Here is a 72,089-nt window from a genome sequence, read left to right as displayed (position 1 = left end):
TCTCCACATAAGCAAAATTCTTCTCATTCGGAATAGCGGGATCACTAATTCCTAAAGTTGACACTCTTCCAAACCCGCTTTAGATGATAGTATTATTCATACTCCAAATGATATAAGTGAAGTTCATGGAGGATTCTACAATTAATATAGACTAACCAATATCCAAGCTCAATGTGTAGAAGTGAAGCACACGAAGCATTCTATAAAACCATACTCAAAAGATTTGAGTGAAGCTCAAAGAGCAATTCTATAAGATCATACTTAAAAGATATAAGTGAAGCACACAAAGTATTATATAAATTAATGAAGGGAAATTCTCATACTAGCATGGTTCTTAAAGAAAAAGAGAAACACAAAGGACACAAATCATGTGAACAAAACAAAAAAACAAAGTATACCGATATTTGTTGAAGAAGAAAGATGGGATGCCAACTAGGGCATCCCCAAGCTTAGATGCTTAAGGATCCTCTGAAATATTTACTTGGGGTGCCTTGGGCATCCCCAAGATTTAACTCTTGACTCTCATTATTCTTCTCATATTGATAGCTCCTCGATCTTCGAACACTTCGTCCACACAAAACTTTAACAAAAACTTTGTGAGATCCGTTAGTATAATAAAGCAAATCACTACCTTTAGGTACCATTTAAAACTCATTCAAATTTCATATTAGAACTATATCTACTGTATTCCAACTTATCTATGGTTCATACCCACCAATACTAGCCATTGATGCATCAAAATAAGCAAACAACACACGCAAAATAGAATCTGTCTAAAACAGGACAGTCTGAAGTAATCTGGAAGTTCAGTAAACTTCTGTAACTCCAAAAATTATAAAATAAATTTGACAATTTGAACAATTGGTACATAAGTAATGTAGAAAAAGTTTCAGATCCATTTGATGTTCCATTAAAAAAAATGTAAAATCACGCGCTACAGCCAAAGTTTCTGTTTTTCTTCTGCACATAGTAAACAAGTAATCTAATCATCCTAAAACATAAGCTTGGCATATTATTTTTATAATACAATGGATATATATAAGGGGATAACTATTTACAGAGAAACTTCCATGAAAAATTCTACATTTTTTCCATGAGCATGAACACAAGTGCTAAAGGTGGGCCCTCACTTCTTCAATGCATAACTTTCTAATCACTTCTCTTTTTGCAAAACTTCTTAGGCATGAGAGGCAAGTAATTTTTTTTGGTATTTTCATTCTTTTAAATTTTTTTATGTTTCACCCACAACTAAACAGAAACAAAAAGGAAAAACAAAATCTACTTAGTGAAGAAAGCAAACACGCATACACGAGAATATCAACCCCACGCTATTGCTCCCCGACAACGACGCCAGAAAAGATCTTGATAATCTCCAAGTGCAGGGAATCATCATAGCAATTTCCAAAGGTGGAAGTGATAAGTATGGAGTGTCGAACCCACAAGGAGCTAAAGGTAAGATCAATATTCTCTCAAGCCCTATCTACCACTGATACGACTCTACGTACACCGAATGTTTGCTTCCAACTAGAGATGAGATATAAAACTACGTTGTGGGTATGAAGTGGATAACTTTGTATGATATCGGAGAGCTAAAATATAAAAGTAGGTGCTGTTATCATAAAGTTAGAATATATTACTAAATATTATAAATAGTGAGTGTGGAATAATGGTCGATCGGTGTCCGGAATTGTCCTAGGCAATTATTAACAAGACCGATAGTCTTCATTGCAATTACATATGAGGGAGAGGCATAAGCTAACATACTTACTCTACTTGGAAAATATGCACTTATGATTGGAATTCTATTAAGCATCCGCAACTACTAAAGATCGTTAAGGTAAAATGCAACCATAGCAATAAAGCATCAAGTCCTCTTTATTCCCATACGCAACAACCCCCTTACCCATGATTGTTTCAGTCACTCACAAACCCACAATAAGTGAATCATGAACGTATAGCAACACCCTACAGTGGGAATCCCTCACGCTTGCGTGACACAGAGGGCACCATAGGACAGCACCAAAATAAAACATACAACTCGTTCCAATCTAGATCATCAATCAACCCAAAGACAAAGGATATCTACTCAAAACATCATAGGATGGCAACACATCATTGCATCATAATATGTGGCATAAAGCACCATGTTCAAGTAGGGATTACAGCAGGGTGTGGGAGAGTGGACCGCGTAAAAGAGATGAGGATGGTGATTATGATGGTGATGTTGATGAAGATGATCAACGCGGCGATGATTCCCCTCCCGATGGCACTCCGGTACCACCGAGAGAGAGGAGGAGAGGTTCTCGCCCTTGTGCTTCCTCCTCCATGGCCTCACCCCTGGATGGGGAGAGGTTCTCCCTCTAGTCCTTGGCCTTCATGACGATAATGGCCCCTCCGGGATCCTCCTCCATGCCCTATGGTGATGATGGCCCCCTCCGGCAGGGTGCCGGAGAGGTCCTAGATTGGTTTTCGGTGGCTACAGAGGCTTCTGTCGGCGGAACTCTAGATCTAGGTTAATTTTTGGAGGTTTCTATATTTATAGGAGAAGTTGGCGTTGATTTCACGTCAGGGGGGCCATTGGGGAGTCCATGAGGCAGGGGGGCGCCCCAAGGGGGTGGGCGCACCCCCCACCCTCGTGGGCCCCCCGTGATTCCCCTCCGGTGGATTTTCATTCCAGTATTTTTCATATTTTCCACAAAAAAATCTTGGTTGATTTTCATCGCATTTCGAGAACTTTTATTTCTGCACAAAAAGAGCTCCATGGTAGTTCTGCTGAAAACAGTGTCAGTCCGGGTTAGTTCTAATCAAATCATACCAAAATCATATAAAAATATTGTAAACATGGCATGAATACTTCATAAATTATAGATACGTTGGAGAGGTATCACTTCACGGTCGTGCAGGGACTCTTTCCGGGCCCATTTTCGTATAAACGACCGTGGACCGTTCCTCTCAAGGAATCTTTTCCACAAGAACGAATGCGACACAGAGATGCGGCAGGGCATCAATGAGATCTTCAGGACCATATTTTTTTAGGCCCCTTATACAGCTTTCCCTTGTGTACAAATCTTGGCATGTGAAATAGCATTGGCACTATCTGTAATAGCACATCTTGACGTATCAAACAGATTACAACGAAAACAAGTTTTCACCAACCCTCGTTCGGTCTGGGTCAGTTTCATAATCTGCAGTGCTAAGATTGCCACATATACATTCTAGTACATATTCAATACCAGGGCTCTATTCGGCCACACATACATTCAAGAAAGAAAAGTCTGAATACTTTTAGAAGTACACTTCGGCGTCCCGAACATTGCATTATATGCATCAGCTCTGAATCATGTCTTTGGTCAATAGTTGGGTTGCCCGGCTCCTGTGGTTGCCACCTTACGTTCCACTTGTTCGGCTAAGGTGGTAAACTGATAACTACTATGACTGTGTTTCTAGCTCGTCTGGTCAAGCACTTAAGTAGGGAAACCGAAAACTAACTATCATGATACGGCGGGAGCTGGTCAGCGATTCGGCGACTCACCATAAATCTCTTGTGATTTCTTCCGTACTATATGAAGGACTGGCCTTCATCCAGTCATGTGCCTAAGGCACTGAAGTTCGGATAGCTGCACATGCACCAGGGGCTAGTTCCTAGTCCCATTGTCAAACTCCTATGGCTAAGTGAGAAAGATAAAGCCGCATAGTCTAATTGCCTAGTTCGCTGCATTGACACCTCCTTTAACGGACCAAGACGTTGGGTCAAGTGTGGTTGTGCGCTATACCGAACACCCCCGTAGCATCTACGTGGGGGCTGAAGCCGACGACTGGAAAACTCTCAGGCATAACAACGACCGCACAGGAGGAAAATAATTTTAGATAAAGGCATAAATACACTACAAAGCCCTGGTTCATAAAACAACACCTGGATAGCTCGGATACATTGATACAAACATGATATCCTTCGAGCATTGGCACTCCACTATCCGGGCACCCTCCATGACATCGTCAAAATACCGCTCCGGCTTGCGGTGGTCCTTGCCTTTGGGTGGGCCCTCGGTCGCCATGATGGTGGCCTTCATCTTCGCCCATTGCATCTTGACGCAGGCAAAGGCCATCCGTGCACCCTCGATGCACGCCGAGCGCTTGACGGCTTAAACTCGGGGCAGCGCGTCGACAAGTTGCTTCACCAGGCCGAAGTAACTGCTAGGAATGTGTTCGGTTGGCCAAAGCCGGACTATGACGTCCTTCATGGCCAAACCGGACATCCTATGCAGCTCCGCCAGCTGCATCATCTGGTTGTTCAGTAGTGCCGGACGCTCTGGCGCCAGGTACTGTGACCAGAAGAGCTTCTCCATGGTGTTCCCCTCCTGGGCCTGGAAGAATTGTGCGGCGTTGGCCTGAGAACAACTAATTCCACTATGAATGTCCTGAGAACATCTACTTCCCCTACACCGCATCGAACTCGAACCCCTCCGATAACGCACGCTTCAAAGGTATAACCCCGAGACGACCGCCCGTGAACGAATGCATATGTGATGTATGAGATGCTCGTGCTTGCTCCATGCTCGAATTGTCGGTGCACGCTGCCCCTCTTTTGCCTTGTCACCGTCGTCGGCCCGTGGGAACCCGGTAACTGGGATCACCCCACCATTTTTTGCACGCTCCCGCCACACTTTCTTTTGCACCGACGTCTCAATGAGTTGTCGGAACCGGAACGTTGCCGTGTTACCGTTTTGTTATCATCGCCGTGGCACCCCTTTTGTTTCCGCCACGATGACAAATGCCTCATATCTTATCATGTCAACATTTTCATAGAAATTGCTTAAAACTTGCATATGTCATCCGCGTCACGATAACAACACCAAGTATGTTTAACTTGTTGTTTGCATTAATTTGCTAATGCACATGAGGATTTACTGGAACTGTTGTTTGATGTTTCCAGCCTCATTTAAAATGCCTAACTCTGTATTTTATTTATGCTTCACCTCTTGCCATGCTAACCAACATTTAATATTGTTGAGTTCATAAACGGGAGAGACCTCAATATGTCATGTGGTGTTTTCTTCAATATGCAACTCCGTTGCATATTGAGCTCCACTTAATTTGTAGGATTGTTTGTGCACTTTGCCATGCCATGCTTGTTTAAACCGGACATGCATCATATTTGATTGTACATCATGCCATGATTATGTGATGGTTGTTTACTATGTTGTTTGCTTCTTTCCGGTGTGCCCTGAGAACGAAATGTGCAGCTCCTATCGGGATTTGTCGGCACATCCGGGTGGCTTTGCTGGTCTTGTTTTACCATTGTCGAAATGTCTTGTAACCGGGATTCTGAGTCTGATCGGGTCTTCTTGGGAGAAGGAATATCCTTCGTTGACCGTGAGAGCTTGTGATTGGCTAAGTTGGGACACCCCTACAGAGTTTTGAAATTTTGAAAGACATGCCCGCGGTTATGGGCAGATGGGAATTTGTTAATGTCCGGTTGTAGAAAACTTGACACTTAACTTAATTAAAATGAATCAATTGCGTGTGTAGCCGTGATGATCTCTTTTCGGGGGAGTCCGGGAAGTGAACACGGCTTTGGTGTTATGCTTGAACGTAAGTAGATTCAAGATCACTTCTTGATCACTTCTAGTTCACGACCATGCTTTGCTTCTCTTCTCGCTCTCATTTGCGTAAGTTAGCCACCATATATGCTAGTGCTTGCTGCAGCTCCACCTCACTACCTTTTCCTACCCATAAGCTTAAATAGTCTTGATCTCGCATGTGTGAGATTGCTGAGTCCCCGTGAGTCACAGATTACTTCCAAAACCAGTTGCAGGTGACGTTGGTACCAGTGCAGATGACGCAGCTGAGCTCAAGTGGGAGCTCGATGAAGATCGTGTTCGTTGGGTTGTTTCGTTTTCCTTTCGATCAGTAGTGGAGCAAAGTTGGGGCGATCGGCGATCTTTTGCATTAGGGGTTGTCTTTCTTTATTTGGTTCTGTAGTCGGACCTTGATTGTATCTGGATTATGTAATGTTATATTTATGTATTGTGTGAAGTGGCGATTGTAAGCCAACTCTTTATGCCTTTCTTATTAAGTACATGGGATGTGTAAAGATTACCCCTCTTGCAACATTCCTACTATGCGGCTATGCCTCTAAGTTGTGCTCCGACATGTGGGAGATATAGCCACATCATGGGTGTAACAAGTTGGTAATCATAGCCTTCCCCGACTTAGGAGCTACCTGTTTGATTGAATCGCTGGCGTTGTTGAGTCTAGAAAAATGTTTTGAGTCTTATAGGATTATATAGATCGGAGAGTAGGATTCTTTTTACTCCCTAGTCCCTTCGTCGCTCTGGTGAGGCTTCCTGACGTAGAGTTTTGACTCTTCTCTCCTCAAATTTCATGTATTTTTTTAGGATCACGCGGGTATCTTGGAATCGTTCCGATGGTTTTGTGACGAGAACATTGTTCTTGGTGCCTCCTGACATTTAAGGGTTGTGGCAGTGTCCCGGGGAGTTGAGCTCCAAGGTGTTGTCGTCACAATTTTATCGTTGCAGTTCTCGAATACCTAAGTTTCACCGACATCGAAAATCTCTTTTATGGAGTTGTTGGTGAGATAACCTCGACGCCACCCAGTACTGGGGCGGGAGTTCGGAAGTATTGCCATAACTCGTATAACGGATGCTTTTCGAAGGTTGAGGTAAATGATTTCCGAAGGTTTCTTGGTTATGTGTTGAAGGATGGACATAGTTGGATGTAGGATTTGCTAGTTTTGGGTGAGATATTATGCTTCCCCTGTATCCCCAACACCTGATTGCATAACCAGAAAGTTTCGGGAGTTTATAAGTGGGAATTCAAGTAGCTCCTAGGATATCTTTCCGACAGATGCATGATATGAGATTGGGGTTCGACGTCTAGTGGTCCGCCCATCCACGGTTGGTTTTACAGTGGTCTCGTTGTGTCTTAAAGAGTCCTTGGCCATGCTGACTCGGGGACGCTTCATATGTCATGTGCACTGCCTTGTACATGATGGTGCTGTACGATCGAGCTAGTGTGGGCCCCACCACGAAAAGTTCTGACGAAATATCTATCATATGTTTGTTTTGTCTTATTTTGCAAGCCAATCCTTTGTTTTGTTTTCATTGTGGTATTCGAGTTGCTTCGAAGTCAAATGTTGATTCCATACTTTTCCTAAACGTGTTCTCATATTTCTATGTGAATACTAATCCTTTGTGATAATCGAGATTGTCATGTCAATCCTTTTCAACCAGCGTGTTTCTCTTCAAGTGGATCCGATCATTCAACATCCGCAAGATCAAATTATCAGTTCTTCTCAACGGTGCTCATTTCTTCCGCCCGAAGTTGTCTTTGTTGTCCCTCCCACCCACACTTTTTCTTCGAGGACTAAGATTTCTTAATCAAGTATCCATCTTATTGACGCGAAGTCTTTCCATTCTTTTCTGTTAATGTTCTTATCCGGTGATTCTCATGAAGATTGTAACGAAGCTTCAAGTTCAATATTCTTCATTCTTTTCCTTCTTCGGTGGATTCAATGCAAGCTTTCGGTGTTGATCAAATCTTTTTCATTGCTTCACATGCTTTCCATGTTCGAAGTCCTTACCGAAGACTATCTTAAATGTTCACCTCTCTCTATTCATTTGTTCCGGAGTGCTGAAGATATCTCGGAAGGCTCGTCTGTTCATTCAAGATCCATTCAAACCTATCTCGAGGTTGTTATCTCATTCAAGCCATTTAACTCAACCGGTGCAATCTCTCTTCAAATCATTTCAACGGTGTTTCTTTTGAGTGGGTCCTAACCCACAGGTCTTTTCCCAGGATCTTACCTGACTCTTCTAATTTTTCCCAGAGTTACTCTCAAATTCTTTCAAAGTTTGACGTAAGAATGTTTTGTCAACAGTTAAATGTCTTTCTCCAAGACCTGTGAAATTCTTCTCATTGCTGGTTCAACCTTTCTAATTTTCATCCTGGAGTATCTCAATGATTCATGTTGGTGTTTTCTCGTCGTCATCCTCGGCATTTGAAGACTGAAGAAGAGTTTTCCTCCATATCTTGCTCCATTCTCTTCAAGATTTGTGATTCTATCTTGATGTCATCCTCTCATAATTGTTTTTGATTGTGAGAATTCTTTTCACCCTTCCGGAACAATTCAGGAGTCTTTTCAGTTTGATTCTCCGAAGGCCATCATTTCGGGATTATTCATTCCAGCTTCTAGCTCTCGTTTCTCCAAATATTACCGGTGCATCGATCAAATATCCTCTAATTAGTTCATGATCTCTTCGTTCTCTTGCATCTAAATTCCCTCAAGTATCTTCATTCGTTTCCCAATTCTACCCGGTGTTCTTTATCTTTTCTTCATTCATTTTTAATTCTTACGATGGTTCTTCCAAGATTCTTCTTCCTTCATTTAACATATCAATGCATTCGTGCTTTCCAAATTCTACCGGTGGTTCATTGAAGACTTTCTCAAATTTGCCCTATATCTCCGCCTCCTCGTGAGCCTGCCTGATGAGCCTGCCTCTGAGGAAGCTTCCTGTTGTCCGCCCCGCGAGGCTTGGCCCCTCGCGAGGGTCTTGAGCTTGAGCTGATAAAGATCGGCCGCGCTAGGCCCCCGCTTGAGCCACGCCGCATGCCGCAGGCAGGCAAGTCTGGGGACCCCCGTTCCCAGAACGCTGACAGTTTCCTCTCATGTTAAAGATGACGCCATGACACTGTTTGAACTTTTTGTGATGATTGGCATATCTCTGTTTGAGCAGAATTTGAGTAGAACTATGGCAATGTATTAGAGATGCCATAAATCAGCTATATTTGGAATGAGTTAATTCATGCGGTTGTGACCATGTCATTACAGCCAATTTGTACCCTGAATAATCAAACGGTTAGGAATATATGGATATTATCCTTATTTTACAGTAATCTATATACTACTACTAAATATGAGTGTGTATCAATGCCCATGTTAGTTTCCTCATTTTCATGATGTAGAAACATGCACCACACTGTTGGTTTCATCTAACCATACATTAGGGAAGTAAATGTGCATATGGAGAACTCTATATTTGGAAGTAGTGAAATCCTACAATGCTTACCATGTGTACATACCTATATTCGCCCTTCAGGAATCAATGGCTAGAATAATATCCTCACAAAAAATTTGCCCACAGAACACGAGTATATAACAATGCATGGTCTGTTAGTTACCTTGAAGAATTTGTTTGTGAGGACAGAACATGATTACATAACATGCATGACATGGTAGTTTCCTGTGAAGAATCAATTGCAAGATAACATGAGTATAACCATGCATGGCACTTCTATATTTTCGAACCCAGTATACACTTCCCTGTATTTTCATCCCAGTTCCAACAGAGACATATCAATGTTGTTTCTTGCATTATCCTACTCATACTCTGAACAATGCTGATCTTACATTAACAATGCCTGTCCTTTTTGATATGATGCAGTGTCCCTACAGTTACTGCCCTTTGTAATCACACCACCTTTGCCAAAAACAGGGAAGCACAACTGGTTCCTCGCTCGATCAGACGACGGCAAAAGACTGATGATCATTCAGACACATGAGCCGGAAAAGTCATATTGCAAACACCCCACTATATACAAGCACCGTGTAATACGTGAGTATCCGGATAGTGGTTGTTATGTCTATGAGCAGGATACCAGCTTGTTGGGGTCTTTAGGATTTTTAAGTTGGAGGCGGGTAAACAGCCTCGGTTCACACTCTCTGTTTCTCGGACTCAATTATCCGATTAACCAGGAGATCACCGTTGGCAAGGACCTTGATGGCAGAGAGGCTTTGTTTGCTATGTAAAACTGTGTCTACACAGCGAGCCCTAGGAGTTCGGGAGCAAACTCCCCTGATTGTCAACGATACGGCCTGCAGCCAAAAGAAGGTGAGAATGACAAAGGCATCCGGATTAACTTTGATCCTTGGATGTCTCAATTACGACAGGCAATGATGTGGTTTGAGCCTTTAGGTTGATAGGTAATTGGGTTGTTGCATCGAAAGGGTGGAGTACTGGTGTCTCCGGATCACTGGTCGCTAAACCGGGGTTGCAAATTATGATGGTGTTGGATCATCTCTTCGAATGCGTTTGTTGTGTTGGCTGCTGGTTCTGGATGGGTAGTTCTTTCTTTTGTTATGCATATTCCTTGTCATTTGGTCATCCTCGTCTATGTCACTCTTACTATGTAATAGTTGCTTCTGTTTAGAATGTCATTCTCATCTGGATCACAAGAGTCTGAGCGCTGCAGATGGGTGCGTTTTGGTGGTGTAGCAAGACTTCTTATGAACTATCATGTCTTGCTGTTTATGTCAGTAGTAGTCACTAGTCAGTGTTTGAATGTTGTATATATCGTTGTTTCGAACTGTTTATTGTCTCGAACAACTGGTGGGCTAAATAAGGGCATCACCATTCTCAAGTGTTCAGAGTATATATCCTTTTTCAAGTTATATAATTTGAGCTCAGTGTCTTTTCGATGATGTATACTTGTTTGAGCCAGTGAGGTGTCGTTGAATATGGGCCGAGTAGTAACGCAATGCCAAACAGGTCAATTATGACTCTCAGGTCGGGCTCTCAAAAGATCCTGGAAAAAAAGGCTAGGCTCTCCAAAAAAGAATGAATAAGGACTCTTAGGCCGACATGTGGGCACCACCGGTGTTTTCGTGCGCTTGCGCGCCGAGAGCATATTGGCGCGTTCTCGAAATTCATGCTACCTTTTCATCCGCAGTCTCCCGCCCCTCCCCCACCTCCGGAATCTCGATTCCTACTCCAGTTCCCCCAAATCCCCCTCCTGTACTCCCTGTACTCAAGCGCACTATCATGTCACCAGTCAACGCTGATCTCCGAGCTAGAGACCCTGAGGTCCGTCCTGCCTTCGGTCGCTGCGTGATGTCGCTCAACAGTGGCATGGCGGCGCTTGATGACCAGTTTGCCGGCAAAGTGCTGATGGTAACCATCAATGGCGACCGGCCTCCTGTCTTGTCGGATGACCTTGTCAAAGCTCTTGGCATGCGCACGGTATCCAAATAAGTGACTTGCTCGTCGAAGTCTGTCCGCCATCGGCTGATTTCTTTGTCAGGTTCCGGACAACTTTTGACTGTAGTCGTGTGTTCGAATCTTCCCGGCATTTGTTCTGCGATGGCGCGCTAGTGAGCTTTGATCGGTGGCACCTAGGATGGGGCTCGGTGCCCTCTGAGCTTGAGTTTTTAACAAAGCTTACCTTCCATGGCATGCCTCGACGTGCTTGGAACAGCGAGTCCATGAACGAGCTTATCAACGACCCTGGAGGTGAGCTCGTAAGTATGTTTGTTCCTCCAGACAGTTGGGCTCTGACGGTTATGGCATGGATGAAGAAGCCTTCCACCATACCAAAGGTGATTGGTGTTGAGATACCGGTGCAGGAACCGGGGTTGTACTATGCGTCGCCACCAAGGCTGCCGCGGACCACATTAGGGATGTACCTGTATCGAGTGTTCGTGCATGTCGAAGAAGTGGTCAATCCATCAATCGTAGTCCTGCCGCCGCCGCTGGTGCCAGGGTCCCTCGACGACGTCCATTACAGGAGTCAACATCAGACTTTCCCCGTGTTGCTCGGAACGATTGATGGCACAGGGCCTACTCCATCACGCGGCGGAGGCCACTTCTTCTTTGGGAGAAGAGGCAGGGCTGACTGCTTGGATGTGCTCTAATTTGAGGTAACAACTGAATCTTGTCAGATACTAGTTAAATCCGAGTTATGGGTGTGAAGCACTAATATGCCAGTACATTTGATTGTGACCTGTTCTAATTTTGCACCTGAACTTTTTTTAGAAAGGGTTGTACGTCAACTTAATGTGCTAGGAGAACTTATTGTGTTGTCTGTCTGTTTTCTTTGCACAACATTCAAGATATTTCCCCGTCATTGATAAAGACGATGAACCGTTATGTACGACTTTGTTGGTTTCAACATAGCCCTTCCCGTAGCGATCCACTGCTTCCATCCTGATTTTGCCGCCTGCGTGAAATTTTTGTATGCAAGTTCAGTGTGCTATGATGTTCTATATGATTGTGTCAACTATATAAGTTTTACTGAGCATCAGCAATGCATATGGCTGAAAGATGTATTTACGAGCATCGGCTGATGGGTCTCTCTCTCTCTCTCTCTCTCTCACACACACACACACACACGCGCGCGCGCGCGCGCGCGCGCACACACGCACAAGTGGGACCCGTTGAATTTTTTATTTGCTCGTGACAGCTTTTAATTAGGTTCCACTGTAATCTAACTTTTTTCTTAAGTTATTAATTGAGCTCAGTGACTTCAAAAAGTTGTACAGAAACCTTGTTTGGGCCTTTCCGGCGTTGCTGAATGTGGGCTGAGTAACCATGTTAGGTTGTACTGTACTACACAGGCCTTTTTCGCTATTTTTTCTTAAATAATACATTTTTTTATTAGTTTTCATAAATATTATGCTGGGTAAATTTTTTTCAAAAATAACACACCGTCCGCCCGCTGCAGACCGACTGGGCCTAGTCGGCCCACAGCAGGCCGATTGGATTCCAGTCGGCCTATAGCTGGGCGACTGGCCCCTATCGGCCCACTGTGGGCCGACTGGAGCTAATTGGCTCGCTGTGGGCTAATTGTTTTTGCAAAAGTGTTAATCATGCATTTAAAAAATATGTGTATTGTGACCACCTCCGCTCGCTGTGGGCCCACTGTTGACTAAAAAATATGTTTTAGAAAGTGTTAATCATGTATTTAAAAATTGTTAAATGTGTGTATAAAAAATGTTCCTTATCTATACAATTTTTTTAATGTGTGTATAAAAATAGCTTTTTTTCAACATCAGCAATGCAACTGGGCCGACAGTTGTACACAATATCCGGGTCAACTTGTTATTCTCCGCCCCGCTGGGCTGCAAACTTTCCTAGGAGGTATGCATTAGGCTTAACAAGAAAATGGACTTTAAGAAATAATAAATGGGATGTAATTAAATACCTGGACAGTAACTATGCACCAAACACGTAATTAGTTTGAAAAATATATTATTTTTGGAATTTGAAAATTTTAATTTCATTACTTGTTGAGCGTGCAATATTTCTGTCATAGCCCTAGCTTTGGCCTTGCTTGTCATTGCATCATCATCTTGCATCATGTTTAAATTTCTCAAAAACTTGAAATGGGGATGATCAAACCCTAGCAGCAAATGGAATTCAAATAGGTTCAACTAAAATAAATTCCAAGAACCCAAAATGGTCTTAGAAAAATGTTCATGATTTTTGTAGATGCTGGAAAAAGCAACCAGAGGTGATGCACATTTTTCCTAGCCATCTTGGATTTTACCTCAACACATATTGTATTTGATTGGGGCTCCAAAACATTGCTATAAATATTTTGACAGCTCCAAATATTCTGAGAAATATTGAGGGACACTGGATTAATTCAGAGAGTTTCCAAAAAAATATTTTCAGAATTATATAAAAACGATTTGGTGTTAAACTAAACAAAACAGAGGCAAACAAATAGAAAAACATAAACAAATAAAAGGAGAGCAAACTTACCTGGCGCCTACCTACAGCCCAGAGGCTCAGCACTATGCAGCCCAGGAGCTGGCCCAGCCCACCACCAGTGCCAGTCATCTTCAACCCAGCGCTAGAAGGACGCTGGGCGCGTGCTGGCCATGCGCCGGGCCACCTCCTGCTACTCGTCGCTGCCTCGACGCCCTGGACGATGCCACGTTTTCCCCTGGACCGCCTCATCCACTCCCGTGCCTCTCTTCTCCTCTGCTCTCCTTCTCCCGCTGCTGCCGAGCACCTCGCAGCGCGCCGACGTCCTCCACTGCGGCCACCGGCCACCCCACGCCTCGCCGACATGCCAAGAAGCTTCGCCTCGTTCCCCTCTTCCTCCTCACCGAGCCACATGGTGCCTGAAGCCCCTGGATGCCGCCGCCGTTCCCCTCGTGGGTCGCCATGGATCCTCGCCGTCGATTCGGGAGCTACCGGGAGTCCCCGACCTCGCCCTCGCGCTCGTTGGAATAGCCGTGAGCCTCCGCACCGAACCCCCCTCTCCCCGATGCTGATTTCTTCCTCTAACCGCGGGCTCCGTCGAGCCCGAGAGCTCATCGCCACCAGCCACGAGGTCGCCATGGCTAGAGCCCACACACATTGCGTCCAAGCACGCGGTAGTCCTCAGCGCGTTCCCAGGAACCCAGAGCACCTACCCACTCTTCCTCCCGTGCACCGTAGCGCTCTGTCCATCTTCACAGAACACCGGCCGCCAAGCAAGTTGCCGCCGCCGTCGACCTAGGACACCGGAGCTGCTCTGTGTGCACCACCTGACGCGGATGAGGCTCCTCCTCGCGTAGACGCACTTCGCCACCCATATGGTCGCCGGAAAGCAAAATCCGAGCATCGCCGCCGTCTCTGGACGTCGCCGGCGGCTTAACTCCGACCGTGCCAATGTGGCACCGTCATTAGTGGCTAATGACGGTACTAACCAACCCCCTGGTTACATTGATAGCCGGGCCCCACAGCATAATTAACCACAGGGTTATTTCCCTGCTTAAATTAAGCTAATGCTTTGACCCCGCCACGTCAGCTTTGACCGGGTCCCACATGTCAGCCTCTGTAGCTGACTATGTGTCACTGACTAGTGGGCCCTACTGGTCAGGTTTGACCTGGAGGCGCCCAGTTGACCAGCTGATGTCACAGTGACGCAATGCTGACGTAGTTAACATTTTCTGGATTTAAAATAATTTAGAAAATTGCAGAAAATATCCAAAACTTCAAAAATTCATAGTAATTCAACCGTAACTCCAACTCAAACAAATTATATATGAAAAATGATCAGAAAAATCTAATCTATCCATCTGTACTGTTTTCATGCATGTTTGAGCAAGTTAACCTCACTGTTTAGGATGAAACATGATTAGGACAAATTTGATAATAGATTTGGAGTTGGAATTTGATCTAGCTTTGAATTCCACTTCAATTAAAATGACTTTTTGTTGCATTAGCCCAAATCACAGAATATTGCCATGTCATGATCATGCATCATATTGTGCATTGAATTGATTGTGTTCTTCCTTGTTTGCCGGTAATTGTCCCCTCTCGCTAGACGACGTTCAGATGATGAGATCGATGACACCGATGAAGAACTATATTATCTTCAGAAGTGCCAGGCAAGCAAAACCCCCTTGTTCATTCCAATACAATCCCACTCTCTCGCTCCTGCTCTCTTTTACTGCATTAGGACAACAACATTTCAACTGTTACATGCTGCAGTAGCTGAACCCCTTTCCTCTAAATGAATTGTCATTGCCACAGTAAATAGATGAAACCCACTAGCATGAATAGGAGTTGTTTGAGCCCTGATGTGCCTACTCATTCATGTTTGTTTGTCATGCCTGCTACTGCTTAGAGTTGAGTCAGGTCTGATTCATGGGGGATGAATTGGAATGTGGTGAACATGTCCTAGTATTGAGAGCTAAGTGTGTGAACATGATTTGGTAAAGGTAACGGTGAGAGGCCATGTAGGAGTACATGGTGGGTTGTCTCATTGCAGTCGTTCTTAGGAACTGAGTTCTATGTTTGTGATCCATGAACAGTTACTACCACACATTGGGTTCCGGTAACTCGACCCCTCTCAACTTATTAATCCACTCGATCTCTGTCCAGGAGTTGCAACAAGTTTCTGGTGTTTGTAGGTAGTGTTAGTAGTCTACCAAGTGGCACCCGGTATAGGTGGGCTTGGGACAAACTAGGCACAGTGGCACAGTGTACCAAGTGGCACCCGGATGGTGGGCTTGCTAACCCTGCACACATCGTTTGGGGCCGTGAGCGACACCCCGGCCGGATCTCCTTGCGGATGGAACCCGAATAGGCGATAAACCTGGACGAGAGACTTGTGTGGTTAGTCAGGTCGTGGCTGACTCCCTCACTAGGCTTCCGCTTGAAGTTTGCCGAGATACACGACGTGTACATGGTGGTAAGTGGCGAGAGCGTGTGTGAAGAAGTACACCCCTGCAGGGTTATCATTATCTATTCGAATAGCCGGATTCCTCGGATATGGAAACTTGGACCCCTTGCATAGTCCATAGACAAGTGAAAGTGGATACTCTAAAATGTGCAAGATAAGTGTGAGTGCTATGGATGACGTTCTCGCAGGGAGACGGGAGCGGATCCATAGTGGTGTATTGATATGGTGAATATGTGGACTCGTGTGCGCCACCTCAAAAGAGTTACCAGCAGTCGTAGTCCAGGATAGCCACTGCGTCAAAGCTGGCTTGCTGCAGTCAAACTCCACCACCCCCTTTATTGATACTGATGCATACGTAGCTAGTTCTTATGTAAGTCTTGCTGGGTAAATTTGTACTCACGTTTGCCTATTTTATGTTTTGTAGAGAGACGTTAGTCTCGCTAGTAGTTCCGTGTGGACTTCGACGTTTAGCTTGATACCTCAGCTACGATCTTGTGCCCTCGGCAGGATCTGGTAGATAGTCAGGCTTCTCAGCCTTTTTCATTTATAGATGTCTGTACTTAGACATGTTAAGCTTCCGCATGTGCTTTGATTGTATGGTATGATTGTTGGTTCATGAGACCCATGTTTGTAATATCTCGCTCCTTGGAGCCTAATGAATAAATACTATGAGTCGTAGAGTCTTGTTGTGATGCCATGTTGTATTGCACATATTGAGCATATTGTGTGTATGATTGAAATGCTTGGTATGTGTGGGATCCAGCAACCTAGTTGTTTATCCTTGGTAGCCTCTCTTATGGGGAAATGTAGTCTTGTGCTTCCATGAGCCATAGTAGTCCGCTACAGCCCAATTCACCGGAGTCCTGCTAACCCAACACTACTGCTCCGGAACACTTGACTAGCCGGCATGTGATTCACTTCGTTCCTATGTCTGTCCCTTCGGGGAAATGTCACGTGGTGACATCCGGAGTCCTGCCTAGCCTGCTACAGCCCGGGTTCCCAGAGTCCTGTTAGCCAAGTGCTACAGCCCGGATTCGCACGCTGCTGACCAACATGCTCGATGTTGATTCATGTATGCCTGTCCCCGTAAGTTAGTGCCACTTTGGGTTCACGACTAGTCATGTCGGCCCGGGTTCTTTGTCATATGGATACTAGCGACACTATCATATACGTGAGCCAAAAGGCGCAAACAGTCCCGGGCCATGGTAAGGCGACACCCGTGGGAATACCGTGCGTGAGGCCGCAAAGTAATATGAGGTGTTACCGGCTAGATCGATGTGACTTGGAATTGGGGTCCTGACAGCTTTGGTATCAGAGCCTGACTGCCTGTAGGATTACCGAGCCAAGCTGGTCGAAGTCGTGTCTAGAAATGCTTTAGTTATATAAGGGAATTGATTGTGGATGGGAACGTAAGGCTCTTTTTACTCCTTATCCTCACGACCTTCTGATCAGAGTCATCTTATCTTTTCTACGGGGTTAAGAACTAGGCTTCTCTTCTATCTCTCAGGATGACGTGTTACTAAACCGTAGTTGCCTAGGATTGTTGAGTTCAAGCCTTAGGTCAGTTCCTACTACTTCCATATGTTCATAGCTGGCCTCAGAACCTTGATATTGTGATGTTGAGAGGTTATGCCACCATCTTTGCAAGATGTCTCAAATCATTTTGAGCATTTACAGCCGTTATGCTGTCCGAGTCATCCCAGGTTTCTAAATAGTCTGATGCATTTGCAAATCCCTCCTTTCCGATCCCAATATCCTTTGGGGCCAGATTAACCACACTAATTGCTGAGTTGAGGTACTCTATTGCCTCAACATATATGTTGAAGCCATTATTATGACCCTAGGCGTCTTAGGGAACCACCCAGTAATTTTGCAATGCTTTATATTCCTAGTGTGATGATTCTGGCCAGCATTCTCGAAAGCATCTCGTGATGCCATTTAGTAGTAGTTATTCTACTCCTGTGTTCTTGACCCAAGAATCACTCTGTTCACTCCTTGTTGATATTGTTGCTAGTTCCTTTACGATATTAATAACCTTTGTGATAGTCCTCGAGGTCCGTGGTATTTCCTTCTTCCAAATACCATGAACCATTAAGGCAGAAGTTCTTTGAACCAAAAGATCACCATTAGAGTACTCCTGAGTAGTTCTGCATCCATAATTTTGATTCTGCCAGTTCTACCTTTCTGCATGGGTTATCTGGAAGAAATATGTTGAACTCGTTCAACATACTAATCTATGCATCCACAACTCAGAAAGTTATATGTTCCTTTGAGTTGTCCCCCTTCAATTATATTCCGACCTTCATCTATCAATTCATAGTCAGGAGTAGTCGTGCACTCGTGTTATCGGTGCCTATTACTGTTGTGGTTCATCAAGCCATTCTATTCCAGAATGACTAGGAGAAACAAACTCCAGTACCTCTTCCATATCCAGGATTGGGTCAAAGCAGTTGTAATCCGCAAATCAAATGCCAATCTAGCTTTTGATTCTGTTCTACCCTGAAGTATTGCTCTCTTTATGTCAGGAATATCATAGGAATTGCACAACCTCCTATGAACTTTTGATACAGTGATACTTCTTGCCATCATTATTAATCCCCCAGTCCCCGTGTAATTGTAACCGGATCACCGACAAGTGAACCGTGATGCGTGAAATCTACACTCCTAGCAACTCCATTGCTTGGTAGTTAAATGGACAACAACCTCATTCTTAGCGTGTTGATTTCTGAATCATCACCCTAAGGTTGATCGTGTTACCTTGTCCATTTTTCCTAGTGCACTCCTCGATCAATGAGATAGGATTGTGTCAATCCATCACTCTCTTGATCACATCGTCTTGCCCTGAAAAGCAAGATTGTTCTCGAGCTTAGTAACATATCGGTGGTTCGTGACTTTCCGATTATCTTCTTGGAAGTGTTACCAAGTTGTCGCCTGACCGTTATGTTGAGCTCGTGATCAAGTTGGTTTCTTGTAAACCACCCCTTCTCCAAGAATCTGTGTTGGATACCCTTGAGCTAGTTGTTAAGCTAAACAACAACTTGGAGAGTTGGAAGATAAAGCTTGCCTAAGTTATTCATTTTAAAGGGATATCAAGGGGGGCGGAAATCGAGGTGGAAGGGAAGGAATGTCCAGATTTGGAAGGAGGGGGTTCTATTTATAGCCGGGGAGGCTAGGGTTTAGTGTAGGGGTGGTTTGGGGCCATTCCGGAGCCTCCGATCACGATTCGATGGTTCCGGTCGGAGGGTGGATTTAGTGGGCTGCACGTGGTCTGATTGTGACTGTGTAGAAGGCAAAGTGTTGCGAGAGAGAAGAGAGAGAGAGAGTGCAGCCCGGCAACTGTTTCCAGAGACCGAAAACGTCCGACGTTTGACCGACTATAATGTCGCTATAATTATCTGTTGGGGCGTCAAATGGACTCCGAATGCGATGAAATTTGGCAGGCGGTCTACTGACAACATAACAACATCGCATGCCAACTTTCATCCCATTCCGAGAACATTTTCCGGCCACTTATGAAATAATATTTTGGAGGTGCCGCGGGCGCGTGCAAGTGTGTCTGGGCTCAGAACGGACAATGAACGGAACTGGGGGAACCCGGACAGATGCAAGTTTTGAAAACATGATGATGCAATGCACATGATGACATGGCAAGATACAACACGCAAGCGAATGACAAGGAAACAACAACGAATAACTGTAAGACACCTCGCGCAACGGTCTCAGGGTGTTATAGACGCTCTGGGCAAGGTCATCATTCAGCTTAGCCACCTGCTGGTCAAGATCAATCTTGGCGGCAGACGCTGCAACCAGATCTTCAGTTAACTTCTTCAGCTGAGTGGCAGAGTCAGCGACAAGGGCATCCAGTGCAGCTTCGTGCTTGTCTTCCAGCTCTTTGGTACACTGCCGCACGTGAGCCTCCAACTCGTCATCCTTGGTGCGAAGGGTGGCCTCGAGCTTCTCTTCCCGAAGGGGGATCTCCTATTCTCTGGCGTCCAGGGATGCCTTGCCGTCTGCCAAGCGCGCTTCATGGGTCATGGCGTCTTCCCTTGTCATTAGGAGCGTCTCTTGTTGCCTCATGATCGCCTTTAACTCCTTATCATGACACTCGCGCGACTCCAGGCATTTATCCTTCAGCTTCTGGTCCACACTACCGGCGGATTCGCGCCGCTCCTTGAGCTCCTGCCACTTCTGGCCATGCCAGGCCTGCATCTCATGCACACCTACCGCCATGGACTCCAAGAAGGACAGGTCCATTCCGACGGAAGCTGAGTCACCAACCTCTCCAGCTCCCTGGTATAGTGGTGCTAAGAGGCATTGAAGTTCCTCATCGAGCTCCACACCCATCATCGCAAATGGGCCGGGGGCTCCGGTTCCAGGCGCCAACAACACCATCGCCAGCGTGTTAAAAGGGGGTAGAGGGGTCTCCATGACGATCCAAGAGGAGGGGAGCGGATCCATGGTTTGGAGAGGGATTTTAACCTCAACCACCACTTCCTCCTCCGGGGCATCCTCCGATGAGTGTTTCACCACTGCCAAGGAATCCTAGGCATTCCCGACGGTGAGATCCTGTCCCTCTGTAGCAGCGATCTCAATGGCCTCGTCCGCAGCAGCCCTTCCGATGTCGGTTACCACCTCCAATAGTTCCGGCTCTTCAGCCTGGGGGTCTGCGGATGAGGGGACAAGCAAAAAACAAAGAGATAGAAGTTTCAGGTCATGGGGAAACAAGGAGAAGTGATCATGTCAAGAAGTCAAAAAAAGGGGGCATAAGTGGAGTACCTGAAGAGGTCTGCCGGGCAGGGACCTCAGTTTCCTTGGCAGCGTTTGTTGCTGGGCCATGTGCTTCACCCCCTGCCACGGCAGTCACAACAACCTCCTACGTGGCTTCATTCGCAGAGGGTTCTGTCGGGGGTTCTTCGGCTCGGGCGGTGGGGGAGAGATGCTCCTCCTGAAGGGGCTCACCCCGCGTCGTCTCACCACCACCTCCACAAGAAAGGACCGAGCCCCCATTGTCGGGCCGAGGGCTGGACTAGGGGCTCGGCACAGGATCCCCCTCATCGCTCCCTGCGAAGGTCAGGCTCTCCATGGTCCTCGGCGACCTGGCGCACGGGAGCCTCTTTGGGGTATGGTGGACGGAGGTTTATGTGTCCTCCTCCACTTGCCTGTCGGCAACAGCAGAACAAGAGATTAGTCAGCAAGGGTAATCAAGTAAATCAGAGCCATTTATGAAAGGAAAAGTCCTTCTTACTCCTCTTCAATGAGCATGGAGATCAAGTTGAAGTCCATGGGCGGCGAGGGCTCCCTTCATCTCTTGGGAGGTGGAAGGGCAGCACTCCTGACAACTTCGGCACCCGGCGTGACACTGGGGGCTCCAGAGGAGGCGAGCTCTGTGAAGAACTCGAGCTAGAGCAGGGGCTGGAATCTGAAGGAAATATGCCCTAGAGGCAATAACAGAGTTGTGATTTATATTTCCTTATATCATGATAAATGTTTATTATTCATGCTAGAATTGTATTAACCGGAAACTTAGTATATATGTGAATACACACACAAACAGAGTATCCCTAGTGTGCCTCTACTTGACTAGCTCATTAATCAAAGATGGTTAAGTTTCCTGACCATAGACATGTGTTGTCATTTGATGAATGGGATCACATCATTAGAGAATGATGTGATGGACAAGACCCATCCGTTAGCTTAGCATAATGATCGTTTAGTTTTATTGCTATTGCTTTCATCATGACTTATACATGTTCCTCTGACTATGAGATTATGCAACTCTCGAATACCGGAGGAACACCTTGTGTGTATCAAACATCACAACATAACTGGGTGACTATGAAGATGCTCAACAGGTGTCTCCGATGGTGTTTGTTGAGTTGGCATAGATTGAGATTAGGATTTGTCACTCCATGTATCGGAGAGGTATCTGTAGGGCCTCTCAGTAATGCACATCACTATGAGCCTTACAAGCAATGTAACTAATGAATTAGTTACGGGATGATGCATTACAGAACGAGTAAGGAGACTTGCCGGTAACATGATTGAACTAGGTATGATGATACCGACGATCGAATCTCGGGGAAGTAACATACCGATGACAAAGGGAATTATGTATGTTATTATGCTGTTTGACCGATAAAGATCTTCGTAGAATATGTAGGAGCCAATATGAGAATCCAGGTTCCCCTATTGGTTATTGACCGAAGGTGTGTCTCAGTCATGTCTACGTAGTTCTCGAACCCATAGGGTCCGCACGCTTAACGTTCGATGACGATTTGTATTATGAGTTATGTGTTTTTGCTGATTGAAGTTTGTTTGGAGTCCCGGATGAGATCATGGACATGACGAGGAGTCTCGAGATGGTCGAGAGGTAAAGATTCATATATTGGAAGGTTACATTCAGACACCGGAATGGTTTCGGGAAGTTTCGGATAATTTTTGGAGTACTGGTGGTTAGCGGACCACCCCCCCGAAAGGTAATGGGCCAACATGTGCCTTAGTGCAGGAGAGTGGGCCGAACATAGGAGGTGGCGCGTGCCCCCCTTGCCAATCTGAATTGGACAAGGGGTCGGGGTGGTGCCCCCCCCCCCCTTTCCCTCTCTTACTCCTTCTCTCTTTCCCCCTTCGCTACTCTAGAAAAGGAAAAAAGAGGACAGGGGAATCCTACTAGGACATGGAGTCCTAGTAGGACTCCCAACACTTGGCGCACCCCAAGGGGGCCGGCACCCTCCTCCCCTCCTTTATATACGGGGGCAGGGGGCACCGCAAAGCACATCAATTGTTCCTCAGCCGTGTGCGGTGCCCCCCTCCACAGTTTACCACCTCGGTCATATTGTCATAGTGCTTAGGCGAAGCCCTGCACGGATCACATCATCAACATCATCACCACAGCACCGTGCAGATGGAACTCTCCCTAGTCTTCAACTGGATCAAGAACTCGAGGGACATCGTCGTGGTGAATGTGTGCTGAACACAGATCTGTTGTACATTCGGTGCTAGGATCGGTTGGATTGTGAGGACGTTCGACTACATCAACCGCGTTACTAAACGCTTCCGCTTTCGGGCTACGAGGGTACATGGACACTCTCTCCCCTTTCATTGCTATGCATCTCCTAGATAGATCTTGCGTTATCATAGGAAATTATTTGAAATTCTGCGTTCCCCAACAGTGGCATCCGAGCCAGGTCTATGCGTAGATGTTATGTGCACGAGTAGAACACAAAGAGTTGTGGGCAATAATAGTCATACTGCTTACCACCAACGTCTTACTTTGATTCAGCAGTATTGTTGGATGAAGCGGCCCAGACCGACATTACATGACCGCATTCATGAGACTGGTTCTACTGACGTGCTTCGCACACAGGTGGCTGGCGAGTGTCTGTTTCTCTAACTTTAGTTGAATCGAGTTTGACTACTGCTGGTCCTTGTTGACGGTTAAAACAGCACACTTGACAAAAAATCATTGTGGTTTCGATGCGTAGGTAAGAACAGTTCTTGCTAGAAGCCCGTAGCAGCCACGTAAAACATGCAACAACAAAGTAGAGGACGTCTAACTTGTTTTTGCAGGGCATGTTGTGATGTGATATGGTCAAGACGTGATGAGATATAAATTGTTGTATGAGATGATCATGTTTTGTACAAGTTATCGGCAACTGGCAGGAGCCTTATGGTTGTCGCTTTATTGTATGAAATGCAATCGCCATGTAATTGCTTTACTTTATCACTAAGCGATAGCTATTGTCGTGGAAGCAATAGTTGGTGAGACGACAACGATGCTACGATGAAGATCAAGGTGTCAAGCCGGTGACGATGGAGATCATGACGGTGCTTTGGAGATGGAGATCAAAGGCACAGGATGATGATGGCCATATCATGTCACATATTTTGATTGCATGTGATGTTTACCCTTTAAGCATCTTATTTTGCTTAGTATAGCAGTAGCATTATAAGATGATCCCTCACTAAATTTTAAGGTACAAGTGTTCTCCTTGAGTATGCACCGTTGCTATAGTTAGTCGTGCCGAGACATCACATGATGATCGGGTGTGATAAGCTCTACGTTCACATACAACGGGTGCAAGCCAGTTTTGCACGTGCAGAATACTCGGGTTAAACTTGACGAGCCTAGCGTATGAAGATATGGCCTCGGAACACTGAGACCGGAAGGTCGAACTTGAATCATATAGTAGATATGATCAACATAGTGATGTTCACCATTGAAAACTACTCCATCTCAAGTGATGATCGGACATGGTTTAGTTAATATGGATCACGTGATGATTTAGATGACTAGAGGGATGTCTATCTAAGTGAAAGTTCTTAAGTAATATGATTAATTGAACTTTAATTTATCATGAACTTAGCACCTGGTAGTATTTGCATGTCTATGTTGTTGTAGATCAATGGCCCGTGCTACCATTCCATTGAATTTTAATGCGTTCCTAAAGAAAGCTAAGTTGAAAGATGATGGCAGAATACATGGACTGGGTTCGTAACTTTAGGATTATTCCCAGTGTTGCACAAAAGAATTATGTCCTGGAAGCACCGCTAGGTGCAAGACCTACTACAGGAGCAACTCCAGACGTTGTGAACGTCTGGTAGAGCAAAGCTGATGACTACTCGATAGTTCAGTGTGCTATGCTTTACGGCTTAGAATCGGGACTTCAAAGACGTTTTGAACGTCATGGAGCATATGAAATGTTCTAGGAGTTGAAGTTAATATTTCAAGAAAATGCCCCAATTTAGAGATATGAAGTCTCCAATAAGTTCTTTAGCTGCAAAATGGAGGAGAATAGTTTTGTCAGTGAACATATACCCAGAATGTATGGGTACCACAACCACTTGACTCAACTGGGAGTTAATCTTCCTGATGATAGTGTCATTGACAAAGTTCTTCAATTACTGCCACCAAGCTACAAAAGCTTTGTGATGATCTATAATATACAAGGGATGGATAATACAATTCCCAAGCTCTTCGTAATGCTAAAGTCTATGGAGGTAGAAATCAAGAAGGAGCATCAAGTGTCGATGGTTAACAAGACCACTAGTTTCAAGAAAAAGGGCAAAGGAAAGAAGGGGAACTTCAAGAAGAACGGCAAGCAAGTTGCTGCTCAAGTGAAGAAACCCAAGTCTGGACCTAAGCCTGAGACTAAGTGCTTCTACTTCAAAGGGACTGGTCACTGGAAGCGGAGCTTCCCCAAGTATTTGGCAGATAAGAAGGATAACAAAGTGAAAGGTATATTTGATATACATGTTATTGATGTGTACCTTACTAATGCTCATAGTAGCGCATGTGTATTTGATACTAGTTCTATTGCTCATATTTGCAACTTGAAACAGGGGCTACGGATTAAACGAAGATTGGCTAAGGACGAGGTGATGATGCCCGTGGGAAATGGTTCCAAAGTCCATATGATCGCCGTCAGCACGCTACCTCTACATCTACCGTCAGGATTAGTTGTAGACCTAAATAATTGTTATTTGGTGCCAGCGTTAAGCATGAACACTATATCTGAATCTTGTTTGATGCGAGATAGTTATTCATTTAAATCAGAGAATAATGATTGTTCTATTTATATGAATAATATCTTTTATGGTCATGCACCCTTCATCAGTGGTCTACTTTTGTTGAATCTTGATTGTAGTGATACACATATTCATAATATTAAAGCTAAAATATGCAAGGTTAATAATGATAGTGCAACTTATTTGTGGCACTGCCGTTTAGGTCATATTGGTGTAAAGCGCATGAAGAAACTCCATGCTGATGGAATTTTGGAATCACTTGATAATGAATCACTTGATGCTTGCGAACCATGCCTCACGGGCAGGATAACTAAGACTCCGTTCTTCGGAACAATGGAGCGAGCAGCTAACTTATTGGAAATAATACATACTGATGTATGCGGTCCGATGAGTGTTGAGGCTCGCGACGGGTATCATTATTTTCTGACCTTTACAGATGATTTGAGCAGATATGGGTATATCTACTTAATGAAACATAAGTCTAAAACATTTGAAAAGTTCAAAGAGTGTCAGAGTGAAGTGGAAAATCATCGTAACAAGAAAATAAAGTTTCTACGATCTGATCGTGGAGGTGAATATTTGAGTTATGAGTTTGGTCTTCATTTGAAACAATCTGGAATAGTTTCGCAACTCACGCCACCTGGAACACCATAGCGTAATGGTGTGTCTAGATGTCGTAACCATACTTTATTAGATATGGTGCGATCTATGATGTCTCTTACTGATTTACCGCTATTGATTAGGGGTTATGCTTTAGAGACGGCTGCATTCACGTTAAATAGGGCACCATCTAAACCCATTGACATGACACCATATGAACTGTGGTTTGGCAAGAAACCTAAGCTGTCATTTCTTAAAGTTTGGGGCTATGATGCTTATGTGAAAAAACTTCAACCTGATAAGCTCGAACCCAAATCGGAGAAATGTATCTTCATAGGATACCCAAAGTAGACTGTTTGGTACACCTTCTATCACAGATCCGAAGGCAAAATATTCGTTGCTAAGAATGGATACTTTCTAGAGAAGGAATTTCTCTCAAAAGAAGTGAGTGGGAGGAAAGTAGAACCTGATGAGGTAATTGTACCTTCGCCCTTATTGGAAAGCAGTTCATCATAGAAATTAGTTCCAGTGATTCCTACACCAATCATCGAGGAAGCTAATGATGATGATTGTCAGATTTCGGGTTCCGACAGACCCTTGAGGTTCGAACACTGGGGTGCACGCGGAGATTTCGCCTCCTACCTACCTGCACCCCTCCGCCTCGCTAAGATCTAAGTTATGGAAAGAACAACACAAGAGACACAGGGTTTATACTAGTTCGTGCCACCGTTGTGGTGTAATACCCTACTCCAGTGTGTGGTGTGGTGGATTGCCTCTTGGGCTGATGATGAGGAACAATACAAGGAAGAACAGCCTCGCGAGGGTCTGTTCTTGGCTGGGGCGATGAACTGCTGGGAGGAGTTCAGTTACCCTCCTCTCTCTCTCTCTCTTCTATCGTTGGTCTCGATCCCCTTAAAACTCTCTCTCTTTCTCCCCGCCATTGCCCTGTGGGTGGCTGGTCCTATTTATAGAGGCCCTGGTCCTCTTCCCAAATATCGAGCGGGAAGGGAGCCAACAATGGCAGGCTAATTTGAAGGGGGACAGCTACTACTAGCTATCCTGACAAAAGTAGTCTTCGCCTGCACAAAGCTCTGGTGGTGACGCTGTCTTGGGCTCCACAATGACCTCCATCTTGCAGTCCTCCTGGTCTTGGTCTTGTTGCACCGAAATGGCAACCTTTGCCTGATGCCTCTGTACTCCGTGGCTGCGCTTGCTCCCTTTGCACCAAAGAGGAAAGGAGGACACTGTGCGGGCTGGCACCCGCCTGGCGCCTTTGGTCGTCATGGCTTGCGTCACGGGCACCTCGTGAGGTACCCTGCCTTGATCTCTCCGCCTCCTCGCGAGCCAGCCTGATGAGGCCGTGCCTGAGGAAGCTCCACGTCATCCGCCCCACGAGGCTTGGCCCCTCGCGAGGGTCTTGGGTCTGTGTTGATGAAGATGGGTCGTGTTGGGCCCCCTTTTGAGCCACGCGCAGGCCGCAGGCAGGCAAGTCTGGGGACCTCCGTTCCCAGAACGCCGACAATGATCATGAAACTTCTGATCAAATTACTACCAAACCTCGCAGGACAACCAGAGTACGATCCGCACCAGATTGGTACGGTAATCCTGTTCTGGAGGTCATGTAACTTGACCATGACAAACCTACGAACTATGAGGAAGCGATGATGAGCCTAGATTCCGCGAAATGGCTTGATGCCATGAAATCCAAGATGGGATCCATGTATGTGAACAAAGTGTGGACTTTGGTTGACTTCTTGGGAAAGGTTTTCAAAAAGTTCAAGGAGTTGACTATGATGAGACCTTCTCACCCGTAGCGATGCTTAAGTCTGTCTGAATCATGTTAGCAATTGCCGCATTTTATGATTATGAAATTTGGTAAATGGATGTCAAAACTGCATTCCTTAATGGATATCTTAAAGAAGATTTCTATATGATGCAACCAGAAGGTTTTGTCGATCCTAAAGGTGCTAACAAAGTGTGCAAGCTCCAGCGATCCATTTATGGACAGGTGCAAGCCTCTCAGAGTTGGAATATACGCTTTGATAGTTGATCAAAGCATATGGTTTTATACAGACTTTTGGAGAAGCCTGTATTTACAAGAAAGTGAGTGGGAGCTCTATAGCGTTTCTAATAATATATGTGGATGACATATTGTTGATTGGAAATAATATAGAATTTCTGGATAGCATAAAAGGATACTTGACTAAGAATTTTTCAATGAAAGACATCGGTGAAGCTGCTTATATATTGAGCATCAAGATCTATAGAGATAGATCAAGACGCTTAATTGGACTTTCACAAAGCACATACCTTGATAAATTTTGAAAAATTTCAAAATGGATCAGTCAAAGAAAGGGTTCTTGCCTGTGTTACAAGGTGTGAAGTTGAGTCAGACTCAATGCCCGACCACTGCAGAAGATAGAGAGAAAATGAAAGTCATTCCCTATGCCTCAGCCATAGGCTCTATCATGTATGCAATGCTGCGTACCAGACCTGATGTGCGCCTTGCTATAAGTTTAGCAGGGAGGTAACAAAGTAATCCAGGAGTGGATCACTAGACATCAGTCAAAAACATCTTGAAATACCTGAAAAGGACTAAGGATATGTTTCTCATTTATGGAGGTGCCAAAGAGCTCGTCGTAATTGGTTATGTCGATGCAAGCTTTGACACTGATCTGGATGGCTCTAATTCACAAACCGGAGATGTATTTATATTAAATGGTGGAGCTGTCAGTTAGTGCAGTTCCAAGCAGAGTGTCGTGGTGGGATCTACTTGTGAAGCGGAGTACATAGCTGCTTCGGAAGCAGCAAATGAAGGACTCTGTATGAAGGAGTTCATATCCGATCTAGGTGTAATAGCTAGTGCATCCGGTCCAATGAAAATCTTTTGTGACAATACTAGAGAAACTGCCTTGGCGAAGGAATCCATATTTCACAAGAGAACCAAACACATCAAGAGACGCTTCAATTCCATCCGTGATCAAGTCAAGGAGGGAGACATAGAGGTTTGCAAGATACATACGGATCTAAATGTTGCAGACATGTTGACAAAGCCTCTCTCACGAGCAAAACATGATTAGCACCAAGACTCCATGGGTGTTAGAATCATTACTATGTAATCTAGATTATTGACTCTAGTGCAAGTGGGAGACTGAAGGAAATATGCCCTAGAGGCAATAATGAAGTTTTTATTTATATTTCCTTATATCATGATAAATGTTTATTATTCATGCTAGAATTGTATTAACCGGAAACTTAGTACATATGTGAATACATAGACAAATAGAGTATCCCTAGTGTGGCTCTACTTGACTAGCTCGTTAATAAAATATGGTTAAGTTTCCTGACCATAGACATGTGTTGTCATTTGATAAACGAGATGACATCATTAGAGAATGATGTGATGGACAAGACCCATCCGTTAGCTTAGCATAATGATCGTTTAGTTTTATTGCTATTGCTTTCATCATGACTTATACATGTTCCTCTAACTATCAGATTATGCTACTCCCGAATACCGGAGGAACACCTTTTGTGCTATCAAACGTCACAATGTAACGGGGTGATTATAAAGATGCTCTATAGGTGTCTCCGATGGTGTTTGTTGAGGTGGCATAGATCAAGATTAGGATTTTTCACTCAAGGTATCGGAGAGCTATCTCTAGGCCCTCTCGGTAATGCACATCACTATGAGCCTTGCAAGCAATGTAACTAACGAGTTAGTTATGGGATGATGCATTACGGAACGAGTAAAGAGACTTGTCGGTAACGAGATTGAACTAGGTATGATGATACCGACGATTGAATCTTGGGCAAGTAACATATCAATGACAAAGGGAATAACGTATGTTGTATGCGGCTTGACCGATAAAGATATTCGTAGAATATGTAGGGGCCAATATGAGCATCCAAGTTCTGCTATTGGTTATTGACCAGAGATGTGTCTCGGTCATGTCTACATAGTTCTCGAACCCGTAGGGTCTGCACGCTTAACGTTCGATGACGATTTGTATTATGAGTTATGTGTTTTTGATGAACGAAGTTTGTTTGGAGTCCTGGATGAGATCACGGACATGCCGAGGAGTCTCGAAATGGTCGACAGGTAAAGACTCATATATTGGAAGGTTACATTCGGATACTAGAATTGTTTCGGGAAGTTTTAGATAAGTTTCGGAGTACTAGGGGTTATCGGACCCCCCACCCCCCGGGAAGGCAATGGGCCAACATGGGCCTTAGTGGAGGAGAGAGGGCAGGCCATAGGAGGTGGCGCGTGCCCCCCTTGCCAATCGGAATTGGACAAGGGGTGGGGGCGGGGCCCCCCTTTCCCTCTCCAAATCCTTCTCTCTTTCCCCCTTTGCTACTCTGGAAAAGGAAAAAAAAGAGGAGAGGAGAATCCTACTAGGACATGGAGTCCTAGTAGGACTCCCCACACTTGGCGCGCCCCAAGGGGGCCGTACCCCTCCTCCCCTTATTTATATACGGGGGCATAGGGGCACCCCAAAGCACATCAATTGTTCCTCAAACGTATGCGGTGCCCCCTCCACAGTTTACCACCTCGGTCATATTGTCGTGGTGCTTAGGCGAAGCCCTGCGCGCCGTGACCATGCCGTCGTGCTGGCGGAACTCTACCTCGTCCTAAACTGGATCAAGAGCTCGAGGGATGTCATCGTGCTGAACGTGTGCTGAACATGGAGGTGCCATACATTCGGTGCTAGGATCGGTTGGATCGTGAAGACGTTCGACTACATCAACCGCATTACTAAATGCTTCCCTTTTGGTCTACGAGGGTACATGGACACACTCCCCCCTCTCGTTGCTATCAATCTCCTAGATAGATCTTGCATGATCGTAGTAAAAAAATTGAAATACTGTGTTCCCCAACAGAATCGACTTCCATGTCCGTCGATTGCTCAGTAGGGGATTGGCGGCACGCCACATCAACCTTGGTGGCCTTGGTAGTGGTATCCTTTACCCTCTTGGCGGCTGGCACTGGATTAGAGGTCGCCACCCCCCGGTTGGCAGCGTGTCTGCAGAGGCACTGGTCCAAAACCGACACAAGGGCTTGAGACCTAGCCGAAAGCCACTCTTCCTCGAGCTCCGCCACCGCGCCGACCTCCTCCTCCTGAAGCTTCATCGCCGTCGTGGCTAAGGCATCAAGCCCGACAAGGTTGTCCCCGGCAGCCCCTTCCGTGGCTTGCCCCTCACTGCCGCCGTGGGAAGAACTCTCATCCTTATCTGTCCCCTTGTCCTTCCCGGCCTTCATGGACTTTGCCATCTCTACAAGACGGGCAGCCTGATCCTCCTCAACCCTCCTCAAAATATACGCCACCTCCATAGAGGAGGTCCGTTTGTACATCCCGGTCTCGACCTTGGTGGCCTTCTCCACCAGGGTGCTCGACCACTGGAGCTCTTCATCAAGGGTGGGCAATCACCAATCACCTGCCACCCCTTGAGCATTGCAGTCCGACATCCATTCCAGTATCTGATCCCAAGTTGAATTGACATTCAGAGGGATGACGGTTGCCGGGAGCTTGAACAGCTCAAAGCGGCCGAACAATTGATCACATAGCCAGGCGTGTCCTTAAATTGAGAACTTGTTGGCCAATCCTGGGAGCACCCTCATCCTGCCTACGGCATTTCCATATAACCAAGCCGCCCTGTCTCTCTCCTACGGCGGCGAGATGCGACGGAAAAGAAAATCTACCCCACATGCTCAATGCTAAGCCCAACAGCCTTCAAACGATTAATCCTATTAATTGCCAGGCACAGCATGTCTTCAGTGAGTCCATGAGGGCTCCATTCCATGCCGAGCTCGACACGTTCCGCCCGCGCCTCGCAGAAATCAGGGGCTTCCCTATCCTGAATCCAATACCAATCCCCTCTACATTCATCCCACCTCTCGCGCAGCTTGATAGGGATGTAATCCCAAAGCCTCCTCACGCACCCGTGGCATCCAGCTGATATTCCCAAAACGATGTCCCGTGTTCTCCACCCGCGGTACAAAGTAATGCCGGAACAGATCCACATTGGGGTTGACTTCGATGAAATTATCACACAAGTGTGCAAAAATGGCCATGGTCGCCATGGCATTCGGCGTGAAGTCAAGGAGGTGGAATTCATAGATGGCCAAGATCACCTCAAGGAATTCAGAGAAGGGAGGATAGAGGCCGCAGATAAAGTAAGCACCAAAGAACTGATATGAGTCTGGCGGATCTTCCTTCCCCTCCGCCAAAACATTGGGCACTCCATGTCCTTTTGGAATAGGTCTCGCCCACAAATACCCATACCTCGCTTGAAGAACTAGGCCGCTCAAGTTCGATGGAAGGAAGACGATGTCTTCCCTCCATTTCTTGTTCAGCTCCGCTGCCCTCTTGCTGCCCTCGACTACCACTTCCTTTGTCGCATCCGTCTGCTTTCCTTTCTCTGTGGAATTCTTCCCCATTTCCATGGAGGCGATGTGGATAGAGAAAGGGTTCGGTGGGAAGGGCGGCGGCGGATAGGAGAATGGGAAGGGGAACGTCACTTGGCTTCCGGAGGAAGATGAAGGAGGGGGAGAAGCAAGCAACAAGTGAGCCGTGCCACTCCGCTTTTCCCCTGTTTTAAGGGGGGAGTGCGGAACGGAAGCGCGACACTTCAGAAAGTTACCATTTTACCTTAACTGCAACAGTCCCACGACCCCACGATGCACCGTAATTGCACGAAGTGGATGTTGCATTGACGAGTCGTAATGGCAAGCCGGCATGCGCAGCCCTCTCCTGCCACGTGTCCGTGCACGGTTTTGGGCCTAACCCAACGTGTCGTGCCAACATGTGTGGCTTAGGCCTGGGGGCTTATGTCGGGGAAAACAGACAGGGGTATATATTTTCCCCTGACTCATGCACGGACAAGCCAAGGCCACGCCAGAATACAAGTAAACCAAGACTTTCGAAGGACCAACATGCAGATCAAGAGGACCAAGATCAAGCCTGAGAAGCAAGATACCACTAGGAGAAAAGCCTCCCTTGCCGGGCAGGCAAGCTCGGCGAGGGCGGGATCACCCCTGGTAGAAAACGCCCAAGACATCCCAGCAGGGCCTATCGGGACTCACGGAGGCAAAACCACCGCTCCCACACTACTGTAGGATGCTGCTAACGCGACACTATGATCAGAGACCCTTCGAGAAACTGTGTGCGATGCCATAATCGCAATTGGTGCTGTATGAAAACTGTCAGAAATGTTTAAAACGTTTGCGATGACGGATGCATCAAACACGGTTCAGGTTTTAGTTGCGTGTGCAATGAAGGACATACGGTTTAGTTCAATGAACTGTTTGCGATGAGGAGGAACAAAAGAAAGGGCAACCAGATGGAGGCGTATGGGATACACAGCTTACGGTTCACTCGGATGAACTATTTGTTATTAGGCAACACAAAAGAAACGGCCAGCCAGATCAAAGGTGTGTGTGATATACGGCATGTCGTTCACTCAGATGAACTGTTTGTGTTGAGACATGAGAACAGAAATGGTTCAACTTAACAAGATGTGTGTGATACACGGCAAACAGGTATGTAATCAAAAATGTGTCTGAAGACCGATAAGAACACAGACGGTTGCTACTAATAAGACGTGTGTGTTGTGAGCAAACGATTCTGGGATACAATTGTGAGTGATTGATGAAAACATCACCGACGGGTTCCATTGTTTAGTCCATGTGCGATGTGATTTTCTTTGTCCGCACACCATCTACGCTCTGTCAAGAGAGCGTCAACATATATACTTAAAAAGACAGCATTGCATAACCAAATTAAGCATACAATTACACAAGTGACTACACACATAACATTTGCACACACCAAAGTAAGCAATTACATGCATACTAAAGTAGGAGAAATGAGGATCTAATCATCTACTTATTATTGTGACGACGCTTTCCATTGCTCTACTTCCGGCTGGATCCCTGGCCGTTTTGGGGAAGGAGGGACTTCCTCATGTCAACGATCCACCGGTACATGTCGTAGCTCTTGTATGCCTCCTTGGCCACGTACACGACATGATTTTTGTTGAGTTTCTCCATCCAGGCCGAGTGCCAGGCACGCTTTTCCTTGTTGCACGAATCCATCATGTCTTTGTAGTAGGGGTCGATGATGGCCTTGGCAAGGTGAACTAGTGAGTCCTTATCATGCTCCTTGCTGCCCCTGATCTTGTATTAGCCCTAGATGTCGACAAGATTCTGGCAGGCGATGCTCGAACTCTCGAGCGCCTTTACATCATTGGTGATGTCCGCTGTAGCGAACATGTAGTGGGGGCTGTTGACAAACCTGGCGAAACGCTCGCAAGACCTTATGGCCAGGCAGTAGTGGTAGACGAGGACGTGGTGGCGCACACACATCTGGGCGACGGTGACCTTGGGATGAGACCTGGCACGAGCACGGGTGTACTCGAGGTCGAAGCCAACCACCTTGTACTTCTCCTTGGCAAGCAACAGCTCCATGATGTGGATGGAGTGCTCCGCCCAGACCGGGTCATTGGTGTACACCACCGAGATGTCCATGAACCTTCTGTGGGTGTCCACCACGACACGCATGGTGAACTGCTGCCCGACGTCAGCAGCCGCTCAGAGCGCCATTGTAGCCGCACAGGGTACCCTCTAAGAATTTTTCGTGGTGGGTGTGCTTCTTGCAATGGTGGCGCGCGATCGAAAGGTTGAAGAGACACAAGGGTAGGTTAAATGGCCGCTGTAATAATAAATGGGGCCGGCCAACCTATAATCATCACGTCTTGTCACGGCGTTCATAGCGGAGGATTCAAGAATCCAGTGAACGCTTGACAACACCGCACCGCAGGCGTGGACACTCGAGTGCGATAACTAATTCTGTGCTCTACAGTGCACACGGTGGAAGAAACCAACTGTGTGCAATAATGTCGAAAATCACAGTCGAGTTAGCTGTACAGATCGTGTGCTATTAGATTGACAAGGTAAACTAATTCGGGAATGGTTAATAAAATCTAAGACCATTGCATATTAAGGTCAAAATAGTGCTAGCAATATACGAGTCTCATACGATGCCATTTCAATGATTGTACCGCAAAATCTCGAAATGATACAAGGTTCAAATTCCAGAGTTATATGGCTCGAATTCGAAGATTACAAGGTTCAAACTGATATTAGAAATGAAATTCAGCTCATCAGCTGCAAATGCTCGCGCTGATGCGCTAAACATGGATATCAGAGAGGTTCAAACTAATATCACCGCTTCTAAGTTTGGCTTCGAAACCTCACAATGTTTGCAAACGGGTCAGCCACTGAGAAGTCATGTATGGGGTGGCCCGATGACTTCTGATTACTCTGTTATCTGAAGTTCCAAAATGAAATTCAACATTTTTGGAGCCTACTCCATTCTGCCGTAGGCGCCGGCGTTGATCAATAGACCATTCATTTTTGTGAAATAAATGTAAGGCAAACCTCATTTCCTTTGGCACCCCTGATCTGAGAACAAAGAACCTGGCGAATATAATCTCCGATATGGTCCCTCTGTAGGAGTTTAAAGTAATTTCTGAGAGATGCAGATCTAGGCATTCGACGTGATTGTTATATTGTGTCACATTATCCGCCACTAGGCCTAATCTTATGTGCAAAAGAAGAAAATGTGTTAGTGCCTACATGCAGTTTTGAACATTGCTATAGGCCTAGCTATTTGGTTTGCAGGATTTGTAAAATGCACTAACATGCCATCATCGATCTGACATGATTAACATGCGCATTTGATTACATTCTAGAAAAATGTAGCCTTCTTCACAAGAGGTTGGAGTGGATGAAAAGTTCCCTAAGAAAACTAGTACAGATGAATCCAAAGGAGAAATGCTTATTGATTGTAACCATATGGATCAAGCAACCAATATGGGGGGGCATGTATGTACTGAAATCCTCCAAAAGAACCTTCAGAAATCGTAGTACATTGTCATTGTAAACTTGGAAAAGGGTGTCACAAATTGAACTCCCTTATGGTTAACATTTAACAGGAAAGGAACATCACCTCGATATATAGCTTCTCCAGGCACGGAAAGCATCTCAGGAAACTGACAACTTGCTCCAGGTCGGGCCCGATAGATTCTAGTGCCAAGACCTTCACTGTGTGCAGTTTCGGGGTCAAGCTTGTCGGAATCATTTTCTGAATGACAGATGAACAAACATCTTTAAAATTAGAAATAATGTTAATTTGTAGAAGGAGAGGTAGAAGGCGGCTGTTGTACCTGAACGGGTGTGGATGCAATAACAAGTTCGGAGTATTTTTCAGACGAGTATCCCACCACTGTCAATTTCGGTGTAGAAATGACATTGATTCTTGTTGGACCTTCTAGATCGGCTACAAGTAATCTCTCAAGTGCAGGTGTGTCCTGGATGACCACACCGTGGTCCACCTTTTGTGATGTCTTCCTTCCACACCAGCAATACACATAATTAGTCCGGAGAGTCATGGAGGTGATGTGGAAGGTACTCAACCCATTGATCGTCTGAAGACGAAGGTACTCAAGTGCAGTACAGCCACGGAGCAGGCGCTCCATGTCACCCTTTGAGAGGTAGACGGCGACGAGCTCGAGGTGCTTCATTCGTGGTAGGATAAGAGCGGGCGCATCATTAAGGGGCGGGAAATGGAAGTTCCTGAACTTCGTGATGTGCAGCGTGGGCGCGAGGCGGAGTGCGGATGTTGGTAGCGACCGCAGATGCCCATCATCAAAAGTGAGCTCCTCGAGCTGATCTAGGGCAGGGGATCGAAACCAGTCGTCAAGCTTGGCTCGGTCCTTGCTGTTGGAACAGAACTTGCCCATTCTAAGGCCTTTGGTTGGGCCAAAGTGACTGCCGAGGATCTTGGAGAACGCGTCCAAGATTTTGCGATAGCCATAACAGAGCTCGTGGGTGTCAATGAGGTCAAGAGGGCTGGAGTTCCATAGGGGGCGCCACTGCGGAGAAAGGAGGTTTGTCCGCGCCCCATATTTGATTTGGAGGACAGAGATGATGACTCTCAACATATCATCGCGGGGGGTTGCTGATTAAGTCTAGGCCCGCTGGAGTCACTTGTTGTTCTAGCTCGCCCTGCCTCCGCTTGTTGGCAGCCCTGTTCTCCACCTCCGGAGTCTCCTTGTCAGCGGCACTTTTTGATAGAAATGGGAGTACAGGGAATATTTAGTTAAAATAGGGCAATAGAAAAGTGGATTGGTAACTAGAAGTTATTAGGTAGGAATATAGTAAGATAAGGGAATAGCAATTAGTTACTTAAATACTACATAATTCATTTGAGATTGATGGGTAAGTCAACATATGTAGATAGTTGAAAAGAAAACTTACTTTGAACAAAGTCTGGACAGATGATTTTGTCGGGGAAGTTAGCATATATCTCATGACCAGGCCCTTCTATGTGCAGTGCAATTTTAGTGCCAGCTTTCAATACATAAAACTTTGCAATTTCATTCCAGAAGCCAGTGCCAAAATAGGAGTCACCATGTTCATCAAGTCTTACAGTAGCAATGATTGTAAATCCATCGTTTGTGCGCAGTATGACATTCATGGAGCCTTGATGTATGTAAAGGGAAAAATTGTGCACTACATAATATGTTGCATAGTAAGGGATGTCTTGCAGAAAATGGTAGGGTTGTTAAAGAAAATATGGTAACATGCAAATATGGGCCCAAATTGAAAGAAGTGTACATTAGTTGAAATCGAAGGACAAAAGTCTATAATTAAACAGATAGGATAAATATGATGTCATGGAAATATGAGAGTAATCGAAAGAACAATACATCATTAATTTGCCTAATATAGAAAGAAGAGGGGGGATCCCCTTTGACGTATATGGTGCATGTGGCACCTTTTATCCAAATGTAGCAATATTTAGAATATGTTCAGGAAAGTAGGCCATGCCAACCGATTTAGGGTGAGATTGAACATACCCCGCGTGTCCTCAAGTTATCTTGTACGATGAGATGGAATCTTTGACGGCGGTCACCAAGTCCTGAAGTATCGGCGCACTGTACATTCCATGAATGAAAGAAAACCCTCAAATCAGCTCGAATAAAAATGAATCACGGTGATTTCCGCCGGGTGATTAAAGGAGGCAGATGAACTGGGATAAGAGATGAGATAATATCTCGTTAAATTAGTTACCTTGTCATCCATGAGAAAGAACCCTCAGTATGGCAGATTCCCCAACCGAGCGGAGCTGGGTCGACTGCGAGCAGCATCAAGAAAGTCGATGGCGATAGGCGGCGGCAAGCAGAAGTGGCGAAATGTGGTGGGCTTTGCCGGTAGCCTGGCAGCAGCGGCCGGTGTCGAGCTAAGTGTTTACCCTCACGATAGGCGGTTCCATGGCATAGACGCGGAGGAGCTTGTGGAGGTGTGAATGGGTAACGTCCCGGATGGGCCGACGTGGGTGGCGGGCGGGGTGAGGGCTTTTGTGACGTGGGGATGGTGAGTGTTTTCTTTTTTCTTTTTTGAATTGGATGGTGAGGGCTTTCTGTCCCACAAAGAATTTTGGGGGCAACGGTTTGCTAGAGGGAACCGTATGTGATTGACGTACCAGGCAAATAAAAGTCATTCCACACGGTTCAAATATTGGGAACCGTGTGTGATTGACGTACTACCTCCGTCCTGGTTTATTGGCCCCCCATTGTAATTTTGACCAAAATTTGGCAAAATAATTAACATACTCAGACATAGATAATAAGCGTACACGTAGATATGCATAGTTCAACCATAAGTAGTACATAGTTCAACAATATTAAGCATACTCAAGCGTACATATATAGTTCCATCCATCCCACATCTCATCTCACAGGCCGACACGATCCTGAAGCTTCTCCAGGTACTCGGCGTACATGTCGTGCGCCACCCTGCGAGAATACTTCTGCTTGAAGGAGCCAACGGCCCGTCCTCTTGCATGCGCCAGAACACTTAGATATGCGTCATGAAGCTTCTGGTTGCAAAATGGGCATCCATAGCCGCCGTTCCAGGTCCTAATACGCCTGTTATGCATTCCTGCATAAAGCTCCCTCAGGATTTGCCTATTGTACCTCCGCTGGACATCTTCATCCTCGCTGTCGACATCGTCAAACAGCACCTGTACAAATAGTAAAACAAATTTGGCATCAAATCAATGTTCACATTCCATGAAGTAGGGTTAGGAATTTATGGCTATTTGTTTATACATATCCAGAGATTATGGTTTGATTTTTAAGCCCAGTCGTCTATGTATAGACCAATCTTGAAGAAAATAATGGCACAAACATAGGTAGGTCATTCAAAATCACTTGTCAAGTCCTGGCTAGGAATTATTAGCACGAACACTAAACCTATTCGGATTACTAGCAGAAATCATTTGCACAGATCAAACAACTTATCACTTATCACCTGTACCATTCAAACGATCAATACACTACACTGATCTAATGAAACATACTCAAATTTCTTGGATTGGGAGAACATAACCATAGGATTTCTATTCCAAAAAGGGGAAGGCAGGAGTAACAAGAGAAACCCTATGATCTATTTGACACATAAATGGGTATAGATGACTAACCAGCTGTCCATCGTCATCGGAGTCGTCACCGGAGTGGTCGTCGGAGGCATCGCTGGAGTGGTCATCGGAGTCCTCGCCGGAGTGGTCATCGGAGTCGGTGTGGAACTCCGCCTCCGGCTGTGGAAGCTCAACACCGTCGACGACGTCAGGGTGCAGAGAAAACTCGCCGGCGGTGATGGCAACCTATGTCTCCATCTCCATGCTGTGCTCTGGTGCTTTAGCAGCCCCGGTGTCGCCAGTCCCTTCGATGGGGCGCTTCGGCGACATCCTCATGCACTAACGGCTATCAGGACTGAGAGCGGCGTCGAGGTTGCAAGCAGAGAGAGAGGATTGTGTGCGCGTAGCGAGGATGGGGGGTGCGGCCGCTCGGGCGCACCATTAATATGGAGTAGTGGGAGTTGTGGGAGAGAGGCGGGCGGCGGTCAAACCCATGGCTCGCCTCCCGGTGAGCCTGCACACCAAACTGCTGGCATGCCTACCAAAGTTTCACACAGCTACTCGCACGCCTCCCGATGACACTGCGCAGCGAGCACGCCTCCGTCGACTCACACCTGCACGCACGCCACACGGGTCGCACGGCGGGACATATATTGTTTTTCTATTTGGATGATTAATGTTGCCGCTTTATTGCTTAACTGAAGCATGGCATGTATCCATTGTTGGTCTAATGCTCACGGTTCAAATAAATAATCCGTTTGGGATATTGGTTCCCAATTATTAATAATCTCACGTCTTTAATTAGATAAAGATTACATCAAAACTGGTCTCAAATTTGACAAATAAAAAGTACAATGCCACTTTGTATTGGTGTCCATATGACAACACGATAAGTTTCATGAACTTCGAATAAGTTCTGGATGTACTAGAATTTCAAAATAAAGATTCTCAATGTTTGAAATTTGTTGCACGGGGAGTAAACATGCACCTAGTGAGACATATGTATTTTTGCAATCCATTTAGGTGCATTGTCACGTGTGCATGTGGCTCAAATTTTATTTTTGCACATTATACCCATAGAAAATCAATCAAGCAATGTACTAAAACGTCTTAATGATCTCTGTGAATTTTTTGAAATTAAAACATCCCTCCTTTGGTAACATGTATGTTCACCGCGAGATAATTAATTTAACATGCATCATAGTTGCGGTGGATTCGCGGTGTGTGTGTGGGTGTGTGCGTCTGCGGGTGGCGGGTGGCTCGTAGTACACTACGACTTGTGAGCCACCATGTGGGTTGGCCATTTTGTTAGGCAGGCTGGTGCCACATCAGAGTCGTGAAATCGTTATTTAAAACATTACCCAACCCTTTCATACATAAATGTTTTGGCCACATGCAGTCGGTGGTTGTCCTACACGACACTCGATACTCGCGTGTGACGCTTTCTGTGGGCCCGCGAGGTCATCGTCCATCACTTTGATGAACAGCCGGCAGTGAGGTTAATTTGACCAGCAAGGTATATTCTTTTTTGTTTGTGTTATGGTGGTATATACTACGCGTCGAAGAGGTGGGAGGGGACTAGCATATATACTATACGTATGCGTCCGTGAACAAGTACACTCACTCATTGTCGGGACTTTTTGGTTACCGAGGCACATGCCACATCAAAATTGTGAAATTGGTTATTCAAACATCACACAACACCTTTTTGGGCCACATGCATATATATCCTAGCTAGGACACTCACCTGTGACGCTTCCATCTGTGAGCCCACGAGGCCATCATCGATGCATGCATGCATCACTTTGACCTACATCGGGTGAGGTTAATTAATTTCACCATCGATGAGGATTTTTTGGGTTGTACATATATTTCGTCAGGAGCATATAGTATGCGGTGAAGAGGGGGGAAGGGGACCATCATATGTAGTACGCTTTATATGAACCTCGCTCTGTGTGGGTGCATAGTTTATAGTTGTTGAGGCATGTGGCACATCAAAGTTGTGCATTTTGGGTATTCAACATACATATGTTTGTCCCACATGCAAATCGGTGGTGGTTGTCCTCTCGCACCCACTTAAGCGGTTATCAGCGATATTGATACTTTCCATCTATGGGCCCGCTTGGTCCATCTCTTCTTTTTGCCTGACAACAAGAGAGGTTCATTTGACTTAGGAGGGGATTATTATTTTTCTCTGGGATGACATGCATGATACACTTTGAGCACACACATATGCATGCGTACTCATGAATCCCTCCCATCGAGTCGAAGTGGCTAGTACAATGACACCATCATGAACCGATCTCGCTCTGTGTGGGGAGCTAGTGTATGATTTTTGACACACGCGCCAGATCAATGTTGTGTATTCAAACATGCATGCATGCATCACCTCCATACATATGCATAGAGTGGTTGCCTTCAAACGATACACTCCCTCGCGTGGTTATCGGCGACAAGATACGTTACCATGGCAGATTCTTCATTTGGTTAGTGTTATCGTGGTATAGGTCATGGTGAGATTCGGACCTAGTTAAGTTTGAGCACATATACTATGCACGCGTGCATGCATATATGAATCCCCGTCATTGGTTTGAAGTGTGGTGTAACATACATATGCATCGTCAACCTAACCCTCACTCAGTGTGGGGATTTCTAGTTCGAAATCACGGTGCCACATCAAAGTTGTTCATTGTTGCTAAAAAACACACCTCTCCATACATATGTTTGGGCCACACACATGCACTGGTTGCATTCAGGGACTAGCTACTTGCGTGATTATTGGCAGCTAGCCCATTACCGGGGTCGCATGGATGGCCATCACTTTGACCAACAATAAGAGAGAGGTTGTACAACCAAGGTGGATTATTCTTGGTCCGTTTTATGATCCATCTTGGTGAGATATATGCCTCTCTGGCCCGCCGACTGGAAGTGCATGTGTGGCGGGGGGGGGGGGGGGGGGGAGGTTGCTACATCGCACTTTGCTAGGTGAACCTCGGTTGGGGGGCATGCATTCATAGCTTAATTAGGATTCCCTTCGTGGCGACACAAGGGGGGTGGGGCTGCTAGCTACTTCGCACTTTGCTAGGTGAACCTTGGTTGGGGGGAGGGGGCATGCTCATAGCATAGGATTCCCTTTGTGGCGACACGAGGGGGGGCTGCTAGCTACTTTGCACTTTGCTAGGTGAACCTCGGTTGGGGGGGCATGTGCGTACATAGCTTAGGATTACCTTCGTCCAACACAAGGGAGGGGTGGCTGTTAGCTACTTCGCACTTTGCTAGGGTGAACCTCGGTTGGAGGGGAGGGCATGCATTCATAGCTTAGCGAGGATTCCCTTCATGCTGACACGAGGGAGGGGGGATGCTAGCTACTTCACACTTTGCTAGGTGAACCTCGGTTGGGGGGCCTGCCTTCATAGCTTAGGAATCCCTTCATGCCGACATGAGGGAGGGGGGCTGCTATCTATAATTCACACTTTGCTAGGTGAACCTCGGTTGGCGGGCATGCATTCATATCTTGTGATTCCCTTCGTGCCGACACGAGGGAGGGGGCTGCTAGCTACTTCACACTTTGCTACGGTGAACCTCGGTTGGGGTGGGGCATGCATTCATATATAGCTCAGGATTCCCTTCGTGATGACACGAGGCTGGACGGGGGCTGCTAGCTACTTCGCACTTTGCTAGGTGAACCTCGGTTGAGGGGGAGGGGGCATGCATTCATATATAGCTTTGGATTTCCTTCGTGCCGACACGAGGGAGGAGGGGGCTGCTAGCTACTTCGCACTTTTCTATGTGAACCTCGGTTGAGGGGGAGGGGGCATGCATTCATAGCTTAGGATTCCCTTCGTGCCGACACGAGAGGGTGGGAGCAAACAATACCGTAAGATTTGTGAGAGAGGTGCCACATCGAAGTTGCATTTGGTATTTGAAAATCAAACCACCCTTTTGATACATAAATTTGGTCCACATGAAAGTGTGTTCGTGTTTTGACCCTCTCCCGCGTTAGTTTTTGCCAAATTTATGAACATTAGACAAGTTGGATGACGCAACAGAGATGGTTCACTCAAACTAACCATGTGCCACGCAGGTGCACCTGTCACGCACACATCCGCACAGTACATTGGGCTCCACGAGGCTCCCCCTCTCAAAAATATCTGCCCGCTTCGAGGGTTTTTCTTTTTCATAACACACGGTTGTTATCGCCGGACCATGTGCGATGCACTATCATCAAAATTTTCAATAGCCCGCCATTTCACTCCCGCGTTTGACTCCCGCGTAGTAAAATTTTCAGTACCCGCGTCATTTCCTCGAACACCCCATGCCCCGCCCCCCTCCACACACACACACAAAAACCTACTCGGGCGTGCGTGCACACACACACACCCCCTCCCTCGCACGAAACCCTAGCAAAGTCCCTGCCAATGCTGCCGCCGTAAGGCCTCCATTGTCAACATCTGTCGGTTTGCCTCTGCAGCATACTCACCGATATCCATACCCAGGTCGCCACTACACCACAACACTTGATTAGGGGCAGTTAACTGCTGGGAGAAATACAAATATAAAGGCAAACAAACTATCGGGGATCATTTAACCGCCGGCAAAAGTCCTTCTAGGCAGAAAAACTGCTGGTAGAAATTGAGCAACAAGGACATATTTACTGTCGGCGTTCATATCCACCATTTATGTCATTTTATCTGCAGGGAGAACTAAATCTGGGACCATTATCTGCCGGGAACTGTTCATGACGCGAAACGAAATAATTGGGCCCAACAGCGCGCTACCACGAAAGCACGCGCTAGAAAGCCCAAAACGCCTTCTGTTGTGACCCTAGTACCGTCGTCCCGGCCAGATCTAGCCCAAATCCCTTCTGCTTTGACCCTAGCCGCCATCGACCGCCCTCCGCCGCCCGACCCCAGCAGCCCTCGACCACACATCGCACCAACCTTCCTCACGGACCACCGCTGCTGCCGAGCAACCTCCTCCGACGCCGTCAAGTACCATCGTCCGCAGATCTGATCCGCCCTCCGCCGCATCCCTAGCGTCGCCCAAATGTCACCGCTCCCTCCATGCTTTCTCCCTGGGCTGCAACATCTCCTTGCACCTCTCTCGAACTGCCGAGATGGGCGTGCAGCGAGATAGGTTTGGCGTCGCCGGCCCCTCCTGGTCGTACTCCTCCTGTGTGTGCTCCTCCGCCCCTGGTCACGTCATGCTCTCCAGCCTATCGTCCTTCATCCGTACTACCCCAGTTCCTGCTGCTCCGGCCTCCCCTTCTCGTACTTCGAGCCCGAGGTATGGTCCCTGGTGCTTCCTGTTCCATTGTATTTCTTTCTGTTCTTTTCTGTTAACTTAGCAATGACCCTTGACATACTTGTGAGAAACTTGTGCTTACATTTACTTATGTGTGTGCCTTGCAGAATCATAAGTTAATAGATGTTGGTGTCTCAGAATGACAGGTAATACCATTTAAAAATTTCAATGATTAATGACACCACATGGTCGAGCACATATGCCAAATCTCCTTCCTCTGCTTCGAAGAAAATAGCAGAGCACTCGAATGGAAGAATGTATCTGGAACGTCAGCCTTAGCCAGTGCAGACCGCTCTAGCAACAGTTGCCGCTTTGTTTTACATGTAAATATCTATTACAAAGTGCTATTTTCAGCTGTAAACATTCAGCCTATACGACTATGTACTGCATGTTTTACTAATAATTGCTGCCTGGTATCTTGTCTGACCTGAAACATATGGTCATTTTAGTAATAGCAACATCAAAGTAGAAATTAGGTTGGGCAGCGAAGTCTTCTGTTCGTTTTTAGGTTCTAGCCAACAACATAGTTCTTGTGTTGTTTTGGCCATGTTTGGGTTCCTTTTGCATTTGCTTCCCTTTTAATGCTTGATTTGTCTGCTAAAGGAGATAGGAGACACTGCAGGTTGGCTGTGTCCACGGTGCTGCTTTTGCCTAAGATGGATTCAAGTTATTGAGGTATGCTCCATATATAGTCATATAGATATGATTTTTTTTCTTTTGGGCAGAAAGCTAGCTAGGAGTAAGCTAAGATATTTGTAAGTGCTTTCTTGCACCTGCGGTTGTTTTCTTATTCAACTTTGCTATAAATAAATACATGTTTGATCATTTTGGGTATAGAGCTAGCTAGAAATAAACAAGTGCTTCCTTCATGTGGATGTTTGGTTCTTATTTCAGTTTTCCTTACATATATTGATTTCATATGTAAAAATTCTTTCGAGAAAAATAAGGCCAACGTTTAGGTGTCAAAGTAATGATATACACAGGAGATCAGAGGGTCTTCCTATGCTTTGAGAAATACCATCTTAGGTACATGCCAAAGTATATACTTTGTTGCACATATCAGATGTCCTCACATACATGGACTGAACCTTACTTTTGTCGAGAACCTCACGCCGAGAAAAAAGTGTTTAGCTTTCCGTGTGAGCTAAGCAGCATATGAAAAGGAAGCACCTTTATATGTATGTAGTTTTGTTCATTCTTAACATCCCACTATATAGGTAATTGTAGTTTGTAGATTGTATGCTATACTGACGTGCCTTTAGGCTGTCCTCGAAGAAAGGTTTTGATGTCTTTTGATGTATGTCGTTTATGATCCCTTGAACGTACACAATTTTATTTTCTCCTCTAATAGCTAAGAAATAAGATGCATGAGAACTATGGCTTATGTAATGTTCAGAGGTAAATCGAGTTCCAACTGTGTTTAAAAAATTACTTTACTTTTGTAGCTGCTCCTTAGTTGCATCTGATTGTTACATTACAGTCAGTTGTAGGAGTTGCATACTTTGTTTTGACTAATCGATCGTGATGTAATAACCCATCAGATGAAAGCATACAAGCAGTGACTGAATCACCGAGAGGTGCTTTTTCCTTTCTACTCATATCTAATTATTAATAGGATTCTAAAAAGTACATATCAAGATTCATAGGAAGCATCGTTAGAAAGTTCACCATTTAATTGGAAATCCAGCAAATCAGATCCAGTTTAGATATATTTGTGTGTTTACTTCTTTTAAGTTAATTATGTCCCGGTTATGGTCACATGGTCAACTTGATTTGGATAAAGGGAGAAACATTAATGAAGAATCTAGGAAGGTGCCTTGTGTAGGCGGAGAACATGTTCTTAGAAGGGTACATTTAAATCTTGTTCATTGCCAAATTAATGGATATCACCGCTAAGCTTTTGCAACACCTTATAGTAAATTTTGAATGTGAACAGGCTAGCACGCTATCCAACCGTGAATCTCGTACAATACGACTTCCTCTTGATACTAAAGTTGTCAATGATATATGTATCTTGCCTGGTGGTTCCGCTCTTTTAGCATCACAGGGCAAAAGGCTATCACTTTTTAGGGTTGTCTTGAACATAGAGATGGTGGTTCCTTATATTTTACTTTTCTTTAAAAGAAACACATATCCTTGTTTTTCATTTGATTCGTCCATCAACTAGCATCATGCTTCCAGATTTCTTCATGGTCTTGCATGATCTATCTTTCATAATTATATACACATTATGCATGAACCTGTGTTGTTTGTGCGGAAGGAAGCATCTCCTGTAATGTTTAAACATAGCTTGAATTGTAATGGAAAGTATCAATACTTGTGAATTCATACTCAACTATAATAAGATTGGTATAGATACACATGGGAAGTTTGAAAACATGTCAGCTGCCATATGTAGTTGTATGCTACTTTCTTTGAAAATGTCACTATGGTTTGCTTTTTTGTTTGCAAAATTATTATTATGAAATTATCTATTTGCTGTCTGAGCCTATGTCCATTTTTTATGTGCTCCAATATAGCTCATTAACCAAAGTTATTTGCTCATAGCAGTTGTACTATCTTATCTATTCAGGTTGGTATCGTCACTCGAAGATGTTTCTACATGATAGTAGTTGTACCAGTCAACTTGGATGTCTACGTAATGGTTCTTTTTACAGTAATACCTTCAAAGCATTGCAAGCTCATGACTCTTCTGCTGGAGACATGTGGCCATCTTCGAATAATACAATTTCACAGGATGGTTGCAACCACGTGCTGAGCTTAAACCATGTGTGTACCATAGTTTGAAGACTCGAAATCTTATCAGCTTATGTAAAGTTTGTTTACCGCTGTAGCTGGTTGCTACCGAACGCATGTATGGATGTTGAAGTATTGGTTTTTTCAGTCTAAAAATATTTGTGAAGTTCAAGGTTTTGAATGAGGCCTATATGTAACTTCGATTGAAGCTATATGTATAAGTTGTGATCTGTTTTGATTGCCTAACGCAGTGTGGATATTAAATTAGAGATATGTATACTAGTTTTCTAGTGAAAACAACATGATGGCATACTAACTACCGGGAAGACTAGTTTGTGCCGGCAGTTTCACTGCCCACAATTATAGATCCCGTGCTATGACAAGTCTGCCAGGACAAAATGATCTGCCGGCAGATATATAGGTCGGGGCAAAGAAACTTCCGGGAATAGTTTATCTGCCAGGACAAGTAATCCCCGGCAGCCGTTCTAGTGGCGGTTCTATCTGCCGGTAAAAACACTCTCCCGGCAGTTTGTCTGCCCTCTTAATGGCTTTCTCCCGGCAGATTACCTGTCTTTGCAATAGTGGTGTGGTGTAGTGCATCTTGAGTTTCTTAGATGATGCATGCCAAACACCCCCTTTCCCACAGATCCACATCCCATCCCCATCCCCCACTCTAGAGCATCGCAGCCTAAGCCCGGCTACGCTTCCCGTGGAGCTCGAGGAGCGACTAGCCCAAAAGAGGTGTATAGCGGTCTCTTCGCCTGACATCACTGAGGGAGCTGACGACCCTTACTGGCGGCAGGCACTCAAGCAGAGGGCTAGAGTATGCGGGCATGTCTCGTCGACCATCTACGACATTGAGGTCATTGACAGCGACGCCCTGAGGCGAGTTGTGTCATAGGTTAAGTGGCCCTCCCCCAACCCCTCGTGTTCAACCGCCGCCAATCTCATCCATGGCCCCGCCGCTGATCTCCTCTGGCTCGCTCTCAACAATTTGCCATTCTACATCGCCATCGAGCCCCTTTTGTCATTTCGGAAGGACACGTTATGTGACGCTGGCTTGGGATCCACAGCTTCCAATTCAGACCTCATCGACGGCTACCACGAGGAGGGCACCCTCTCCGGCTCTTCCAAGGGGAAAGAGCCCATCTGCTCTTCCAAGGGGAAAGGGCCCGTCTGCGACATTAGGGAGGGCACCCTACGGCCGTGCTCTTCCAAGGGGAAGGAGCCCATCTGTGACAACATGGAGCGCATCCAGGGTCCATGCTCTTCCCACGGGAACGAGCCCATCTGTGACAAGTGAGAACCACCGATATCCATACCCAGGCCGCCACTACACCACAACACTTGATTAGGGGTAGTTAACTGCCGGGAGAAATACAAATATAAAGGCAAACAAACTGCCAGGGATCATTTAACCACCGGCACAAGTCCTTCCAGGTAGAAAAACTGCCGGTAGAAATTGAGCAACAAGGACATATTTACTGTCGGCGTTCATATCCATCATTTATGTCATTTTATCTACCGGGAGAACTAAATCTGGGCCCATTATCTGCCAGGAACTGTTCATGGTGTGAAAACGAAATAATTGGGCCCAACAGCGCGCTACCACGAAAGCGCGCGCTAGAAAGCCCAAAATGCCTTCTGTTACGACCCTACTACCGTTGTCCCGACCAGATCTAGCCCAAATCCCTTCTACTTTGACCCTAGCCGCCACCGACCGCCCTCCGCCGCCCGACGCCAGCATCCCTCGACCACCCATCGCACCAACCTTCCTCCTGGACCACCGCTGTCGCCGAGCTACCTCCTCCGCCGTCGTCAAGTACCATGGTCCGTAGATCTGATCCGCCCTCCGCCGCATCCCTAGCGCCGCCCAAATGTCGCCGCTCCCTCCATGCTTTCTCCCTGGGCTGCAACATCTCCTTGCACCTCTCTTGAACTGCCGAGATGGGCGTGCAGCGAGATAGGTTTGGCGCCGCCGGCCCCTCCTGGTCGTCCTCCTCCTGTGCGTGCTCCTCCGCCCCTGGTCACGTCATGCTCTCCAGCCCGTCGTCCTTCATCCGTACTACCCCAGTTCATGCTGCTCCGGCCTCCCCTTCTTGTACTTCGAGCCTGAGGTATGGTCCCTGGTGCTTCCTCTTCCATTGTATTTCTTTCTGTTCTTTTCTGTTAACGTAGCAATGGCCCTTGACATACTTGTGAGAAACTTGTGCTTACATTTACTTATGTGTGTGCCTTGCAGAATCATAAGTTAATAGATGTTGGTGTCTCAGAATGACAGGTAATACCATTTAAAAATTTCAATGATTAATGACACCACATGGTCGAGCACATATGCCAAATCTTCTTCCTCTGCTTTGAAGAAAATAGCAGAGCACTCGGATGGAAGAATGTATCTGGAACGTCAACCTTAGCCAGTGCAGACCGCTCTAGCAACAGTTGCCACTTTGTTTTACTTGTAAATATCTATTACAAAGTGCTATTTTCAGCTGTAAACATTCAGCCTATACGACTATGTACTACATGTTCTACTAATAGTTGCTGCCTGGTATCTTGTCTGACCTGAAACATATGGTCATTTTAGTAATAACAACATCAAAGTAGAAATTAGGTAGGGCAGCGAAGTCTTCTGTTCGTTTTTAGGTTCTAGCCAACAACATAGTTCTTGTGTTGTTTTGGCCATGTTTGGGTTCCTTTTGCATTTGCTTCGCTTTTAATGCTTGATTTGTTTGCTAAAGGAGATAGGAGACACTGTAGGTTGGCTGCGTCCATGGTGCTGCTTTTGCCTAAGATGGATTCAATTAATTGAGGTATGCTCCAGATATAGTCATATAGATATGATTTTTTTCTTTTGGGCAGAAAGCTAGCTAGGAGTAAGCTAAGATATTTGTAAGTGCTTTCTTGCACCTACGGTTGTTTTTTATTCAACTTTGCTATAAATAAATACATGTTTGATCATTTTGGGTACAGAGATAGCTAGAAATAAACAAGTGCTTCCTTCATGTGGATGTTTGGTTCTTATTCCAGTTTTCTTTACATATATTGATTTCATATGTAAAAATTCTTTCGAGAAAAATAAGGGCAACGTTTAGGTGTCGAAGTAATGATATATAGAGGAGATCAGAGGGTCTTCCTCCGCTTTGAGCAATACCATCTTAGGTACATGCAAAAGTATATACTTTGTTGCACATATCAGATGTCCTCACATACACTGACTGAACCTTACTTTTGTCAAGAATCTCAAGTCGAGAAAAAAGTGTTTAGCTTTTCGTGTGAGCTAAGCAGCATATGAAAAGGAAGCACCTTTATATGTATGTAGTTCTGTTCATTTTTAACATCCCACTATACAGGTAATTGTAGTTTGTAGATTGTATGCTATACTGACGTTCCTTTAGCCTGTCCTCGAAGAAAGGTTTTGATGTTTTTTGATGTATGTCGTTTATGATCCCTTGAACGTACACAATTTTATTTTATCCTCTAATAGCTAAGAAATAAGATGCATGAGAACTATGGCTTATGTAATGTTCAGAGGTAAATCGAGTTCCAACTGTGTTTAAAAAATTACTTTACTTTTGTAGCTGCTCCTTAGTTGCATCTGATTGTTACATTACAGTCAATTGTAGGAGTTGCATACTTTGTTTTGAATAATCGATTGTGATGTAATAACCCATCAGATGAAAGCATACAAGCAGTGACTGAATCACCGAGAGGTGCTTTTTCCTTTCTACTCATATCTAATTATTAATAGGATTCTAAAAAGTACATATCAAGATTCATAGGAAGCATCGTTAGAAAGTTCACCATTTAATTGGAAATCCAGCAAATCAGATCCAGTTTAGATATATTTGTGTGTTTACTTCTTTTAAGTTAATAATGTCCCGGTTATGGTCACATGGTCAACTTGATTTGGATAAAGGGAGAAACATTAATGAAGAATCTAGGAAGGTGCCTTGTGTAGGCGGAGAACATGTTCTTAGAAGGGTACATTTAAATCTTGTTCATTGCCAAATTAATGGATATCACCGCTAAGCTTTTGCAACACCTTATAGTAAATTTTGAATGTGAACAGGCTAGCACGCTATCCAACCGTGAATCTCGTACAATACAACTTCCTCTTAATACTAAAGTTGTCAATGATATATGTATCTTGCGTGGTGGCTTCGCTCTTTTTGCATCACAGGGCAAAAGGCTATCACTTTTTAGGGTTGTCTTGAACGTAGAGATGGTCGTTCCTTATATTTTACTTTTCATTAAAAGAAACATATATCCTTGTTTTTCATTTGAATCGTCCATCAACTAGCATCATGCTTCCATATTTCATCATGGTCTTGCATGATCTATCTTTCATAATTATATACACATTATGCATGAACCTGTGTTGTTTGTGCGGAAGGAAGCATCTCCTGTAATTTTTAAACATAGCTTGAATTGTAATGGAAATTATCAATACTTGTGAATTCATACTCAACTGCAATAAGATTGGTATAGATACACATGGGAAGTTTGAAAACATGTGAGCTTCCATATGTAGTTGTAAGCTACTTTCTTTGAAAATGTCACTATGGTTTGCTTTTTTGTTTGTAAAATTTTTATTATCAAAGTATCTATTTGCTATCTAAGCCTATGTCCATTTTTTAAGTGCTACAATATAGCTCATTAACCGAAGTTATTAGCTCATAGCAGTTGTACTATCTTATCTATTCAGGTTGGTATCGTCACTGGAAGATGTTTCTACATGATAGTAGTTGTACCAGTCAACTTGGATGTCTACGTAATGGTTCTTTTTACAGTAATACCTTCAAAGCATTGCAAGCTCATGACTCTTCTGCTGGAGACATGTGGCCATATTTGAATAATACAATTTCACAGGATTGTTGCAACCATGTGCTGAGTTTAAACCATGTGTGCCATAGTTTGAAAACTCGAAATCTTATCGGCTTATGTAAAGTTTGTTTACCGCTGTAGCTGGTTTTTTTTAGTCTAAAAATATTTGTGAAGTTCAAGGTTTTGAATGAGGCCTATATGTAACTTCGATTGAAACTATATGTATAAGTTGTGATTTGTTTTGATTGCCTGACGCAGTGTGGATATTAAATTAGAGATATGTATACTAGTTTGCTAGTGAAAACAACATGATGGCATACTAACTGCCGGGAAGACTAGTTTGTGCCGGCAGTTTCATTGCCCGCAATTATAGATCCCGTGCTATGACAAGTCTGCCAGGACAAAATGATCTTCAGGTAGATATATAGGCAGGGGCAGAGAAACTGCCGGGAATAGTTTATCTGCCGGGACAAGTAATCCCCGGCAGCCGTTCTAGTGGCGGTTCTATCTGCCGGTAAAAACACTCTCCCGGCAGTTTGTCTGCCCTCTTAATGGCTTTCTCCCGGCAGATTACCTGCCTTTGCATTAGTGTTGTGGTGTAGTGCGCCCTAAGTTTCTTAGATGACGCCTGCCAAACACCCCCTTTCCCACAGATCCCCATCCCATCCCCATCCCCCACTCTAGAGCATCGCAGCCTAAGCCCGGCTACGCTTCCCGTGGAGCTCGAGGAGCGACTGGCCCAAAAGAGGTGTATAGCGGTCTCTTCGCCCGACATCGCTGAGGGAGCTGACGACCCTTACTGGCGGCAGGCACTCAAGCAGAGGGATAGAGTATGCGGGCATGTCTCGTCAACCAGCTACGACATCGAGGTCATCGACAGCGACGCCCTGAGGCAAGCTGTGTCATAGGTTAAGTGGCCCTCCCCCAACCCCTCGTGTTCAACCGCCGTCAATCTCATCCATGGCCCCGCCGCTGATCTCCTCTGGCTCGCTCTCAACAATTTGCCATTCTACATCGCCATCGAGCCCCTTTTGTCATTTCGGAAGGACACGTTATGTGACGCTGGCTTGGGATCCGCAGCTTCCAATTTAGACCTCTTCGACGGCTACCACGAGGAGGGCACCCTCTCCGGCTCTTCCAAGGGGAAAGAGCCCATCTGCTCTTCCAAGGGGAAAGGGCCCATCTGCGACATTAGGGAGGGCACCCTATAGCCATGCTCTCCCAAGGGGAAGGAGCCCATCTGAGACAACATAGAGCCCATCCAGGGTCCGTGCTCTTCCCATGGGAACGGACCCATCTGTGAGAAGTGAGGAAACCCATGATTTGTTTATTTCAGTTGTTCACAATGTGATGCTCTATATGTGCAATTATTTACTGTGCAGTACATTTCATCAATCCAGTTTTAAATATACCGATAGGAATGCATATATTTGCTTGCTGTTAAGCCTGGTATAGGTAGCATATGCCTCTTTTAAAGTTTTTTGATTGTTCGGTTGGTTGTAGTTAGCATATGTTCAATGTCAAATGCTATCATTGGTTGTTCGTAGTATGCCCTATTTATTCCAGTTATTCACAACGTGATGTTCTGTATGTGCAAGTATGAACTGTGCAGTTCAATTTCATCAGTACCAGTTTCAACAATAACACTATGAATGACTACATTTGGTTGCTGCATCTTGTAGTTAACACGCCTTTCTATTTTTATTTAACCATAACCAGTGTACTTAGACCGGCACAATACCAGTTTCGATGACCATGTTTGCTTGTTGTTAAATGTTAGGCCTGTTGCAGTTAGCACACCTTTCCACTTGTTTTGCTTTACTAGCATGCTTAAACCTACACACTGAACCTATCTTTTGGAGATTATTTTGTCTGCCATGTGTAATTTTGGTTGATGTTTAGCCTGTTGTGCATAACATTCTTCTTGATGTACCTACATAGGACAATTTTGGGAACGACTGCTGTTTTCCATCAAGGTTAGTTTCATCCTATGGCTTATATCTGCTCACTGTTCAGGATATCCGTAGCTGGTACCGTATAGCCCGGCAGCTCATAAGGGACTAATCGGTGAATCGGACTTTTAACTGAATATATATGCAACCCATTTTTCCTTAGATTAACTAGGGACATATGTAATATATCTGAGGCTAGATAGCAACATGCACTGTACTCAACTTAGCAATCCTAGGCTACATAGAAACAAGGAAGAGTGTTATATATATGCAATCCTAGGCTACATAGAAACAAGGAAGAGTGTTACATTAATGTTCTAATGATGTGTAGATATACGTAGAAGAGCAGCAGCAACAACAACAACAACATAGCCTTGTTTGGACACTCAACTTAGCTAGAGGTTAGAGTTAGTTTCTAGCTCATTACTAACCCTAAACTAACTCCATCCAAAGATTTGTTTGGATGGCAGGGTTAGATTGACAATAAATGCACCAGGACAACTAGCTCCAATTAGCACCTCTTGGGTTGGATACTAGTTTTTTTGGCTGGGTTATAGATGCAACTAGCTCAAACTAACTGTAACCCGTGGATACAACAACGGATAATTTTTAAGAACAAACTAAACTCCTTCCGGCCCATAATATAAGATGTTAATTCATCTAATACGTGAGTATATTGGATGTTATAAGGTACTCCTTCCGTTCCTAAATATTTGTTCTTTTTAGATATTTCAAATGGACTACCACATACGGATGTATATAGACATATTATAAAAGAGTGTTGTACTACATCATTGTGCCATTGCTGTTCAGCTTCTAATATTAATTGGTGCTTTTAGGTACATATGTCATTGGTAAAGATCCGCGTTTCGACCCTTTCTGCGTATGGACAATGAGATATCGATGAACCAACATCAAGTGAGGAAGCTGATAAAGATTGTTAGTAAAATGGGTCCAAAGATGGCAATTAAACTATTTCTTTACACTTTATCCAAGACAACATCGAACTGCAGGATGGTAAGTAAGAACTATGCAGCCTTCTTTTTACTGCTCATAATGAGTTGTGTTAGATGACAATGTCTGAAATCTTATTCCTTTGCAGTGGTTGCCAAAGCAGTTTACTCAAGATTACCTCTCAAACTACATGATTGGTGGGCATGCAAAGGTTAAAGTATTTCTACCGGAACACGATGATTATCTACATGTTTTCATGAAGACCTTGAAGGATGGGCGGTCGGCCATCACAAGGGGTTGGACTAGAGTCGTGCGTGCCTTCTGCATGGAGGAGGGCACAATATGGGCATTCCGCTTCACCTTGTTCAGCAACGAGAATATATTTCGCCTCTTTCTTTACTGTCTTTAATAGTACAAGTATACAATTGTGATTCATCATTCTTTATTTGGTTCTTATGTAATTCTTGAACATATGTACATATGAATCAAATAATGCATTGGTTGTTTAAACCTCATGGGTATGAATAAAGTTGTAGCATACATTCAAATTTAAATCCAAATCCGGTACAATTTGGAAAAGCAGCAATTAAATTACAGTGAAATTACGCTCTCCAGGTTGTTATGGCACACATGGTTGGTAATACACGAACGTTTGTGATATGCCCCATAATTCGAGATGGTTCATAGAGAGGAGATGTGTGCAAGCATGCACACAGTTGCCATTTGCAAAGCGTGTGCGATGTCAGACAATATCACAAATGGTGCGGGCAAACTAAACGTTTGTGTTAGTTGCCTTATCGTACACAATTCGCAACCATGAACTGTTTCTAATGAAGTATGCATCGTAAACGTTGCACCATAGAATAGTGTGTGTGATAGTTGTTGTGTACGACGATGTTATGATGGTTCGACGTTTCGTAATCCTGTCCGACACTCATACGACGATTAGCTAATCTTCTTAACGGTGAACCATTTGTGATGGGCCGCGCATCATACATGTTCTATAATAGTGAACCGTTTGTGATGGGCCATGCATCGTAAACGTAGCACCACAGAATACCGACTGCGATGGCAACATGAGTAGAAACGAATAGGAGTATTGTAGGGGCCTTATCCCCGACGGTTTCTGGGTCGTGTGGGAAGGACACCCCTATCGCCCACACTCACTTGGCAACGGTTCCAAATGCCGTCACGGAAAGGGGATTTAAACCGTTTGTGTAGGACCGACATGCACCAGTGCCAACTACTCCGCCACAACCCACGTCGTCAATCAGTGTGGTTTCAAGCCGCAAAGTGACTAAGTGGCAGCCATTCGCCATGTGGCGGCTTCTTTCTACAAGACAAGCATACAAGCGACACCCGTCCTACGATGTTTCAAGCGAGCAGGTGTGAAGCTGGCAAGATAGCCCGGCAAGGCTTGCCGCGCAAGGGACGATGTTACGTCGAGCGTTGCATTTTATGTGCCTTGTCAGCCTGCAGGGTTAGGTATGATAGCACAGTTTGCTATCTTATCAGTGCATAATGACAACTTTGCCATTGTGGTGACCACTTAATCTATAAAAGGAGGCCCATGGCAACCATAGAAAGGGTTAGAAGGTTGAACCCCACGCATTCATACGCGTGTAGCCACTACCGCCTCTAGGCAATCCTGCAGAGCAGGTGTACTACGCTCCACCACCATTCTTCCACCATCAATCCACCAAAGTAGGAGTAGGTTTTTACACCTCACGGCGGCCCAAACCTTGGTAAAATCACCTGCATGATCTCTGTCATGCTGCCCCATGCTCTTCTGCTCTTTGTGCAATGTGACATCCCCCCTACTGAACCGGCAAGGGACCCTTGGTCCCATAGGTGCCCATGGTTTCCCACAACAACTGTAGAGTTTGTAGTTGTCATCCTATAGCTCACTGTTGTGTTGGATAGAGCATAAAAAAATAATTTTCTTGCCACCATTCATATATTTTTGCAAATAATCCTTATTAGTTTCCTCACTTGATGCTTCTTCATGAATATCTGATTGCCCCATAAGCAAAAAGGTTCAATGCATGGATCCTTGCCAAGGGCATATGTACCTACAAGCAACAAGTCAATATTAGAAGCTAACAAGAGTCCAGGCCTGGATCTATATGCACTAAATTATGAAACGACGGGGGGATTACAAGCCGAGGGATGAAGCTAACCTTGGCGGAAAATTGTGGCAACTCCCGTTGTTGTCCTGCATAAGTAGTGGAAATGCATGATAAGTACAGCAACCTTAACATCAAACAAATATAGCAAAGGTAAACAATATAATCTCCAAATGATAGCTTGAATGTGTTGGTTTCAGCATGGTGTTAAATTAGATATAAAATGGAAGGCAATGTTACTGACAGCAGGCTCAACAGCCATCAAATATTGCAATTCAAACTGGTATTGTTGAAAATGAATAGAACATAAGTAATGCTTAAAATGACATTGGATAAATGTGTAAAAGTGAAATAAACGGCATGTGTTAACTACACCAGGCATAACTGGAACCAAATATGGACGTTCAAGATGATATTGATGCAGTCGAGCGGCACAGTTCTGACTTGCACATAATGAACAACACATTGTGAATGACTGAAATAAACAAGCCATAAATGATTAGTATAACAACCAAATATAGCCATTGAAAATTGGATAGAGTCTCACTGCAACCAACCTAACAAGAAAATATAGATAGCATGGCATATGTTTGAAAACTAGACAAATGCTCACTGCAACCAACCTAACAAGCAGATACAGATAAACAAGGCATCTGCTTGAAATCTGGACAAATGCTAAAAAAGAAACCTAACAACCAAATACAGATAAACAAGGCATCTGCTTCATAACAAGGCATCTGCTTTTTGTTCATGTCATGCATTTCATATAATGTCATCATGTGCATCACATTTGCATACGTGTTCGTCTCATGAATCCGAGCATCTTCCCCGTTGTCCGTTTTGCAATCTGACACTCCTACGTGCATCGACACACCCCTTTCGTCTCTTTTCGTGAGCGGGTGATAAACCTTCTCGGAATGGACCGAGATTTGCCAAGTGGCCTTGGTACACCACCGGTAGACCGCCTGTCAAATTTCGTGCCATTTGGACTCCGTTTGATACTCCAACGGTCAACCAGGTAACCGCAAAAGCATCTTGTGTGTTGCAGCCCAACACCCCTCCAAAACGGCCCAATAACCCATCTAAACCACTCCCATGTCTTCCGTCGTCGGATCATGATCGTGTGGGCGAAAACTACATTCCATTTAGACACTCCTACCTCCTCCTACCTATAAATAGGTGCCCCTCCCCAATTTTTCGCGCAGTCAAACCCTAGATCCATCCCCTCGCGCCGCCGGACACGTCCGCCGCTGGCCGGACGCGTCCGCCGCCTCCCTCAGCCACTCCGGGCGTGCCACGTGTCTCGTACGCCTCCCACCGCCGCCGGCCCAGCGAGGTCTGGTTCGCCCCCCCCCCCCCGAGCCCATCGCATCGCCGCCTGAGTGCCCGCGCCCCCACCGCCACATGACATCATCGCTGGCTTCCCCGCCACCGCGCGCCCTTCTCGCCGGCATCCCGTGCCGCCCGAGCCACTGCTCGCCCGCCTCTCCAACTCCGGCAGCCGCTCCTCGTTGACCGCCGCCCGCGCTCGCCGCCGTCCGTGCCACGGGAACCCCTTCATTCTCTCCTCTGGCGACCTCCAGCTCCGGCCACCGCGGTGAACTCCGGCGAGAGCTCGGATCCGACCTCCGTTCGTGCGCCAAAAAGAACCCTAGATCTGGGTGGTCGTTTTTTGCTCTAAGTCTTTCCCTGCATCATTTTTTATGCCCCTGTTCATTGCATCCTAACTCCATGACTGTAGCTTCGTTTCATGCGCATGATATAACGAAATCTTCATTGGGAGATGCTCTTCATTTCATTCCATTGTGGCATGCTTGTTTAAGGCCATCTTGGTGCCCAAATAATTGATGCAAGAGTGCTATAAAATGTTTACAGCTACTACTTATCATATTATGATGTTTTGTCATTTTTGCCACATTTGATGTGCGCTTCATATGGGCATGAGCTCTACATGTGTTTTGAACTATGCCATGCCATATTAAAGTGGTGCTTGTCATGTATTTTTGGGATCTATGTGGTGACTAGCACAAGCATGCTAAGTAGCCTTCGTGATATTGCTGATTTCAGGGACTTAGGATTTTGCTAAGTCTTGTGCCTGCTATTATTTTGATGCCATGTAAACATGATGCTACAGTGAGATCCATGCTTGTTTTGAGTATCTTCAGTAAGGGTATTTTGAACATATGGTTATGCTCTATCCATCCATGCCCCTGTTTGCAATTATGGAGTGCCTCGGCATGTCTTAATCTTGCTCTACTTTTGCTATAAAATGTTCCTGGCAGATTGTTTACATGTTAATCAATTTGGCCATGGTTGTTGCTAGTGTTCCATGCATGCTATGAACTTGCTCTTGCCATGGTTAGCTATTTTTAAACACTTTATCCAAGACAACAGCAAACTGCAGGATGGTAAGTAAGAACTCTGCAGCCTTATTTTTAATGCCCATAATGAGTTGTGTTAGATGACAATGTCTGAAATTTATTACTTTGCAGTGGTTGCCAAAGTAGTTTACTCAAGATTACCTCTCAAACTACATGTTTGGTGGGCATGCAAAGGTTCAAGTATTTCTACCAGAACACAATGATTATCTAGATGTTTTCATGAAGACCATGAAGGATGGGCGGTCGGCCATCATAAGGGGTTGGACTAGAGGCATGCGTGCCTTCTGCATGGAGGAGGGCACAATATGGGCATTCCGCTTCACCTTGTTCAGCAACTAGAATATATTTCGCCTCTTTCTTTACCGTCTTTAATAGTACAAGTATACAACTGTGGTTCATCATTCTTTATTTGGTTCTTATGTAATTCTTGAACATATGTACTAATGACCCACAAGTATAGGGGATCTATCGTAGTCCTTTCGATAAGTAAGAGTGTAACTGATGACCCAACGAGGAGCAGAAGGAAATGATAAGCGGTTTCCAGCAAGGTATTCTCTGCAAGTACTGAAATAAGTGGTAACAGATAGTTTTGTGATAGGATAATTTGTAACGAGCAACAAGTAACAAAAGTAAATAAAGTGCAGAAAGGTGGCCCAATCCTTTTTGTAGCAAAGGACAAGCCTGGATAAACTCTTATATAGAGAAAAGCGCTCCCGAGGACACATGGGAATATCGTCAAGCTAGTTTTCATCATGTTCATATGATTCGCGTTCGGTACTTTGATAATTTGGAATGTGGGTGGACCGGCGCTTGGGTACTATCCTTACTTGGACAAGCATCCCACTTATGATTAACCTCTATTGCAAGCACCTACACCTACAACAAAAGTATTAAGGTAAACCTAACCATAGCATGAAACATATGGATCCAAATCAGCCCCTTACGAAGCAACGCATAACTAGGGTTTAAGCTTCTGTCACTCTAGCAACCCATCATCTACTTATTACTTCCCAATGCCTTCCTCTAGGCCCAAATAATGGTGAAGTGTCATGTAGTCGACGTTCACATAACACCACTAGAGGAGAGACAACATACATCTCATCAAAATATCGAACGAATACCAAATTCACATGACTACTAATAGCAAGACTTCTCCCATGTCCTCAGGAACAAACGTAACTACTCAGGAAGCATATTCATGTTCGTAATTAGAGGGGTATTAATATGCATATAGGATTTGAACATATGATCTTCCACCAAATAAACCAACTAGCATCAACTACAAGGAGTAATTAACACTACTAGCAACCTACTAGTACCAATCCCGGACTTGGAGACAAGAATTGGATACAAGAGATGAACTAGGGTTTTGAGAGGAGATGGTTACTTTAGAGATGACAAGTCTAGGTTTGGCATCAGTGTGAATAGTTACTTTAGAATCAACAATATAAGGTCTAAACTTATCACAAGCAAATACAACTGCTAAGAATTCTTTTTTAGTAGTAGCATAATTTCTTTGAGCATTGTCTAGGGTTTTACTAGCATATTGAATAACATTTAATTTCTTATCAACTCTTTGCCCTAGAACAAATCCTACATCATAATCACTAGCATGACACATAATTTCAAAGGGTAAATTCCAATCAGGTGGCTGAACAGTAGGTGCAGAGATCAATGCTTTCTTAAGTATTTCAAATGCTTCTACACAATCATCATCAAAGACAAATGGTATATTTTTTTGTAATAAATTAGTCAAAGGCTGAGAAATTTTTTAAAAGTCCTTAATGAACCTCCTATAAAATCCGGCGTGACCAAGGAAACTTCTTATACCTTTGATGTCCTTGGGGCATGGCATCTTTTCAATAGCATCAACCTTCGCTTTGTCAACTTCAATACCTATTTCAGAAACTTTATGCCCCAAGACAATACCTTCATTAACCATAAGGTGGCACTTTTCCCAATTCAAGACAAGATTAGTTTCTTCACATCTCTGCAAAACTCGATCAAGGTTGCTCAAGCAATCATCAGAAGAAGATCCATAGACGGAGAAATCGTCCATGAAAACCTCACAAATCTTTTCACCAAAGTCAGAGAATATAGCCATCATGCATCCTTGAAAGGTAGCAGGTGCATTACATAAACCAAAAGGCATACGTCTATTAGCAAAAGTACCAAAAGGGCAAGTAAAAGTAGTCTTTGATTGATCCTTGGCCGACACAGGTATTTGAGAGAAACCAGAGTAACCATCTACAAAGCAAAAATGTGTATGTTTGGATAATCTTTCTAGAATTTGATCAATAAAAGGTAAGGGGTAATGATCCTTTTTAGTGGCCTTATTTAATTTGCGGAAATCAATCACCATCCTATAACCTGTAATAATTCTTTGAGGAATCAAATCATCTTTATCATTAGGAGCGGTAGTAATACCTCCCTTCTTAGGGACACAATGGACAGGACTTACCCACTGACTATTAGCAACGGGATAAATTATACCTGCCTCAAGGAGCTTTAGTATTTCCTTTCTTACCACTTCTTTCATTTTAGGATTCAGCCATCGTTGATGATCACGAACTGGTTTAGCATCTTCTTCCAAATTTATTTTATGTTGACATAGAGTGGGGCTAATGCCCTTAAGATCATCAAGAGTATACCCAATAGCAGCGGTGCTTCTTTAGAGTTCTCAATAATCTCTCTTCCTCATGCTCTGAAAGGTTAGCACTAATAATAACATGATATATCCTTTTCTCATCAATATATGCATATTTAAGAGTATTAGGCAACGATTTAAGCTCAAACACGGGATCACCCTTGGGTGGAGGAGGATCCCCTAGGATTTGAACAGGCAAATTGTGTTTCAGAATAGGTTCCTGTTTAAAGAATAATTCATCTATTTCCCTTCTTTCATCCATAAACATATCATTTTCATGGTCTAGCAAATATTGTTCTAAAGGATCACTAGGAGGTACGGCAATACATGCAAGACCAATAATTTCATCCTTACTAGGTAATTCTTCTTCACGATGTTGTCTACTAAATTTAGAGAAATTAAATTCATGAGACATATCGTCTAAACTGATAGTAACAACATCCTTTTTGCAATCTATCTTAGCATTAGCAGTGTTGAAGAAGGGTCTACCAAATATAATGGGGCAAAAGCTATCTTGTGGGGAACCAAGAACAAGAAAATCAGCATGATATTTAGTTTTCCCACACAAGACTTCAACATCTCTAACAATTCCCATTGGTGAAATACTATCTCTATTGGCAAGTTTAATTGTGACATCAATATCTTCTATCTCAGCAGGTGCAATATCATGCATAATTTCTTTGTATAAGTTGTAAGGTATTGCACTAGCACTAGCACCCATATCACATAAGCCATGATAACAATGATCTTCTATTTTAACAGAAATAACATGCATGCCTACCACATGTCTGTTTTTATCTTTAGCACAAGGTTTAGCAATTCTAGCAGTCTCATCAAGGGAATGAATAACATGCCCATCGATATTATTAGACAAGTGATCTTTAACAATAGCAATATCAGGTTCAACTTTAATTTTCTCAGGAGGTGTATAAGTTTTAATATTTCTTTTACGAACCACAATTGAAGCTTTAGCATGATCCTTTATCCTGACAGGGAAAGGTGGTTTCTCAACATAGGAAGTAGGAACTATAGGATCATTATAAGTGATAGTATTTTCTTCAACTTTAATAGGTGCAGCTACTTTTACTTCTATGGGAGGATGATATTTAAACCACTTCTCCTTGGGGAGATCAACATAAGTAGCAAAAGATTCACAGAAAGAAGCTACTATTTCAGAGTCAAGTCCATATTTAGTGATAAATTTACGGAAAACGTCGGTATCCATAAAAGATTTAACACAGTCAAACTTAGGTGTCATACCTGACTCCTTACCTTCGTCGAGGTCCCAGTCTTCAAAGTTGCATTTAATTCTTTCCAATAAATCCCATTTCAATTCAATACTCTTCATCATAAAAGAGCCAGCACAAGAAGTATCAAGCATGGTGCGATTGTTATCAGAAAGCCGAGCATATAAATTTTGAATAATCATCTCTCTTGAGAGCTCATGATTGGGGCATGAATATAACAATGATTTAAGCCTCCCCCAAGCTTGAGCGATGCTTTCTCCTTCGCGAGGCCAAAAATTATATACATAGTTGCGATCACGATGAACAAGATGCATAGGATAAAACTTCTGATGAAATTCCAATTTCAATTGTTTGTAGTTCCATGACCCCGTATCATCACATAGCCTATACCATGTCAATGCATCTTCCTTCAAAGATAAAGGGAAGACCTTCTTATTAACAACATCTCCAGGTACACCTGCAAGCTTAAATAATCCACAAACTTCATCCACATATATTAGATGCTCATCAGCATGCTTTGTTCTATCTCCTACAAAAGGATTAGCTAGCAGTTTTTCTATCATTCCCGAAGGAATTTCAAAGCAGACATTTTCATTTTCAGTAGGTTTAGTAGGTTGATGACCAACTCTTTGCTCTACCGGTCGGGGTGAAGATACCATGAAGAAGCCCCTCAGAGGATTACTTTCCATAGTAACAAGTGACAATAAATTTTAGCACACTATATAAATTTTTTCTTACCAAATTCCACCTACCAAAGGCGCTTCACTGCCCAGCAACGGTGCCATAAAAGAGTCTTGATGACCCACAAATATAGGGGATCTATCATAGTCCTTTTGATAAGTAAGAGTATCGAACCCAACAAGGAGCAGAAGGAAATGATAAGCGGTTTCCAGCAAGGTATTCTCTGAAAGTACTGAAATAAGTGGTAACAGATAGTTTTGTGATAGGATAATTTGTAACGAGCAACAAGTAACAAAAGTAAATAAAGTGCAGCAAGGTCGCGCAATCCTTTTTGTAGCAAAGGACAAGCCTGGACAAACTCTTATATAGAGAAAATCGCTCCCGAGGACACATGGGAATATCGTCAAGCTAGTTTTCATCACGTTCATATGATTCACGTTCGGTACTTTGATAATTTGGTATGTGGGTGGACCGGTGCTTGGGTACTGTCCTTACTTGGACAAGCATCCCACTTATGATTAACCTCTACTGCAAGCATCCTCAACTACAACAAAAGTATTAAGGTAAACCTAACCATAGCATGAAACATATGGATCCAAATCAGCCGCTTATGAAGCAACGCATAAACTAGGGTTTAAGCTTCCGTCACTCTAGCAACCCATCATCTACTTATTACTTCCCAATGCCTTCCTCTAGGCCCAAATAATGGTGAAGTGTCATGTAGTCGATGTTCACATAAAACCACTAGAAAAGAGACAACATACATCTCATCAAAATATCGAACGAATACCAAATTCACATGACTACTAATAGCAAGACTTCTCCCATGTCCTCAGGAACAAACGTAACTACTCACAAAGCATATTCATGTTCATAATCAGATGGGTATTAATATGCATATAGGATCTGAACATATGATCTTCCACCAAATAAACCAACTAGCATCAACTACAAGGAGTAATTAACACTACTAGAAACCTACTAGTACCAATCCCGGACTTGGAGATAAGAATTGGATACAAGAGATGAACTAGGGTTTTGAGAGGAGATGGTGCTGGTGAAGATGTTGATGGAGATTGCCCTCTCCCGATGAGAGGACCATTGGTGATGATGATGGTGATGATTTTCCCCTCCCGGAGGGAAGTTTCCCCGGCAGAACAGCTCCGCCAGAGCCCTAGATTGGTTCCGCCTCGTGGCGGCGGAGTTTCGTCCGAGGAGATGGCTTATGATTTTTCCTCATCGAAAGACTTCATATAGCAGAAGATGGACATCGGAGGGCCACTAGGGGGCCCACGAGGTAGGGGGGCGCGCCCAGGGGGTAGGACGCGCCCCCCACCCTTGTGGGCAGGGTGTGGCCCCCTTGGTGAACTTCTTGCACTCAGTATTTTTTATATATTCTGAAAACGTCTTCCGTGAAGTTTCAGGACTGTTGGAGCTGTGCAGAATAGGTCTCTAATATTTTCTCCTTTTCCAGCCTAGAATCCCAGTTGTCGGCATTCTCCCTCTTTATGCAAACCTTGTAAAATAAGAGAGAATAGGCATAAGTATTGTGACATAATGTGTAATAACAACCCATAATGCAATAAATATCAATATAAAAGCATGATGCAAAATGGATGTATCATGTACCTATGAATCTAATAATGCATTGGTTGTTTAAACCTAATGGGTATGAATAAAGTTGTAGCATACATTCAAATTCAAATCCAAATCCGGTACAATTTGGAAAAGAAACAATTAAATTACGGTGAAATTACGCTCTCCAGGTTGTTACGGCACATACGGTTGGTAATACACAAACGTTTGTGATATGCACCATAATCCGACACGGTTCACAGAGCGGAGACGTGTGCAAGTATGGACACAATTGCCATTTGCAAAGCGTGTGCGATGTCAGACAATATCACCAACGGTGCGGGCAAATTAAACGTTTGTGTTAGTTGCCTTATCGTGCATGATTCGCAACCATGAACTGTTTCTGATGAAGTATGCATCGTAAACATTGCACCATAGAATAGCGTGTGCCATAGTTGTCGTGTACGATGATGTTACGGCGGTCCGACGTTTCGTAATCCTGTCTGACACTCATACGACTATTAGCTAATCTTCTTAACGGGAAACCGTTTGTGATGGGCCGCGCATCATACATGTTCTATAATAGTGAACCATTTGTGATGTGTCATGCATCATAAACGTAGCTCCACAGAATACCTACTGCGATGGCAACGCGAGCAGAAACGAGTAGGAGTACTGTAGGGGCCCTATCCCCGACATTTCTGGGTCGTGTGGGAAGGACAGCCCTATCGCCCACACTCACTTGGCGACGGTTCCAAATGCCATCGCGGAAAGGGGTTTTAAACCGTTTGTTTAGGACCGACGTGCACCAGTACCAACTACTCTGCCACAAACCACGTCGTCAATCAGTGTGGTGTCAAGCCGCAAAGTGACTAAGTGGCAGCCATTCGCCACATGGCGGCCTCTTTCTACAAGAGAAGCCTACAAGCGACACCCGTCCTGCGATGTGTCAAGCGAGCAGGTGTGAAGCTGACAAGATAGCCTGGCAAGGCTTGCCGCGCAAGCGACGATGTTACGTCGAGCATTAAATTTTATGCGCCCTGTCAGCCTGCAGGGTTAGGTATGATAGCACTGTTTGCTATCTTATCAGTGCATAATGACAACTTTGCCATTGTGGTGACCCCTTAACCAATAAAAGGAGGCCCATGGAAACCGTAGCATGGGTTAGAAGGTTGAACCCCATGCATTCATACGCGTGTAGCCACTGCCGCCCCTAGGCAAACCTGCCGAGCAGGTGTAGTACGCTCCACCAGCATTCTTCGACCATCAATTCGCCAAAGTAGGAGTAGGTTTTACGCCTCACGGCGGCCCAAACCTTGGTAAAATTACCCGCGTGATCTCTGTCGTGCTGCCCCATGCTCTTCTACTCTTTGTGCAATGTGACATCCCCCCTGCCGAAGCCGTAAGGGACCCTTGGTCCCAGAGGTGCCCGTGGTTTCCCACAACAACTGTAGAGTTTGTAGTTATCCTCCTACAGCTCACTGTTGTGTTGGATAGACATAAAAAAATAATTTTCTTGCCACCATTCATATGTTTTTGCAAATAATCCTTATTAGTTTCCTCACTTGATGCTTCTTCATGAATATCTGATTTCCCCATACACAAAAAGGTTCGATGCATGGATCCTTGCCAAGGGCATATGTACCTACAAGCAACAAGTCAATATTAGAAGCTAACAAGAGTCCAGGCCTGGATCTATATGCACTAAATTATGAAACGACGGGGGGTTATAAGCCGAGGGATGAAGCTAACCTTAGCGGAAAATTGTGGCAACTCCCGTTGTTGTCCTGCATAAGTAGTGGAAATGCATGATAAGTACAGCAACCTTAACATCAAACAAATATAGCAAAGGTAAACAATATCATCTCCAAATGATAGCTTGAATGTGTTGGTTTCAGCTTGTTGTTAAATTAGATATAAAATGGAAGGCAATGTTACCGACAGCAGGCTCAACAGCCATCAAATATTGCAATTCAAACTGGTATTGTTGAAAATGGATAGAACGTAGGTAGTGCTTAAAAATCACATTGGATAAATGTGTAAAACTGAAATAAACGGCATGTGTTAACTACACCAGGCATAACTGGAACCAAATATAGACGTTCAAACTGGTATTGATGCAGTCGAGCGGCACAGTTCTGACTTGCACATAATGAACAACACATTGTGAATGACTCAAATAAACAAGCCATAAATGATTAGTATAACAACCAAATATAGCCATTGAAAATTGGACAGAGTCTCACTGCAACCAACCTAACAAGCAAATACAGATAACATGGCATATGCTTGAAAACTAGACAAATGCTCACTGCAACCAACCTAACAAGCAGATACAGATAAACAAGGCATCTGCTTGAAATCTGGACAAATGCTAAAAAAAGAAACGTAAAAACCAAAAACAGATAAACAAGGCATCTGCTTGATAACTAGACAAATGCTCACTGCAACCAAACTAAGAACCAAATACATATAAACAAGGCATCTGCTCGATAACTGGAAAAAAGCTCACTGCAACCAACCTAACAATGAAATACAGATAAACAAGGCATCTACTCACTATAAACAACCAAATATAGCCATTCGTGAAACTGAAGTGGACAATTCATACTTAAACATCACATAGCCCTATTGAACAATACATTTTTGCATAACTGAAATAATTAAACATGGCACAGTTAAAGCACTGCACGACAAATGCTACTACAACAAAGGGTTCGGATTGGGTAGCTAGAAAAGGTAGGATTTGCTGATAGGATGTTACCTCACATTTCATGGACGGGATCCTTTGTAACGCCCTCGATGCGGCTATATCTCCCACGTGTCGAAGCACGACTTAGAGGCATAACCGCAGTGAAAGCAATGTCGCAAGTGAGGTAATCTTCACACAACCCATGTAATACATAAGGGAAAGAGATACATAGTTGGCTTACAATCGCCACTTCACGCAATACATGAATAAAGCATTACATCATCCAAATAAAATCAAGGTCCGACTACAGAACCAAAATAAAAGAAGACTACCCCAAATGCTACACAGATCCCCGATCGTCCCAACTGGGCTCCACTACTGATCAACTGAAAACGGAACAACATAGCGAACACAATCTTCATCGAGCTCCTCCTTGAGCTTGGTTGCATCACCTGCACGGTATCATCGGCACCTGCAAACTGGTTTTGGAAGTATCTGTGAGTCACGGGGACTCAGCAATCTCACACCCTCGCGATCAAGACTATTTAAGCTTATAGGAAGGGTAAAAGGTATGAGGTGGAGCTGCAGCAAGCGACTAGCATATATGGTGGCTAACATACGCAAATGAGAGTGAGAAGAGAAGGCAAAAGCACGGTCGAACAACTATGATCAAGAAGTGATCCTAGAACAACCTACGTCAAGCATTACTCCAACACCGTGTTCACTTCCCGGACTCCGCCGAGAATACACCATCACGGCTACACACGCGGTTGATGTATTTGAATTAAGATCAACTTCAGGTTTTCTACAACCGGACATTAACAAATTCCCATCTTCCCATAACCGCGGGCACGGCTTTTGAAAGTTCAATCCCTGCAGGGGTGTCCCAACTTAGCCCATCACAAGCTCTCACGGTCAATGAATGATATTCCTTCTCCCAAGACAATCCGATCAGACTCGGCATCCCAGTTACAAGACATCCTCGGCAATGGTAAAACAAGTCCAGCAACACCACCCGAATGTGCCGACAAATCCTGATAGGAGCTGCACATATCTCGTTCTCAGGGCACACTCAGATGGGTGCTCCATACAACTAAAACCAAACCTCGAGTTTCCCCGAGGGGGCACTGCACAGGGCTCTAGTTTGGACCAACACTCAGAGGAGCACTAGCCCGGGGGGGTTAAAATAATGATGACCCTCGGGAGCGCGACTCCCAAGGGAAAAGAGGCTAGGTGGCGAATGGTAAAACAATGTTGGGCATTGCTGGAGGAGTTTTATTCAAGGCGAACTGTCAAGGGGTTCCCATTATAACCCAACCGTGTAATGAACACAAAATCCGGGAAAATAACACCGATATGACGGAAACTAGGGCGGCAAGAGTGGAACAGAACACCAGGGCATAAGGCCAAGCCTTCCACCCTTTACCAAGTATATAGATGCATTAATTAAATAAGAGATATTGTGATATCCCAACAAAATACCCATGTTCCAACAAGGAACAAACTCCAAACTTCACCTGCAACTAACAACGCTATAAGAGGGGCTGAGCAAAGCGGTAACATAGCCAAACAATTGTTTGCTAGGACAAGGTGGGTTAGAGGCTTGGCTTAACAATATGGGAAGCATGATAAGCAAGTGGTAGGTATCACAGCATAGGCACAGCAAAAGAGCGAGCATACAGCAAGCAAATATAGAAGTGATTTCGAGGGTATGGTCATCTTGCCTGAGATCCTGGAAGGAAGAAGAACGAGTCCATGAAGAAGACAAACAAACGTAGATGAACGGATCCTCACAAACGCAACGTTACCATATTACTGAGAAGAAGTACACCGGAAAGAAAGCAAACAACATGGTAAACAACCATCACATAAACATGGCATGATGCACAACCAAGTATGATGCATGTGCGGTTTAAAAATGCATGGCATGGCAAAGTGCACAAACAAAACTACAAGTTAAGTGGAGCCCAATATGCAACGAGTTGCATATTGACGGAACACCACATCAATTATTTAGTTCACTCCCGGTTAGGTACTCAACAATATTAAATTTTGGTTAACAAGGCAAGAGGTGAAGCATAATAAAACTATACTATCTAAACAATTTAAATGGGGCCGGATATAACAAACTACAAATCTGGTAAATCCCCATATGCATCTAGCAAATTAATGCATACAACAAGTTAAACATTCTTGATGTTGTTAACATCATGCGGATGACATGTGCAAGTTTTATGCAAGTTTTAAAGAAAATGTTGACATGAGCATTATATGAAGCATTTGTCATCGTGGCGGAAAGAAAGGGGTGCCACGGCAATGATACCGAAAATGGTGCCACGGCAACGTCCCGGTTTCGGTAACTCGATTGAGATACCGATGCAAAGGAGAATTGTGCGGATGCATGCAAAATATGGTGGGGCACTCCTGGATACCGGGTGTCCCATGAGTCGACGATGGTGACATGGCAAAAGAGGGGCAAGGTGCACCGACAATTCGAGCACGGAGCAAGCACGAGCATCTCATACATCACACATGCATTCGTTCACGGGCGGTCGTCTCGGGGTTATACCTTCGAAGCGTGCATTTCGGGCGGAACAAATTCGTAGAGGAAGTAGTTGTTCACGGGTCGTCGAGGGAAGTAGTGGTACTATCGGTCATCGGTGATCAATGACACGGAAGTGATGGTAGAGGTACATGACGTCTTGTCGAAAATCACGGCGGCGGTAGTTGTACCCATGTTGTCGTCGAACTTGATGGAACCAATGTCCTCGAGGGTAATCGTGGGAAGTAGTCGTACTCGTGAACTTGTCGGATCCACGGCGATGGTAGTTGTTCACGGCGCTTGTGACTCGCGGTTCTTCGGGCAACAATAGTCATACGCGTCCATGAATGTTCGGGGTCGCGACATGGAACTTGACGTCCACGGGGTCTTCGAGGGTCGACGGTAGTCATACTTGATGGTCTTGGTATTTCGGTGCAGTAGTCGTACTTGATGGTCTTGGTGGTCTCGGTCTCCGCATCGTAGTTGTACCAGAGCGTCGTCTTACTTGATGAATTCAGAGGTGTTGGTGGTACTTGTCAGTCCATAAATTCAATCTTGGGGTCTTGGCATATACATCATGGGGAAACTTGCGTCCAGCAACAATAGGTGCCGGCGTGCAGAGGCAAGGAGGAGGCCATCGACTAGTCTCTCGACACCAAGGACCAGCAACAGTGGCACGGACACGGAGCTAGCAAGGATATCGGAGACAACAAGCAGAGGCGGTGCAGCGGGGCGACAGGGATGTACGGTGTCGGCGGAGATGGAGGCAGCAGCACGCCATGGGAGGTGGAGCTCGTGGTAGGAGGGAGCAGGGCGCGGAGCAGGAGGCAAGATGGCG

General features: G+C 44.7%; 2 long non-coding RNA genes across 2 annotated transcripts; both read left to right on the top strand.

The window, feature by feature from the left end:
* The first annotated feature begins 44,422 nt into the window (after window positions 1-44,422).
* LOC123086020 (uncharacterized) lies at window positions 44,423-47,860 on the top strand. The gene is made up of 3 exons (XR_006440285.1): window positions 44,423-44,876; window positions 45,002-45,569; window positions 47,467-47,860. It is a non-coding gene; the product is annotated as an uncharacterized lncRNA (long non-coding RNA).
* A 1,445-nt stretch (window positions 47,861-49,305) lies between these two features.
* LOC123086019 (uncharacterized) lies at window positions 49,306-52,707 on the top strand. The gene is made up of 3 exons (XR_006440284.1): window positions 49,306-49,747; window positions 49,873-50,440; window positions 52,336-52,707. It is a non-coding gene; the product is annotated as an uncharacterized lncRNA (long non-coding RNA).
* Window positions 52,708-72,089: the final 19,382 nt, after the last annotated feature.

The sequence above is a fragment of the Triticum aestivum genome, chromosome 4A (genome assembly GCF_018294505.1).
Source record: "Triticum aestivum cultivar Chinese Spring chromosome 4A, IWGSC CS RefSeq v2.1, whole genome shotgun sequence".
Classification (NCBI taxonomy): domain Eukaryota; kingdom Viridiplantae; phylum Streptophyta; class Magnoliopsida; order Poales; family Poaceae; genus Triticum; species Triticum aestivum.
This window is presented reverse-complemented; position numbering and strand designations above follow the sequence as displayed.